This window comes from Amborella trichopoda, chromosome 3 (assembly GCF_054954075.1).
Source record: "Amborella trichopoda isolate Santa Cruz 75 chromosome 3, AtrichopodaSantaCruz75HAP2 v2.0, whole genome shotgun sequence".
Lineage (NCBI taxonomy): Eukaryota > Viridiplantae > Streptophyta > Magnoliopsida > Amborellales > Amborellaceae > Amborella > Amborella trichopoda.
This window is the reverse complement of record NC_142338.1, coordinates 4128258-4200346: the sequence shown is the minus strand read 5'-3', so window position 1 is coordinate 4200346 and position 72089 is coordinate 4128258. Positions and strand designations below refer to the sequence as shown.

The window sequence follows — 72089 nt, the reverse complement described above, 5'->3', positions numbered from 1 at the left end:
GTGATCGTATCTTCATTAGTTTAAAGGACTTCTTCAAACAAGCCGCTTCTTTTTGTAGCCATACAATCAGCGCCACACATCTAGGTTCCAAGGGTGAACAACACCATAGTCTATTGTTCCAGCCGACCTGTCAAATACTAGGTGCTCCCATTGGAATATTTAGTTTTATACGCTTGGAGTTATTATGGAATCATGACTCTCATTTACATGCATATCGCCGCTGTGTTGTTGCAGAAGATCCTCACTGCCTCACAATGCACGGGTTGAAAGTCAAATTGATTAAGAAATTTCTTAATCCATACGGCTTCCTTGGCTGCCAAATAGCACGCCACGTATTCTGCCTTTAGAATAGACAATGCCACCGCATCCTGTTTCTTTGATTTCCAAGAAGCTGTTCTCCCTTCAAGTGTGAATACGTATCCAGAGCATCTGAATCCTTGAGATAGCTTGCATCTGTATATCTGAATATCCAAACAGCTTAAAAAAAAACGTGGGACTGTAGCAGCTCCCACTCAATTATTGCATATATAATATATACATTCTCAACATTCTTATATATATATATATATATATATATCATGAAGTAGCATAGCAAGTCTCATGCAATAAGTAATTCAATGCCCATTGATTTCACAATATGTAAAACCTTTATAAACCACAAAGGTTCAACCACACTAGTTATCTTGATAGTAAATCCATACAAACCAAGTTATCTAATCAATATAACATGTGTCAAAGAAGCCTAGCAAGATAGCCTTCATACAACATTCCATATGGTTTAAGGTCTTAGGTAATCAATGATTCTAAATAACTACAAACATGAGTCAAAGCATGTGAGTATTTAAAAAAAAAACCTCATGCATGACAGTCTTCTCTCAATTTTATAAATACCTTAAAGGCAAAATGATTTTCTTCTTTTTTAAAAAAAATTGACTTGGTATACACAAGCAATGATTAGATAATAGTATGATGGTATAAAATGATTTTTCATAAAGAATTAGTGGATCTAACATGATTATAGGGTTTTCTCAAAACATCCAGTTTAATATTATAATTATGTTTAGTCTTCAAAAAATTATTTTACCACTTTCACCTACCAAGTCATGTTTACAACTACAAAAACAAGCCACAAAATCTATATTACAATTTTATCTAAAATAAAACATGATTAAAGAATGGTTATCAAAATCTTGACAAGAATTTATTTTTGGCAAATATGGAGACTTTATGAAGAGATCATCATCACATGCAACACATCATATTACTGGACATTATCGAGAGGATGGTCACTAAGATCGAGTTCATCAGAACACTCCTTCTGTGCTTTTGCATATTTGAATGAGGCAGACCCATATCTTGTGTTTCATACTTAGGACTCAAAGCTCTTGATCAAATCACATCTCCATGTATATCACTACCTTAAGTAGTTCGTACTCTTAGCACAAGGAGGCACCATAACACACGGTATTCATAAATAAGCTCTTTTAAATTTGTCAGCACATATCACTCAATGTCCATATACTCTATACATATTCATAAAACAATTAGCCAAAATATAACCAAAGCACATAAAGAGTAACTGAATCCTCTTTCCCTATATGACCTTACCATGTAATGTGAGATATATTTAATACCTCAAAACCATGTAATGTGGTACCTAGGCTTTCTTGATTCATTACTTTTACAATCGTTTGGCGATATTGGAAGAACACATAATTGATGAAGAATATATTGGTCTTCGATTTCACGTGTCACAATGTATCCATCTCTTCAGCACTTGGATTCTTCCTTTCTCACACTGTGAAGAAAAATCTTCTTCATCCCATCATTTCAAATATCACAAATTTGATTCTCCCACTGATCTTTAACTTTTCTTTGCTACCTCCAAGCTTATCTATGTATCCATTCATTTCGAAGAAACCAATATGCTGTTATAAGTATTGTGTTTCTTCTTTTCTGTTGTTGTTCTCAGATCGAACACTCTTCATATAGTGTGTCGTACCTTGCCAGCTCTGTATTACCTCTCTTTGAAGTTTTATTATAATAAACCATATGTATGGCACACTATAAAACCCCTTTAAATGAGCCCTAAAAATGTATCCATTACTAGGAATCCAAAGATGTCCATTAACATGCCACATCTTTTAGTTTACTGTAGAATAGAACATGAGCATCCCATGATAAAAATATGATATCTCTTAACTCTTAAAGAGTTTCTTTCTAAATCCTTTTGAGCACTGAAATAGAATAAAAAATATAAAATAGTGCTCAGTTCCATCCCTAAATCACACCATTTAGTGAGTTTACCTTTTAGTGACTTGTTACATCATAATGCAATTTTCTTAGCAGAAAATCAGGTTGAGTATCTCTCAATAAAAAAAATTGTTTCTTTCAAACTTCAAAGAATTTCTTTCTGAAATCTCTTGTGTTGAAAACTAGACTCAAAACCAAATCATAACATCATGGTGTAAATTCCAAATAATATCTTCCTTCAGAGAAATAAATAAGGTGACATACACACCACAAAATAACTTATACTGCAGAATTCTAGAATGAATATTATTTAGTAAAATTGTATTTTATCTCTATCCTTGTGGAGTTTTCCTTCCAAACTAATTTTGTTTAAAAGTTAACACATAATGGTGGCACATATATTTCCACAAGCCTCATATCACTATGTCAAGTAGGCTTGATAATTATAGATCTTTAAGTCTCAATGAAGAGCACACCACAATTGCAGAAAATTCAGGATGACCTCTCTTCAATCCAAAATTTTTATTCCTCTCTTCCCACAGATATTTCTCTCTCAAATAAATTTCATTAGAAACTAGACTCAAAATTGAAGTCTAAAAAATTAGTTTTAGCTATAAAATATTATGTTAAAAATAGAAATAAAATCTTGACTTCCAAGTCATGGAAATAATTTTTGTTATAGAAAACAACACTTGCGTACCTTTCAATGACTCGATCATATCTTTCAACCACAAATAATTTCTTGATGATTTTTTTTTTTTTTGTTTGAAAGTAGACTCAATTTTATGAGTCTCAGTAAAATTTCAGTAATAAATAAAATCATATCATTGGTGGGAAAAATCACGAAACTCAATGGACAGTTCTTGGATTTTGCAGGGTCAAAACTGGCACCCTTCAATCATGAGTCCATAACTTTCAATTCCCTTAGGGTCTCCCACTAAAATTTTGTAGGTAGATCCTACTCTTAAAGACACACAAAACCACTTAGTATACAATAAAGAAATACATCATTATCGTCTTCATATAACTGCTCCAAAATAGCACAGAATATTCATTCTGCAAAGTGTCTTTCCCGGTGTTTTGAATATTTCAATAATTTTTAACCAGGGCGTATTACTTGACCACAAAGATTAGTAGCTTTCTTACATCTCATTCCCAAATCTCATCTCGACTCAATGTCAAATATCAACCTTACTTTGATACCAATGAAAGGACTTTATAATAAAACACGATGTATATATATTTAAAAAATTATTTACCCCTACATCGGCAAGATCACGCACAATGCCCAATTACAATCAAACTACTCTTGAAATACATAAAATAAAAATAAAATCGATTTTCAATTGCTACCTCTTCAAATACAATTATTTATTCAATAAACAAAACTAGATTTTATTGCTTTATGGGAAGAGAAGTAAATATTTAAAAAAGGTAAAATTACCAGAGATTACCTCAATCGGGCTTAGTGCAACCCACATCGAGTCTCTTCCTTCCGATGGTGCTCGAGATCTATGATCGGTATGTTAATTTCCTTACTATGGCAAAAATCCACTCAATGACTTAATCTTCATCAAGTCTGCTTGATTTTAGAGAGATGAGAAAAGAATATGAACAGAGAGGAAGAGATCTACTAGCAAGGGGTTCCACCCCTTTTCCACACACAAAGAACATAGGTGGTGGCAAAGAACCCCTTTGCCACCCACAAAGAACATAGGTGGTACGTGCTACCAAAACATATTATAACTTAGAGATAGATAAAATTGGGGCATACCTCCCCTTTGAAAGAGAGGGAAATTTTGGATAGGGAGAGAGCATTGTTAAGGAGAGAGAAGAGAATATGTATATCATTTTATGAGGGAACACCTCTTTTTATAGATTGTTTATGCTATAGATTTTGCTTCAATTCGTAGGGTCAAATCTCAACCGTCGTTCTAAAGAGACTTGTGGGGTGAGAGATTTGAGCTATCAATCTTTTTGATCGACCCAAGAATTAAGTGGGTCCCATATTGTATGGAGGTCCCAAATAATTTAGAAAATATTTTATTTCATATTTAATTTTTTTTAAATCTTATATTTTATTTAAAATATTGAAAAATTAATTTATCTTAATTTATAAATTCAAATGACAAAAATAAATTATCAGAAGATTCACAAAAATTCAAATAAATATTCTAAAAATCATATAACATAAAATTAATTAATTTTGATGGAAATTGGATCCGTTAGATCTAGGAAATTATCAATACATGAGAGCACTCCATCTTCAACTGTGAATTACGATCTGCCTAAGTTTCTCAAACTGACTCAGTAATTTTCATGACCTACGGTCCACTGCAGGGGTTCATGATTGGACCACCAAAGTCAGCCAATAGACTAGGGGACGCAATCCCAGTTTATGGATTTCAGGTTCTCCCTTAGAGACAAAAATTATGGTCCTCCAGACCATGATGTAACCATGACTCTATGGTGAATATGGGTAATATCTCGCACATGTACACACTGCACTCTCATTGGTGAATATTAAAACGGTTATCTATGTACATGCCGTGTAATGATATAACGATGAAGTTTTAGCCTTGTCTCTAAAGGCTATTCATCACACGCAAGGGCCACACAGTCCCTTGGCTCTCTTGTAGGCGTAATCCGACCTCATCAAGGGATAGCCACTAAACACTTCTCGGTAGATCCCTATGCCTAGGTTCTTTGGGTTTTTTCAAACCTCGGCTGAGCTATTCGAGTATCAGCAAAAAACATTTGCCTAGTATGGTCCACACTTTCACTGAATTTATGTTCCACTATATAAAATATTCATACAAACTCTCATAAAGCTTTTAAAGGCCACATAAACCCAATACTTATAGCATGCTTTGTACTGATGAATGAGGTCATAATTGTACTCGCTTATATTTGTGGCGGTATCTACCGGCTGGTTGTGGAACGCTTCATACGAGCAGTCCCATTATACCGACATTGAAACCGACCATAGGAGAGTCGTGCCAGGCATTTTTCACGAACCATTCGTATCGGTTATACTGATATTCGAGCAAAAATTTCATTTGTTTTACAAAGGACCAATTATGAAATGAACCGATTATCGGATGAAGCTCATGTAACAACATTGAATTTCATCGAACATTCCTGACGAACAAAAACATACCAAAATATTGTAGTCGATCGTTCGTCCCCAAACGCTAAACCTCATCGGTCATTGTTTACATCGAATGTAAATTTCCTTGGGCATGAATCCCTTTAGATCACAGGTCGCATAGAGCGTGTGGCACACAGGTCGTACAAATCTTGGACCATAGGATATTATTGTATCAGTTCACCAGGACATGAACCACATAACGCATAAGGCACTACATGGGCCACATGAGGCACGAAGTGTATAGACCATGAGACATTTTTCTTTTTTCATTGTTTGAAATGTTAACTCGAAAATATAATGTGGGAACTAGACCTGGGTCCGACCTGACCCAGCCCAAAAAAATATTTATATCATTAAATATATTTTATAAATTCAGACCCGAAAATATAATATGGGACTTGGATTCGGACCCGGTCGGACATAGACTCGGATCCAAATGGTGTTCATTGTTCAGGTACGAGATTTAGAACTGGATACGACCCGTCGGGTTCAATTTTTAAACCCATACCTAAACCTAGGTCAGGGCTACCCTTTCGGTCCCGGGTTGGGCCATTGCCACCCCTATTCCTAACACCACCCTTCTACTTAAAATAATAGAAGGGCGGTGCTCACAATTTGTGAGAGACTCCTCCCACTCCCAAAATCTCGGGGCGTCAAACACGCCCTCATTGATGAACTCTCTAGTAGAGGCGAATCATGATCAGAGGCACGATTTTTGGTCCCCTTGATCACAAATATACCATATTTTTCTTATTTTTCATTTATATTTTATTTGTGCGCTTCGTATAGCCTATAGCTATGCAATCTTTATGAAAAACTTATATAATTTATGAAAACTACACCATATATGCTCGGTTGAAAACTGCCTACGTCCAGAACGTTCTGGACGGTTCAAAAAGTATTAAAAGATAAAATAAAAATATGAATAATATATTTAAAACATAATTAAACAAAGCACATCCAAATAAAGCTGAAAAGTAATAAAAAAATGGAGTATTTTTTGAAATAAAAAAAAATAAAAATAAGTGTTCATAGCCAAAACACTTCCCAGTTTTTGGCAAAATGATAAAAAACACGTTACAAACAAATCCTTTCTTTTTGAGTTTTATATTTTTTTAGTTTTTTTAAAAATACTCAATTGGATCATCAAAACCAAATCAGCCATACCCAATTCCGGTTTGACTGGACGGTTTTGATTTGGACTGGCCAAGTTTGCGAACACTGCTCACATCCCATATCATAATATTATTGTAAAATTTTCCACAAATTTTCTAAAATTTAAAATTATAAAAGATGTCCAAAGGAACGATAAAGGTCCATAGTATCATAAACTATCAATTATTGGAAAGTTTTAGATTATAAATAATCAAAGCGTAAACAGCATGTGGTACGAATTTTTTTGATTGGCAAACTTTAATAAATAAAAAAAGGGAGACTACAAGCATATAAAAAAGCTACAGGTCAAGAAGAGAGAGAGAGAAGTGATAATATACTTAAAAACAAGCAGAGAGAGAGAGAGAGAGGTCATAATATATACTTAAAACTAGGGGAGAGAGACAGAGGGGGGAGAGAGAGAAGTGATAATATACTTAAAAACAAGCAGACAGAGAGAGAGAGAGGTCATAATATATACTTAAAACTAGGGGAGAGAGACAGAGGGGGGAGAGAGAGAAGTGATAATATACTTAAAAACAAGCAGAGAGAGGTCATAATATATACTTAAAAGTTAAAACTATTGGAGAGAGACAGAGGGGGGAGAGAGAGAAGTGAGAATATACTTAAAACAAGGGGAGAGAAGTGATAATATACTTAAAAAAAAAGGAGAGAGAGAGAGAGGTGATAATATACTTAAAACAAGGAGAGAGAGAGAGTAGTTAAAAGGAGGAGCCATAATTGTCGTAACAATTAGCAGCATAAAAGTGGCATTCTTCTTATTCTCTGTTTGTAACAGGTGTGTATGTGGATGAAACGAGTGATGTCAGTCCAATAATGTAGTGGAATAATTGGCACTCACATGTCTTTGTTGCCGCCTTTGAAAGCTAAGTTGCACCTTTTAATGGTCTGCCATTGAGACAAGCCACGAACAATGATCAACTGCAATAAGAAAGGACCCAAACCAAAATTTGTCTCACTTTCTAAAGAAAATTGGGACCATAGAATCAAGCTCCAAGAATGAGGCGGCCTCCACACGACTTGTTTAGAGAGAGAGAGAGAGGTGGTCTATTATGGCTCTCTCGCTCTCTCAATGTGGTGAATCGGTATCAATATGGGCCGAAAATTCAGGATCCTTGTGAGGATTTGTTGGTGTCTTTTAAGCGTGTGTATCAACACATAAATTCTGTTGCGGATTGTCTGCCAAAATGTGGTACGAGTTTTGGAGGTGCTCGTGATTTCTCACGATTTGATTCGTGTTTAAGTATTTTGTATTCTCCTATCTTTTTAATAAAATAAAGTAAGTTTCTCAAAAAGAGAGAGAGAGAGAGAACCACCTAGAGAGAAAGAGAATCACTTCTTATATTGGAATACATTATTTGACAGGCAAATAATAAAGCCAGGACCCTTTCTAATTGCCCTTTAGTTTTAAGTATCATCCTCACCAATGATTTCATGCGACCGTTGTATAGTAATATGATGCAACAACTTTAAAAAACTATCTTATGACCATTTGTTTGATTCAAATTTTGAAATATACACTCTTTTCGTTTTAATGAACAATTATAAAAAAAAATAAAAAAAATTTGAAAACACAATCTAGAAAGTATTTTTTTAGTCCAATTAATATAGGGCATTCATTTTGATGAGATGATTAGATGTAGGTCTTAGAAGGATTTTTTTCAGTTCTAATTTCTTTGGATGACTTTATTATCATTAAATGAACAATATTAAAAAAGAAAAAAATGATTTTGAGTTTATAAAAGCTATGATCTTGAAATTCACAAAATGAATGATCTAGATTCGTTTTTAGAGGGGACTCATTTTGACCATATCTAGGGTTCAAATTGAACTTTTTTTTTTTTTTAGATTGATTATTGAGATGAAAAGAATGTGTGTACAAAATTTAAAGTCATACAAATACTACGAACATAATTTTTTAGAAATATCGTTTCATTATACAATAATACAACCGTTGCATTAAATCATTGCTCATCCTCTCAAATGAATGTGCGCGAACAGATTATGTTGGCAAGTAACTAAGCACTCCCATGTGTAGACTCTTTAAATAAAAATGTTAAAAGAAATGAATGTAGGATTCCATGATTGGCTTTCTTTAAGCAAGGCTAGGGTTAGGAAACTCAAGGTCATGTCAGAAAAGACGACTTCTTATGTAAGTTGGACATGTGTATATTTTTGGGGTGGATGAGTTAAACACGTGTTTATAATTTGGTAGTGGAACTATAAGATTTTTTATATTTTTTAAAAAATTAAAATTAAAATATCTTTGTTGATCAATTACATCTATTATATCTTCTAACTTCAGCTAATTTTATTCAATCTATATCATTTTTTTAACCTAAAAAAATATACATTTCTAAACCCCATTCTCTCTATTTCTATGTTTTTTTCAAAACTTTTATTTTTCTCTCTTCCCTTTATTCTTCCCAAATATATCTCTCTCATTACGCCTGAATTTGAGGAGAATTATAAGGAGAGAGAAAAAGAGAGAAGTTTAGGAAACAACATAAGAAGAGAGAAAGAAGGGGTTTAGAAAAGCATATCTTTTTAATATTTGTTTTGGTTAAAAAGAAGTGATTAAAATAAGAATACACATTTGAATGAGTTAAAAGATATAATAGATAGAATATCTAATTTTAAAATTAAAAAATAAAACTTAAAAAATATAATAGATAGAATACCTATGCCGCTAGATATATTTTAAAACCATAAATTGATTAAAAAATACAACCTAAAAACATCAACTACAGACATATTTTCCCAAACTTTTGAACTACAAACATATTTTCCCAAACTCAAAACACTCATTTTATTATTATTATTATTTACTAAAACCCCATCACAAAACAATAAATCATTTAATGCCATTAACTCTCTATGTCAATGATGTACATACGTGTTATTTTTTGAAAGATCAATTTTTGGAGGTCACTTTGCATGTACTAAAAGCTGACTTTTTTTTTTATTTTTGAATGTTCAAAAGTTAACATAAATGCATGTGTCTTCTTGCCATTAGCCAAAATAAAAAAAAAATATAAAAATATAATTTATTTTTAATACAAAAATATCACAACCACTCTTGTCCATCAAATTTAAAACCAAATAGTTATAGATGTACTAGTGACTAAATTCAAAGCTCAACAATTGTTTTTTTGAAATTTGTGACACATCTTAAGCCATCTAATTGGACATATAATAGTTAGATTGAATTGTGACAACATTATATCAAAGATAAATAGTCTCATAGCATACCATCCCAGCCAAATTCGAAAGACTTTATAGATTTAGAACAACAATTATCTCTAATCTCATAACAATTGACTGATACCGATGCCAATCATTACTGCCCGTATCATTGCCAACTTTCCTATTGAATTATTGGAGGTTTTTGTCGAAGTATCCAATCGAGAGCGTTTGTTGTTTGTATACTTGTACTATTCCTTTGCCCAAGTTGCAGGTTGGGAGGGGCACATGGCCATTTTTTAGCCTCCAATAATGAACTTATCAGTTTCTAAAAATTCCAAAATTTATGGAAAATTAGAATGCATTTGTTATTTGAGTTAAAAGAAAAAGAAAAAGAAAAAAAAAAAAGCAAAGTCTTATTAGTATGTTAGCGAGTCCCTTTGTTCATGACACAATCAATCCCATTTTCCAAATGGCGATAACGGTGGCAATGGATCTGATCAGACCCGGCACCTGACGGGTAGACCCGATCTCAGGTCCCGGTTCAAAACCTGGATCTAAATACTATTCGGGCCCAAATTCAGCTGGATTCGACCCAAATAATATGGATATAAATGGGTATTCATAAATGTTGCGAATACACTTGTTTCTTAGGAATTTCCAGTAGTTATGAATAAAGAAAGTGGGTATTTGTGGGTATTCATAAATGTTGTGCGGTTATGGAAATGTTGCCAATAATATAGGTATATGATGGTAAAAAAAAGGGGAAAAGAAAGAAAGCTCATTATCCTAGCCCACGTGTGTCACATAAACAGACGGGTGGCAATGAACCTGACCAGACCCGGGATACGACCGGTAAACCCGACCTCAAGTCTGGGTATGGGTCCAAATTTTGAAGCTAAAAGGTTGGGTTTGAGCCTAAAACCTAGATCTGAATTCTATTCGGATCCGGGACAGCGGTCAGACAAACCCCACCCGTTGCCGCCCCTAATATGGTGATGATCTCATGAGTACATATTTGATGTGCTACTTCATTGTCCACTTCACCAATTTGGTGTGTACTGGTATCAATTCACTGGGGCCTTATTATTGAAGTGACCATGAGAGATACCCAATCATAACATTGCCTCCATGATACCCAATTGTAACATTATCTCCATCTGATATTCCTTGCGACGTTATAATGCACAGGAGAAGCACTTTCCAACTTTGCCTCTCCACCACAAGAAGTTTCCTTTTTCATGAAAAGAAAAAAATGTTAGACCTAGTTTGGCCTCTGCAATATTTTTTCAAGGAAAAGTGCTTCGTGTGTGAGGAGTTCTACTTCAAATTGCTCGGTGTGTCTTAACGTATAAAACCAGACCTTTTTTAATGAATAGGGTATGTATGATTACATATATTTCGTTTTTATTTCTCGAATAGCCCGGAGAGAGCACTTTGAGGTGTTTTCAATAAGAAGGGAGAGAAATTATGCGAGTGGACCAAACACTGCCTTTGCCTACACACTAAGGGTTAGGGCGAGAATCATTTTTCTTTTTATTTTCTTTGGGTAAGTAAGATGACTTTATTTATTAACAAATTGCATGAGTACAATAGCCTTACAATGCATGTTCAATCACTTACTTTTTCGAGAATTATCAAAATACACATTGGAGATTAAATACTTAACATTTTACCTATATTTTTTAATGGAAAAATATCTCCATACCTTTTATTTTTAAGTTTCATTTCAGAACAGACCCAAGGTTTTAAAAGATATCTTGAGGTATAAAAATTGTAGATTTTATTTCTTCTAACCCTTTGAGCTAATTTAAACTTGTGTTTTTAGGCCAAACAAATCTAAAAAGACATGCTTTTTATAAAAGCTATTCTTCCAAATTTCTAGAGAGAGAAATGTTTCATTGAGGTGAGATGTTATCGGGAGGAGAGAGGTGTTTGGAGAAATACAAGAAAAGAGAGAGAGAGAGAGAGGCAGGAAAAGAGAAAAAGAGAGAAGTTTGGGATATTTAAGTGAAGAGAGAAAAAAGATCGGGTTTAAAAATAGTATGTCTTTTTCACATTTGTTTAGATTAAAAAATATGTTTAAAATGATAAGGGAGTTAGAAGATATCTTTTGAAACATTGAGTTTATCAAAAAATGAAACCTAAAATAAGGTATATAAAGTTTTTTTTTTTTTTTTTTAATTTAATTTCAAACTACCATCAAAATACACATGACCATGAGTTAGAGTCGTTAAAAGTATAAATTTTTAAATTGTTGAAAAATTAAGTGTAATTTAATAAACTTTCGTACTCAGTAAAAGGTCATGCAACGATGAAGCTATTTTTGATGTTTTAAATTTTATAATTAGAGATGAAAATATTTTTTAAAGCTATCACAAAGATATGCTTGGAACGGGTACAGGGGCTAACTGGGGATGCTAGGGAATTTAGCATTTGACAACCTTTAAGGAAAAAAAATGTGCAAACTCCTATCTCTACTTTCCGTTAAAGAACCAATTTGCAGAAATCCTATCAGAGTAATGAAAAATCACGAAGTCAGAGCCAATTAGGAAGGTACGTTTTACTTTGATTGTTTAGAGCCTCGACTCTATACAAACCGCACCATATATATAGTCGAGGCTCTTAACAATCAAATCAGAGCCTATCTCAAAAATTTCATTAGAAGCTGTTGTTTTGATGCTCAAATATCCTCAAATTGATCATTTCGACATCAAGATGCATGTACATGATAAAAAAATGGATTTCAAGTTTTGGAAATAATGTATTTTTAAAGTATTTTTGGACCGTCAATTTTCAAGATTTTCAAGTTTTCATAGATCTCTTGATCTTCACTATTTTTTAAGCTTTAAATTTTATAAATAAAGATGAAAATATGTTTTAAGGCTATCAAAAAGATTTCCAGTATTGAAACTACATTTCTCAATACTATTTGAAGGTAGGCTCTAATTTGATTGTTTAGAGCCTAGGTTCTATACAAAGAGGAAACTAATAAACCTTTTAAGCTAAGGACCCTGTTTTTATGCGGCCAAGCCCGCATATATAGAAATGCTGGCCTCTTGGTAAATCAATTTTTGAGATGAATTTAAGACAGTTTTGAAAGACATGTAACCTCTAACATGGATATCATGGATATAAATATATTAGTAAATTTTAAAAATAAAAAATAATAATACTAGTAAAAAGACATTTGAACCGTTAGTTTTCCTTGTGTCAATCCCAAGAGTAGGGTTCTTTTTTCTTTCAGTCAGAGGGGCTTAAATAAACGAAAACAATTTGTAAAAATGGTAAAAAATATTAAAATATAGAGGGATAACGCTATACTTTTTAAAGAACTATTAATTTGTTAAAATTTGATTCGGTGAAACCACAAAGTCGAAATCTGATTCTTTGTAAATATGTGTTAACGTTGGATTGGCTAAGATTTCAGTGCCCTACAGATCACCCGCAGAAACATTTGGAAGATCAATAGATGTTTATATGGTCCCGCTGGAGCATATCTCTATTAACTCCCCGGGCCAAAAACCTATGTAGGAGAGCTCTTGGATTCACTAAATATGGTGAAATAACCTCCTCAACTCGCATTATCTATGCATGTGCCGAAAAAAATAAAATCATGGTCCCTCCATAGTTGGGGGGCTGAAAATCTTTGATCTTTGCTCTTCAATTCTCTTTCTCCCACATATATAGAATTCTCTTTCTCCCACATATATAGATAACCTCGCCAAAATGGGCGTCTATGACGATCTCTAGTGAACTAATTACCGCTTTATACTTAGATCATGCTTCCGCACAATTTCAATAAAAGTTTATAACATTGTAAAAATAAATAAATAAAAAATACCGTAAAGCAGTAGGCGTACAAAGTAACTGATCTTAAATAATTAAAAAAAAGCTTTGATGATGATGATGAGTAGGTTGATCATAAATAATTAAAAAAAGAGCTTGATGATGATGATAAGGAGTACGCATACAAAATGATCCTGTAGGAGTATAGACAGGCTTTTTTTTTTTTTTAGCAAGCTGGATAAATTAATGTGTAAACCTCACATGATTAGATTCCTTTATTGATACTCCATGGTCAGATTCGTATATAAACAAGACTATTTCCCCTATAATGTGACATTTATTTATTAAGACCAATACACTTATTCCACGTGATAATAAAAATAAAACTTTGAATTATTGATCACTTTCTTTACATAAGAAGCTACACGTGGCATTCAAATATGATCTCACACTCTAACTTAACTTGCCCCCTTTTTTCTCTTTTTTTTAGCAGAAATATTATGCTCCCATAGGAGCATAGTGTGTATCTACTCGCGTATTTAAAAGACACATAGGAGGATTTCCTGGGTAGGAAATTTGGGGAACCACCTAAAAACTATTAGATAATTATTTTCAAAAAGCAAAAGAAAGGGTAGATTTTTAGTTTTGTTAAACACTTAGATCTTGCCCTTTCAATTTTTATTCGGTCTTGACGAATTATTTTTATTCAATTTTTATTTTTATTTTAGGGATGTTACTCTGTGGATTGAAAAGGTTACATCCAAATAATTGAGATACTAAAATTACTCATATATTGAGTTTTACCCCAAGGAGTAAATAGATACTATGGTTCTGCAGAGAGTACAAAATCTTTTGGCATATCTATTCTGGCTATAAATATGCACGATCTCGAAGCTTGCAAGAGGAACAGCCCACCCTACGTGCCTACACTAGCAAAAACCACCTTGCCTTGTTAAGTTTCCTCATCTCTTCTCTAACTCCCCTTCTTAGTCCCTTTCCTTTTAAATCTTAACTTTTATTTCTCTCCCTTTTTTCTTTGCTTTTATGCTTGCACTTCACAAACTTTCCCATAATTTCTTGCTACTCTTTATTCATTTTGGACAAAGTGTAAGGTTAAGAGCTTATACCGTAGCATAAGTTCAATGGCTTAGATTGAAGTGGAAGATGCGGAAATTTGTGAATTTATTTTGTGCAATATTTTCTGTACATATTGTTTGTATATTTATTTATCATGTCTAGATGAGGTACACATATGTACAAATTTTAAAACCCGCATAAATTTTCTTTTTTTATTTAAACAAAGGTTTCTATTTATTTAGGTAAAGGTCTATTTGGGTTGTTGGGTTTATACTATATTTGCTTTAGATTCTTATGCTTTCTAAGCGAGAGAGTTTTTAATGTATATTCTTTCTCGCGTGTTTGAGGTGCTTTGTACTTGCTCAACATCTGATCTTATTTTATTCATTTTTTTTCTTTTATTTTCTGTTACTTTTTATAGTCTTGGGTAAAGATGATGAAACCACAACTCCAATCTAGCTCAAGCCAAGCCATATTGGTGGTTCCCAAGCCGGCTTTGAAGACAAACCATGGCTCATTGGCTCGGGTCAACAGGCGGGTGACTCAGCCTGAATCTTGCAGGAAAATCGAATCCGGCAAAGTTTTCGCCGTTTTGAAGGAAATTCCGACGACCACCGAAAAGAGAGAAGAGAAGGTGACCACCATCAAGGCAAGGGTTACAGTGAAATCAACGGTTCAAGACTTGGATGATATTTTCTTGGATGTCTTGGGAAAATCCTTGAGGCTGGAGATTCTTAGTGCAGAGTTCAACCCCAGTAAGTCTCTCTCTCTCTAATACTCTACTTACAGTCTCTCTCTCTAGAAAATCATTCTAGCAAGTGGATTTCAGGCACCGGAATAGAGAAGGAGACTATAAGGGGTTACGTGCACAGGAGAGCTGGGAAAGGTAAGATGGTGTCTTATGAGGGTGAGTTCAAGGTGAAGCCCACTTTTGGGCCAGTGGGCGCGGTGTTGGTGACCCATGATCACCACAAAGAGATGGTTTTTGAGAGCATAGTGCTTGAAGGCTTGGCTAATGGTCCAGTCCATATAACGTGTAACTCATGCGTTCATGCCAAAGGGGAGAAAAGGGTTTTCTTTGCTGACCAGGTGAGAAGGAAGAGAGAATGTAGTGAAACCATTTAGCAGTATTTTGAGATAGGAGAGAGAATATTATGTTGAAAATTCTTTTTTTTTTCGAAATGATTCTGTTTTGGGAAACTTACTTCCGACCATTTTTTAAACCCTTATAACGAAATGGGCCTCAAATGGGTTGATATTACTCGCCCCCTTTGAAATTTTTTTATTATTTTGATAAATTCGACTTTGGTCTGATTTTTTAATCATGAGACAGCGTTTAGATCTCCTTTTGAAAGTTTAAGGCGGTTCAATGTTTCAGCATTTAGATCTTATTTTTTGAAGATGAGCACTCACCTTTTAAACAAATTAAATCTTGTTTTATTAATACTCATTGTTCTTACTAACCCTCAGTTTGCCTTTTCCTATACCCTTTTATAAAGTTTTTGGGCACTGCTTATTTTGTTTACTCCTGCCGATATTACATCAGTACCAAATTCGTTGTCATGTGGGAGCATGCTATCCATTTACTCTCTCGGGGATGTAACCTCTTCAACCCCTAAGAGAAATTTCCAAATTTAACCATTTTTGTGTTAGAAAAATGTAGTTTGACAATCCATTTTTTGAAAAAAAAAAATTAAAATTTAATTTTTTTTTTTTTTTTAAAGTTGTTCCCAAAATTTTGGATCGAAAAAACTCTTTCTCAAGTAAGTCTTTTAATTGAGCGAGTAAATTCAAAGTAGATGCTCACGCGGGAGCATGATGTAAGCGCCCAAAATTTATTATCATGAGGCGATTGCTAGCTATTCATAATCGGACACTTTTTTGTGTGAGTCCTCAAAATCGGACACTTTGCAAACGGTTTTCACCGGTAAGGTTTTTAGTCTCACATAAAACTTGGCTTTTGTGTGCCATGTCTCCCACTCAAGTTATTGATGGTTTCCATTTCTTAGGAAGATTGAGTCCTAGGAAGATTGAGAGAGAGAGAAAGAGAGAAACCTACGTAGTATAACATGGACCCAGACACAAGTGAGGTCCAAATCATTTGGATCCTAACCAGACCCACTAAGTCAGATCAGGTCCAGATCTAGAAATAAAAAGTAAAAAATATACTTTTATAGATTTGGTTGCAGTTTGTATAGAGCCTAGGCTCTAAAAAATCAAATTAAATCCTACCTTCAAATAGTATCGAGAAATGTCGTTTCACTATTGAAAATCTTTGTGATAGCTTTAAAATATATTTTTATATTTATTTATAAAGTTCAAAGCTGTAAAAATAGTGTAGATCAACATATCTATGAAAGCTTGAAAATCTTGAAAATTGATGGTTTAAAAATGCGTTACAAAACACACTATTTCCAAAACTTGAAATCCATTTTTTTCTCAAGTCTATGCATCTTGATGTCATCAAGATGATCAATTTGAGGATATTTGGACATGAAAACAATCTCTTCTAGTGGAATTTTTGAAGTAGGCTCAAATTTGATTGTTTAGAGCCTCGACTCTATATAAACTTTTTCCAATAGATTTTGTAATATATATGTTATATATTTATATTTTATAGTTATATATACCAAGCCAGGTCGGGTTGGGTTGATCCCAAACCCTGCCCTCGTCTGATCCAGTAGGGACCTAAGTCTGAGCAGGACATGACTCGATAGTCTAACACCTTGACCCAAAAATGGTTCTGATCGACGCACAGGTTTTGCGGGCCTGGTCACCCCTAAACATGAGGTGTTGGAGAGAGAGAGAGGTGTGAGAGAGAGAGAGAGCATCGTCTTGGAAACCTAAGGTGCTGTTGAGAAAGAGGGGGAGAGAAGACACATTGGGGCACTCAATAAAAACCTGAGGGTTAATGTTGCTGTGTTTTTTTGTAATTTAATGGAGAAGATAGGCCCCTGCCTATATTTTCATTTTTGAAAGTGTAAGTGGAATTGTGGTAGCGGTGAGAATAAAAATCAGAACATGGTGATTAGGGCGTGCAGGTGCTACTGATACGACCTCAACCCATTTCCAAAAAAGAAAGGTGAAAGGGGATTTGGGCCCCCATCCTCTTAAGAATTAATAAGTATTTTAAAATATCTCTAATCACTCTCTCCCACCGCCTCGGTCCTCGGACTGTTCAAAAACTAATTGCTTCTGTGGACCCGCAAGTACCCGTCGGTCAAACACCAACTTAAGAGTGCTCGATGACGTTGCAGGCCAGCTTTTGGAAGACCGCAAAAATAAGAGTCCGCCGTCCCAACTTTACTGGCCAATGAATCCTCGTCGGTTCTACTCAATCCCCGTGAAACTTACCTTATTGCTCAAATACCGCCATTCCTCCTTTTTTTTCTCCTTGAAAGTTAGGGTTGGCCATCGGGTCAAGTCAACTCCGGGTTGGGGTCCGGGCGTTGGACCTGGCAGCCGAGTCGGGGTCTACTTGACCTTGACTCAATACATGGTGGATCTTGGATTAGGTTTGGCTTGGATCCTATTAAGTCGGGTCAAGTTGTGTCTAGGTTAGTGATAGCTCGATCCGCTCCCACGGGGGTATATAAGTATAGATATCAACTAAATATTATAAACTATATAATTATTTTATTTATTTATTTATTTTATTTCTAGACCTGACCTGACTACCTATCCAAATGATTTAAAACCCAACCAGGTCTAAGTTACACCAAGTCGAGTCCTGTTGCCACCCTTATTAAAACTTAGACCTTGATAAATCCATAAAATTCAACTCAGCCCATCTGAACGTAGAAACACACTTCTTATTTAACCTCTCTCTTACTTTACTATTTCTCACTTCCCAACAGGCCACCCTTTCTCTGCTCTCTCTTGCTAGAGAGAAAGAAGTGAGGTAAGAGAGAAAGAATTGGCTAATAAATAAATTTTTAAGTTAAGTTCACATTGAATAGGGTTTCATAGATCAAGAGGGGGGTTGGGAAAGGGCTGGGGTCATGGTGGTAGCATCCCTACATTCTAGGCACCACATTGTGGTTTTATTTTTACTCACACCACCCTATTAGCATTTTCAAAATAAATAACTTCGAAATTATTTGAAAAAACAGGCCCTGTTTTACTCATTAAATTATCCACAAAAAAAAGAAAAGAAATAAAAAGTAGGGGGTTTATTTAGCCAACAAAAGCTTGGGCATAAATAGTTGGCAGTTGATTTTAGCTATAGTACATCTCAAGTTCGATTCCTATCACTCAAATATCTTTTAAAAAATAAAAAAAATAAAAAAAAATTAGAGGATTTCATTAGGTTGGGTTTTAGCTATGCTACGCTACATCTCAAGTTCGATTCCGATCATTGAATTACCCCGAAAAAAAAAAAGTAAAATAAAATAAAATAAAATAAAATTAGAGGATTTCATGGGGTTCTATATCGCTAATAAATTTAGGAGATGGAGGAGAGTATTGTTTTCTCAAGAAAATATTGCAATATGAAAAGATTATAAGCTCATGCAGGAGTAAAACTGGACATAAAACTCCAGCTGAGCATTTAGGACCTGAGATTTTGGGTTGGACCTGCAAGCTCCCAATGATTGCGAACTTTGGAAGTGTTTGTAAAAATTTGTGCCCTAGGATTGAACATATGTCGTTCAACTCTTGGGCAATCGGATCTAGGTGTATAAAAGCTTAAAATCATTTTCTATTCTTTTTTGAAATTAGTCATCTAGGGAATTTTAAAAAGCGCATTTGATAATTTTAAAAATCCTCCTAACTAGGTCTTTTCACCTATGGGAGAAAATGTACAATTTGCTCTCTCTGCAAGTCTAAATGTACAATTAGAATAATTGGTTCACCATAAGTGCCCATTATAGTCATCAGAAAATCAAAGGGGAAATTTTCTGGTGCATTTGCCGACTCATGCATATGCCTTATCATCATGGGTTTATGGCTCAAAAATGCATATGAAATCACTGCATATCCGTTGGTTGAAATCTATGAACTTCAAGCTTAAAAAACGGGGCATATCAACGATCTTTGAAGAATTGAAAGGAATTTTCCTTTTAAAAAAAGGTAAAATGGCCCACCTGTAGGCTCAAAATTCAATTTTTTTTGTTGTGCATTGTGTATTATATTAATATTTATCGAGGTCACAATCCGTCCGATATGAAATTACATTTTTCCGCATGAAGTTTGAGAAATTTTTTCGGACATTGAGCACGGTCAATGATACACCAAGAGCTGCCGTCGAGTTGATTGTGACATTCTTCAACCTGCATTGACCTTACTGTGTGTTCAATTTTTTATTTCACATTCATAATTTATTAGTAGTTTGAGTCAATAAAAATTGGCAATGAAACCTGACTCGCGGTTAGATTTTGAAAGGTTGGATTCACTAAAAGAGTTGAGCTGTAAGATGCACCTAAACCCTACCCTAAGCAAAGTTGGCGTCCTTTTTTACGCCCTCTCTAAGGGTCAGGTCGGGTCGACCCGTTGACCCAATGAGTCGACCTGAACTGGGATTGGGATCTGGATATTAGAACTGGAGGGGGGTCGGGTCTAGGTCTGGGTCTGAGTTCATTTGACAGGCTTAACATATGTCTGGTCGGGTCTGGATCCGAGTTCATTTAACCTGAACCTAACTGTGTTGAATCGAGGTCAATGCAACTGACCCAACCCAATATTTATATATGTATCGTATGCATCCCCTATAATATATATTTATATATTATAAAATGAAAATTTTATCAAAATACCCATAGGAGATTACTTATTTAACATTTTGCCCTTTTACAATTATTGAAACTCATGTATTTTGATGGGCATTTAGAAATTAAATAAAAAAATATCGATAAAATATTAAATAGTTCATCTCTCATAAATATTTTGATATATTTCCTTAATAAATATCTAAACAAAATTCAGTATCTATTATCTAGTTAGGTCCATGCCTAAGTCCAATGACCTAGACTCGATCATGTTCCAAGTGAGCCGAGTCGAGCCTGACCCGCCCCAATTACACCCCTTTAATGTGGGTGTCGATATCAAAACCTGGTCGTTGAGACTAGCAATCTTTCGGGTTTCCATCTACTTAGACACCATGTGTCCAAATATTAATTTCAAAGAGCGTTCCCACCATGTCCAAACATGTTAAGAAAAAATTACCAGTTTTTACCAAAAAAAACTTCTCATGGCATAAGTTTTTGTTGAGGGGTATAATTGGAATTCACCCCTCCAAAGTATTTTACAGGTGCATTTCTGGATGAGTTGCTTCAAATAATTGAAGCAAAAATGGCTTTTGTTTAACAGTAATTTATTGGCTGAAGGACAAAATTCAAAATTATTCTCAAACAATGGAAATAATGGCTTTTATTTAGAAACATTTTAAGAAATTATCTAATAAATTTCAAATGGTTCCCCCACATTTTCTCCATTTTTGGGTAGTTATTATCCGTTGTTTTTTGTCTTTTTATGGTTTTTTTTGCCCTTTTCCAATTAACAAAAAGTAGTATTTCTGTTTTGTGGATTTTCCCATTCGGTTAGAAATGGAGATCTCAAGTTCTCTATTTATCCTCTTTTCAAATAAGAAAGGAGAAGAAAATTGTTGGTACTAAAGTAATTTCTCTGAATTCGTTGCAGGGCTGCTTTCAAGAACTGCTTGAGAGAGGACTAGAGAGAGAGAGAGTTAGAGAGAGAAGGGACAGTTCTGGCACAGCAGTGGCTTTCCCTTTGCTTAAAACCCCAATCGAAAGCACGTACAGGCCCGGCACCATCCCGTACAGGCTCCCTTTCGATCCTCCTCACGAGCCCACACCAACGGAGCTCGCATGGATCGACCTCTTCCAAAAATCTATCCCTTCTTTCAGGTTAACTTCAATTTTCATCTCTCTCTCTCTCTCTCTCTCTCTCTCTCTCTCCCTCTCTCCATTTGTTCATGCTATAGTATAACATGATCCATATAGTCATCTCTCCATTTGTTCATGTTATAGTATAACATGATCTATATGGTCATAATAACATCATGGCCACGAGGTTATACAACCTCAGTGGCTATGTTGAATGGACACGGTTACGTGTGTCAGTCGGACATGGCTATATATCGGTGGCTATGTTCTATGGATACGGGTACATGTGTCCAACATGAGTATATGCCTAAGATAAAAAGAAAAATGGGCGATATAACTTAGGAAAAGTATACAATCAGTCTATGTACCTTTCGTACAAGATAATCACAATTACTCTTGACCGTTGGACCGTTGGATGTGAAATGAGACAGTTTTATTTATTCTATTGACAAAGCTCAAAGTTCAAAAGAAATTTTCTTGAACTGCATGATACACTCAAACTTTCAAATTTGATTGTGACCTCTTTGTATAAAAGGTAAACTGTCTCATTGTATAGAATCGCATAACTATATTACAAAGAGAAAGAAATCTAACCTCATTATACTAATATTCCATTACATAATGGGTAGCAAGAAATAATTAATTATACCTTAATTAGCTGAATCTATAGATATTCTAAAGTTCCATAGATGTCTTCGAATTTACATGGCTACTCAAAACAAAAAAGGAAGATCAAGTCTGTAAAATAATGTACTTTGTGGTTAATAAACAAGAATCATGTACAAGAATCAGTAATGTTGGGTATGTCGAAAGGTAATTGGGAAAAGGCTATAATGATGATGATGTTGATGATGAGTGTGTTGATAGGTGTACAACACCCATATAGAAGAATCCATAAACCACATGTTGGTAGGTGATATAATGATCCAGTCCCACGAAAAATGTCATTAATTTTTCCTCGCTTCATCCATTACCATCTGAGATGTTTGAGCACATGGTCATGTAGCTACAATGGCTATATGGATCATGTTATATTTTCCTTTTCGATAATTGCTCACAAGAAACATGGTCCCAATAAACTATACAGGAAACAGGCAGAGAGTGATGATACGGTTCCTGAAGCTCATGCAAAAGCTGAGAAATTCGCCAAGAGGTATTATGTCTATCTTAGTTATTAAGTCATAATCCTAACTATGGTATGATGAAATGATGGACACTGATGGAGAGTGGAATCCACCATTGGGATCACGTTCTGTTCTCGTATGTCCCACTCCCTCTCCTTTGTTATCATTTCATTGTTTGGTGATTGTACAATGATGACCCCTATGCAATATGATTTTTCGTAGTCCATTGGATTATACCATTTTTTTTCCTTGCATGTTGTTCATCAGCACCTTGCTTTCATTAGCTGAATTACTTAATGTCAATAAGAATACTGAGTTTTGAAAGATCAAGGCACCACATTTTAAATATTGGCCTAGTCTTACAAGTGTCTTAGGGAGTAACATGTATGTCTTGAGCTCAAGAGATAGAACTTTTTATATGTTTGATGACTCTCATTCCTCTGTGGTTGAAGACACAAAGGAGAACACCGACAGCTCTAAGTACTTCTTAAATATTTTCTTAGGCTTACAAGTGTTTATGTGGTACACCATTTGGTCTTGAGCTCGAGGGATAACCACTTCAATGATCTCTTTCTCTCCCTCTCTCAGAGACGCCAAGGTGTGCCCGGTGGTATTTTGGTGGTGGCACCAGTGAATTTCAATTACCTCATTACACTTTCGAAGGCTGGGTACTTTTAGATGATGTTTTTGCCAAAAAAAAGAGGTGTTTCCTTTAAAGTTTCTTTCACCGGCTTATAGTATCATCAACATGCTGCTTGGATCAATAGTGAATAAATAAATGATAAATAAAGTTTTTCTTCCTCTGGGTATTTGAGCTGTGGGGATCAAATTTGGGGCGCAGCATTGTAATCGTCAACAACTCATTGAAATTATGTTTTAAGTTGTCACTATTGGCAGTTACACTGCAATTTGATCTGATAATTCCTTATTTAATCTGAAATTATATTTTGAAATACCTCTGGGGTATGTTAGTTATCCCCAACATAATTTCAGATGATCTAACTACTAGTTTTAAATGGCATCAAAGGTATACAAAAGTTCTTGAGGACTTGAAGGCAGATCCTCAAAGTCATGGTGTGCCACTAGATTGCATTGTAAGTGAGCTCTATTTGCTTCCTTAGAAATCATATTTTTTTGTCAATTTGTCTACTTCAGTTTGACCTTTTCCTTTTTTCTGTGTAATTCTAGCTTTTAAGTAGACTTCGTGAACAAGCCTTAAGAGACGTAGGTTTCAGGGACATATACAAGAAAGTTAAGGTAAAATTTAACTTTATTAGATTTTAGTTCTCTATTTATTTGTTGGTTTAGTTTCTTTCTTCTCTTATTGCTATTCGATGAGATTGAATGCTTTCGTTTCTACAAGGTCGAGGAAAATGCCAATGCTTTAACACTATTCAATGAGGTGGTTCAGCTTCATGATTCCATTGAAGATGCAAGCAAGAGAGTGGAAAGCTTGATTAGGGGAGTCTTTGCTGGGAACATTTTTGATTTGGGATGTGCCCAGGTAACATCACAAGTTCAGTTACAGACTTACAGTTATTCGTGGCATTATATGATATATGTTTTTTGTCGATAAGGAGGCGTCAAGTTATATGGTGTGCTTGTAATGCAGGAGTTTGATGGACTTGAGTTCGATTAATAAAATAAATGCATCTTATTCCCACTGAAAAATAAATAAAAAATCACTGGAGCTTCCTTGACAGAGGCAATTATATGTTAATGGTACATAAAAATATCAAATACCATCCAAATATGAATGTTGTTCAATATAATTTAAAGTTCCTTTGCATCTTTGCAAACCTTTATGTTTCCATTTAAGTCCTTGTGTTCATTGTTGCGGAAAATGTGGTCTTGTTGTGGTTCTATAAGCTGCATCATGGTGATAACTCTTTTTCAGTTTATTTTATACTTTTTGGTTTTCTTTTGTATTGTTAGTTTTTAAGCAAGTACTAATTTGATTTGAAGCATCCATTCACTGGTTTCCATGTCCTTGGTGTTTCTTGAAGATAGCGGAGGCCTTTGCAAGAGATGGAATGTCATTCAGAGCAAGTTGTGAAAATCTAGTGGCTCGACCTTGGGTTATTGATGATTTAGATATTTTCAAGTCAAAATGGAGTACAAAATCATGGAAGAAGGCTAGTATCAACTGTTCCCTCTCTCTTTCATCTTCTGTTATACTTGAATTACTTTTGCTCAAGCCTGCAATAAGAATTTCAATTGAATGATTCTGGATATATATGATTAATTGGTTTTTAAGAATTGCATGTCTGGTTATTGTACTACTCTGTAGTGACTCATCTTTTGGCAGCCTCTCTAAGAGTAATCTTTGAATCTTGCAAAGGTGATCATGTAGGAAGTACAGTGTTGTGTTTTGTTTTGTGTGTACTTGATTCTCTCATTTTTTATGCACTCATGTCATTTTCTTTTTTGTATTGGACCTCAAGGTATTTCAATTTTTTTTATCTTCATCAATTGCCCCTTTGTATTTTGGGAATCTTGCTCAGTTTTGGAAAATTAATAAGACAAGAAAGAATAATTTTTACATATAGGAAGATTTGCATGCCGAAGCTGATAAACTATAAGGGTCATTCATAATTTTCCATAAAACATTACCTTCAGCTTCTTTGGGCACATATATGAATAACACAACTTACAACTGTCACTGTTAATTGTTATATGTTGATGCTTTCAACTTGTTAATTCATCCTACTTGGTTTTCTATGTTTATGGTCTTCCCAAAATGTTGCGTTTCTCTTTATTTACAAGACTGATACCATCTTTAGAGTTCAGTAGTAAGTTTTTCTCTCCTTGCTCTAATTTTTTCACTTGGTTCTGCAATGGCAGGCTGTCATATTTGTCGATAACTCGGGTGCAGATGTTATTCTTGGGATGTTACCCTTCGCTAGAGAGCTGCTTCGACGTGGTACACAGGTTTTGCTCTTCTCCCTGATCGAATATCTGTTGGTCTGTTGCGCTAAATAAAGAAAACATTTATTAAGTTCCATATATCCGACAATTATAGGGAAAATAAGAGGCATAAAATACCTCTTGTAGTTCTATTTATGTATGTTCAGTTGTCCACCATCTCCTCTTCACTATGTGCATGTTTCTAATTTCTATTATTTTATGTGTAACTGTATAATTAATAGTCACTTGTGTAAGATTTTCTAGTTGAATGGTTCTCACATTCTCACTATGCACATGTAAAATGGTGATTTCACTTAAATTTGCTAACTGATAGGGAAAGGTATTGGAGCTTTGGCTAGTTCGAAAAATAATTCATACCAGTGTTTCAAAAATTGCCAATCCGATTTGGAATCTGGCTATCCGGATCGGATATCGGTTATAACCGATCCAAATACAGTATCGGTAAAACCGGGCGGTTCTTATTTTTTTTATTTTTCAATCCGGTTTTTTTTTTATGAACCCACCCTGGTTGTTTTGAAATGTGATTTATACCACTTTACCCCCCCCTCGCCACATGATTGTTTTGCCACCTTGCACTCCCTCTCCACTTACCCTCCCCCCACGCGTGACACCTTGCGCTCCACTTTTCACCCCCCCCACGTGATTGACACCTTGCACTTCACTTGACCCTAGCTTAAAGTCTCAAGCTTCACATGGCCAAGAGAGCATACTGTGAAGTAGCTCGTTGGGTTTTTTATAGTACTCACACTTCTCACATCCCTTCGATGTGGCATATACCTGTGAGTTGAAAAATCGCTTGCAAATGTTATTAGCTTGGGTTAAAGCACCGAGATAGTGTACACGCGATGGTGTACGCACGACGGTGTATGCCCGTCATGAATAAGAAAGTTGTATGTCCGATTGTGGCAATCAAATTTGATGCTAAAAAAAGAAAAAATTTATTAAAAATAATAATTAGGTGCTCATCACCCCTATCTTTCACCAATAAAATTTAAATTTACTTACCAAAAAAACATAAAAACTCTATTAAGCTACTATGTCATGGTATTATTTCATTATATGAGTAATAATTGATTAATTAGTTAATTAGGATTAAAAAATTAGTACTAGCTCATAGGATAAAAAAAATAAAAAGTAATACAACAAGCAAAAAACAATGTAGTACAACATCTTCTTCTTTTGTCAAAAAAAAAAGAAAGATAATCAACAAGTATCATATTTTTCTTGTTAAAAACAATTAAAAGATAACACAATAAGTATTTCTTGTCAAAAAAATAAAAAGTATTTCTTAATACAACCTAGGAATAAATGGGATAATTATATTTTTTATTTTTATAACATGATGGTCTTTAACATAAATTTAGTAATATTAATTTCAAGATAAGATTCATACAATGAGGCCATTTGAAATCTCTCTCTTTTTACTAACAATCTCTTCCACTAATTTATTCTAAAAACCTAAAAAATTAAAGAAAATTGGTATGCATTCTAATAATTTCTACATTGATAACCAAATCTTTTATTTTATTTATTAATTTTTGCATTATAAATCATATAGTGTACTATTTTTCTTACAGTTGTCAATAATACATTTTAAATTAGATGATATTATAAAATATTTTGGATTTGTTATTATTTATATAATAAAATAGTTATAAAATATTGTTGGTATATAATATTATAGTTAGTTAGGTTGTAATAATTTGGGTTTTTTTAGCGGATTAGGGTTTTCCGCCAATTTGAGATTTTAGTGGCCAATTTTTCATCGATTTAGTCAACTCTTTATTGTTGTCCATATATGATTATATACTTAATCCATGATAATTCTATGATTTATTTTGTGTGATGTAAATTTAATGGTCAACATAAGTTCATACAGGGAAAGAATATCTCAATATTCATAAATTGATGAAAACAATGAAAGTTAATAATGAAGTATCCTCATTTCTTATTGGATTCCTAAAAAACAATATTTATAATGAATTTTAATAATTTTTTCGGATTTTTTTGAAGCTTAAATCCGACCGATTCCCGATCCGGATCGCCGATTTGCCAATCCGGATCGATTTTTGAGTTGCCTGATCCGGGCCACCGATCCGCTTTTTAAACCATTGATTCATACATTTTGGTGGAAGAGGAAAGCATTGGAATAATTTTGGATAAAACAAATAAACTTTAGGAATTAGACACATGCCTCTAACAACCGATGGTACTTAACTTCCCTTTCTTGCTCTCAAATGCCAGGGTTCCGCTTTGAGTAACCATCTTAATCCTCTGAGAAGCAATATATTTGAGTTTTGGTTCAAAGGCGAAATTATTGTGAACTAACAATATAAAGTAAATGAAATGTACTAAAAATTCTTAATACAAATATGGAGAAGGATGAAACGTTACATGCATCTTGATTCTTTGGTAGAGCAAATTATTTTTGGACTTCAGGCCCCCTGATGGAGCACGTTCATTTTCTTTGGAGGTGCAGCATCGTGGTTATATTTTATCTTTCTTGATGTTCATTTTTCTTTTTTAAGAAAATAAATTGGTGAATAATATCTTTTGGGGCATGGAGGAGTAAAACATGTAAATTTTGTAGACTAAGAGGCTAGTAATTGAAGAGTACATTTGGTTGTAAACTTACAGTTCGAAGCGAAGTTCAGATTACACAGAAGTTTAGGGGAGGGGAAGTAGATGATTTGATGTGCAAGTTGAGATCTATGGTCAGGCATGAATTACCCTGTTCTGGGGCCAAAGAGGAGCCCTGTTCTGGGGCCGAAGAGGTGTGGAGATATGCAATTATCTAGCTTGATTTCAATCCTAGCTCATTTGGAGAGTCTAAAAACCATCATTACAACATCGGTATTATGATGATTCTGTGTATTAATCTCATAGATTTTTTATGAGATCTATTATATATAATGACCAAACATAGAAAAAGATATATGGAGTAAACTGTCAGGTTGGCCTGAGATCTCTGGACTCTGGTTTTAGTTTCATATAAGATCATTCTTTGAGATACAGCTACTTATATTCTTATCAGGAATTTTTGAGTTTCTGTGAAAATTGAGTTTTACCTCTAAGACACTTCTGAATTTTTCTATTTGTTGCTAAAAGCATGATTCCTTACATTTGGTGATATCGTTCCTTGTTTTTCTACATCCCTTTTAAGTGGATTATGAAAATTACATTCTGTATCTGGTTTGTATGAGAGATCAGTTATAAAACTGGAATTTGAATTCATTTCATCCTTTCCTTGTTGCTTTTACTCAACTGATCACTTAAGGCAAGTACAAGATGTTGTCGTTAACAAGAATTAATGTTCACCGGAAATTGTAGATCAGGAATCATTTTTTTTTTTTTTTGTGGGTTTTAGATTGAAAACAATTAAACCTCTTTCATTTAAGAAATTTTAAAATCTGGATTCTGGAAAACTTGGTTGGTATATGTGTGATAAACTTTCTCCAAAGCTCTTCTTTTGAGAATTCAAGAAGACCCAATCTTCCTTTAATTTTTAAGAGCATGGCATCTTTGTGAGACATTATGTTCTTCTTTCTCTTACAATCCTGGTTAATTATTGCAGGTGGTTATTGCTGCTAATGATTTACCATCCATCAATGATATCACTTATCCAGAACTGATTGAGATTATATCCAAGGTGACATGAGCTTCATGATATACTAGAGTTCAGCCCTTGCAGAAAGAATGGGGTCAAATACTTCTCCCCATGAACATTATAAATTGTGAAAGAACTCTATACTACCTATTTGTCTGGAAGTAGAATCCTAATAACTCCTCAGACCCTTCGATGTCCACAGCGGGTGGTTGTTGTTCCCATTGAGTGTTAAAGCTTCACATTGGATGGTTTGAGATAAGCGATTAGTGACCCTTTCCAAACAAACAAGCACCATAGTATCTAGACTCTAATGAAGCTACAATCATTTTCTTTTTCAAAGTCATCCATTTGTAGTTTTTTTTCTTTGGGGTATGCTAGTAGCCCCAACTTTCTGGTAGTATTATATGGTTCTATGGGAGATAATGTTACATTTGCTTTCTTGGGCAAAACCCTAGTTAGTAGTAAGTTTAGGTCATCATTGACCGTTAGATTGAAATCAGGAGGATATGTTATAGTTTGATCACAAAGTCCAAAATAAAATTTCTCAAATGAGAGCAAGTGTAACATTTGCTCCCGTGAAAGCATAGAATACAAGCCAATCTATCTATCTATATTTCTATCATATGAAAATAAAGAGCCAGATATACTACCTTCAAATTATGTGCTATGTTCGGTGTGGAGTAATACTTTTTTAACTTTTTAAAGGTATTCATGCAAATTAAATTTGATACTAATGCTTCATGGTAACTACTTTTATCAGTTGAAGGATGAAAATGGGAAGATATTTGGGGTGGATGCATCAGGGCTTTCAATAGTAAATTCTGGTAACGATTTGCCGGTAAGATCATGCCTATACTTATACTCCAGTTGGAAAATGCTTCTATGATTTTTGCATGAAGAAAATGCCTTTTCTCACGCACACAAACACTTACACGCACACGAACTAAGCATTCTCTCCTCTCTCAACACACACCAACCATTATATTCGTGTGGAAATGGGCTCAAGGCACCGGTAGATGGAGAGTGCTACAACTTGATGTCATGAGTTCTACTCCCACTAGGTCCTATGTTAACACTTAAAAGAAAGAAGAAGTTCGCGTACAAGTAATGCACATGCTAAAAATAAATATTTAAAAATTTGATATGCATGTCTTTTCGCTTACACCTACTTATGAAATTCGAGAAAAAATAAAAAAATAAAAACAAACATGCATGTCCATTATAACATATTTTAATCATGTCAATTTTTTCTCTGTCCATTGTTGTTAAGAATAACGCCTGTTTATCAGTTGGTTTTTGAAAATAGGGAGATTTATCAAAATACATACAAGAGATCAACTATTCAATATTTTACCCATATTTTTTTATTTATTTTCTAAATAAAATACACACAAACATGAGTTGGAATAGTTTGAAAAGGATAAATTGTTAAATTATTGGTGTATTTTAAAAAATTTCCCTTGAAAATATGATGAATATTTAATGAAGAGAAAATTCCACACGTCCATTACCTTTCTAATTTCTGCCAGTTGTAGCATTAATTTAAAAGAATTAACAATTTTTCCAATCTTGTTTGCAGGTCATTGATCTCTCCATGGTGTCTCCGAAACTGTCCCACCTTGCAAATGATGCAGATCTTGTCATTTTGGAGGGAATGGTACATATATTTTCTCTTTCCAAATAATGCATTTGTTAATTAATTGAAATGGAGTTAATGAAAAAATAATTTGTTGTGGTTATATATATTTTGGCAGGGCCGTGGAATAGAGACTAATCTCTACGCCCAATTCAGATGTGATTCACTCAACATTGGAATGGTTTGTTCTCTCTCATATTATATTATTCACAATGGAATGGTTTCATCTCTCTCTCACGCGCACACACACATACAGAGGGATGAGTTATTCACTCTCTAATTATTCACATTGAAATGATTTGATCTCTCTCTCACACACACAAATTATTCACAATTGGAATGGTTTGTTCTCTCAAAAACTAAGATCATGTGATCATGAAACCTTTGTTTCAACAGGTGAAGCACCCTGAGGTGGCTGAGTTTCTTGGGGGGAGGCTTTATGATTGTGTGTTCAAATATACTCAAGTTCTGTGATCAATTGCAGAAAGAGTCACACCCATTTGGTCATGACATGTCATTGTATCTATTTTTTCATCTATTGTCCAATATTTCACATTGTGTCTGGGTTTTTTATTCTATAATAAAAACTTTTACTTCTGCCTGTTAATCTCTCTCTCTCGTGGAGAGGACACTCCTCAACATACTAGCAAGCAATGTGATTTCGTTCAATATTGTGTTGTCAGCAGATCAATAATGCAATGACGAATGGTACAATCAACTTGTTTAAGATAATAAACGTTTCCTTCAGAATAAAAATCGGGTCAACCTGTTATTCAATGTCATCTTTCTCGACAGCTTGGAAAATTTTTGAATGCTAAAAAGGAATCCCAAGGATCATATGGACTTAACTAGTGTTAGATTGTGCAACTCGGACCGAGTAGCCAGCCCTGGCCCGAGCCGATTACTTGGGCCGAGTCCGAGTTACTCAGTCCGATTAGTGTTGAGTACTGTAGCAGTAAAAACAAGGTAAAAAAATTATAACCTTTTTAATATAAAAAATGAACGTTTAAAGTAAAATAAAGTAAAACACTTAATCCAGAAAAGAGGAAAAAATATAAAAATAAGTATTTATGCCTAATAACACTTGTCAATCTTTGCCAAAATGATAGAAACCGTAAAAAAAACATAACGCAAATAAATTCCTTATTTTTTAGGATTTTTTATGATTCTTTTTGAAATTTTTTTAATATCCCCAAGTTGGACACCCAACTTGGGACAACTCGGGCTCAGCAAGGGCCCAAGCCCGAGTAACTCGGCTGAGTAGTTTTTACTCGGCCAATTTTTCAATCACTGGACTTCAACACATTTCGATACTAAGTGAATTTGAGAAAGGTAACACAGCCGCAAATTCAGTCCAGCAGAGAGAGAGATGCAACTTTATTGTTTTTGGGACTTGAAAGCCGCTTCAAACTGGCAACTGAGTTTTCCAAGATGGGCCCTCACACTAATATTAGACCAGTTTCCTCAAAGTTCCGAGGATGAGTAAGAAATTCCAAAAAACTAATAAAAATAAAAATACCCAATAACAGCAAAACATCCTTCGATGAAAACCTCCACTACCTCGATTAAAACACTAATTCTCTTTTTTCTAGGGTCGGCTACATGAAATAAGACTCAGATGATGATAAAGAATATAAAACCTCTTAACTCAGTAAAAAAAGTTCCGGTTAAAACCTGCTGTATCTCCTGAAAACTTATTTCCTTCTCTCCTTTCTCAATCCACATTTCAATTTCAGTTCATGGAATCCCCACAACGAATACAGACCAACAACAAAGAACCAGGAGTTACCTCAAAGGCCTCCCTTTTCCTTTTTCTCTTTTTATCCAGCACTAGTGCAAAGTAGCAAAATCCACATATCCATGAAACAACATATGAAATTTCAGTAAAGAGACGAAAGAAGACACAGTCCAAACCACAAATGCAAATCCATTACTCTCCGAAGTAATAAGCTCTCCTCTAAGAAAGAGTAAATGCTTTGATAGAAGATCCTATACTACTTATTTAGAGTGAGAGAAATGGAACCATGAGCTAACTAACAGAAGGTCCCTTCTCAGTGGTGTAAGGGTAATACTCCTTTCCATTGTCAATTCTTGTGGTCTGACCCCCGATATCGACAATTGCAGAAGTGACGGCAAGTGCTGCACCAGCAGAAAGCGCAGTGGGGATGCTCCTCGCTGCCAAAACAGGAATTGTTTTTATTTGAAGGGCTAAAACAAAAGTCTTGATATGATACAAGAATCAATAAACTTGATCAAACTGCAAGAAAATACAAGAAGACCAATAAGAACACTAGCATATAAACGATTAGACAAAAACACTCGATTTGCTTCTCTTTTTGGTAAGTTCTGGCCATCCCAAGATTAGAAATAAGAATGCGGCAACATGGGGCATGATGACCAATTTTATCTATTATAGCCACTAGGTATAGGAACTGTTTCCATAAATGAGGGCGGAGGTCATAGATAGATTCGTAGGTTTAGAATATCATAAGTGAAAGAAGCTTTGTAAAGGATGAAGATAGGAACGGCTTTAGGACCAGATGGTATTGAGGTTTGGCAGTGCATGGGGAAGATTGGCATTGATTGGCTGACCAAGAAATTTAACAAAGTGTTTAGAAGAAAGAAAATGCCAAACGAATGGTGGAAAAGTACTGTGGTACCTATTTACAAGAACAAAAGAGATACACAGAATTGTACGAACTATCGGGAGCTCAAACTTATGAGCCAACATTATGAAGCTCTGGGAGAGAGTGATTGAGCAACGACTAAAATATAAAACAACAAAAAACCAATTCCGTTTCATGCCTCAAAGAGGTCAACAACTGAGGCTATTTTTCTACTTAGGGCGAAGGGAAAAGACCTTCACATGGTCTTTTATTGATCTAGAGAAAGCTTATTATAGAGAAAACTTAGGATAGAGTACCTCAAGATTTGATTTGGTGGGTGTTGGAAAAGAAAGGAGTTTCCAGACACTACATTGACTTGGTGAGAGATATGTATGTTGGAGCGCTAACAAGCGTACGAACAACTAATGGAGAGACGAGTGAGCTTTCAGTTACAATAGGTCTACATCAAGTGTAAGCATTGAGTCCATACCTCTTTGTCTTAGTTATGGACGAGTTAACTAGACACCTACAAGATGCGGTACTATGGTGCATATTGTTCGCAAATGGCATAGTTTTGATCAATGAGACTATGGCATCAACACAAAGCTAGGACATTGGAGGGATGCTCTAGAATCTAAAGGTTTTAAAATTAGCCGGACTAAGACAGAGTATATAGAATGCAAGTTTAGTAATAATAGGAGTAGAGACAATGAAGTAGTTAAAATTGACGGTCAGGAAATACAATAAATAGCGCACTTTCGATATCTTGGGTCATTAATAAAGAAAAATAAGGAGATTGAGGAAGATGTTGTACATAGAATTAGAACTGCGTGGGCAAAGAGGAGATGTGCAACCGGAATTTTATGTGATCGCCACGTACCAATGAAGCTGAAGGGTAAGTTCTATAGGACAACTGTGAGACCAGCTTTGCTCTATGGGATGGAATATCAAGCAGTCAAAAAATAATATATACTCATAAAAGAAGTGTAGTAGAGACGAGGATGTTGAGATGGATGAGTGGCAAGACAAAGAAGGGATAGAATTCGAAATGAAGATATTCAAAAAAATTTAGATGTGGCACCAATAGGTGATAAGTTAATAAATAGTAGTAGATTTAGGTGGGCTGGCCATATGTGGTACAGACCCAATAGAGCACCTGTTAGGAGGTGCGAGATAGTTCGAATAAAAGGTTAATAAAGGATAAGGGATAGACCCAAAAGGACATAGTTAGAAGTAGTGAGAAAATATATGAGGGCTTATGGTTTCACTAAGGGTATGACCCTTAATAGAGCAGAATGACGGACCAGGATTCATGAGCCGACCCCAATTAGTTGGGAAAAATCTTTGACGATATGACCGTCACTAGGTATAGGACACATGTAATACACTAGCCTAGACTTACATGTGCATTCATTATATGTATCTTAGTTTTATTGATCAAGTCCACAAGTTTTATGCCTACATGAATCTACACGTACATAGCGTAGTTGCGCACAGATGAGTAAATTACATCATGCATGAGCCTGTGCATGATTTAGCAGACCATGCCTAGAGCTCGTAAGGAATAGATGCCGGAACAAGTGAATCCTCCCACAAAATTAACCAGAAGGTCTAATTCAAGCTCCCAAAACCAGAAGACACTTTTGTAAAATATAATTTTTGACCCACAATGTAGATAATTGACAAGGAACTCTAATGATAAGAAGGATGAGTATGACAATTTACCAGAAAAAAAGTACAAAAAATAAGTGTGGCTAATATTACAACGGTACTTATGGGAAGCATAATATCAGGTGTCCTTAAAAATAGATCCCTGATTTCAGAATCTTGTGGGCACAAATCCATACTAGAATAAAGGTTCTTAGATCTTTTTCAGACAATATAAGTCATAGTTGCTGGAACCTTGTAGGAAAGGTCACATACCTGCTCCGGAACCTCGATCCCGCGATTCCAGCTAGGGTTCTTGGATGGAACGTGATCTCTATATTGTGATCCTTGTTCCCAGCAGGTTTGAACCACAGTTCTCAAGTGTATGACAGAGTGCATAGGATGTTTCTTATATTCGGCACTGATTCATATGCACATATTCAGGTTTATGCCCAATGGTACAGTGAACCCACGCATCATTCTCGATCCCTTAAAACATACTATTGTGATTCCTTCCTCATGAAATCGCGCTGCCCTGTGACAAGGATCGTGATCCCTTGATATAGAATTGTACGGACGACGATCCCAACCACAAGGAGCTTCCAACAATCCATGGTTCTGCAGACCCGAGCCAGCTCCTCCCTCCCGGGAACGAACCCGCACCTGACAACTATGATATAAATAGTTCGACATATCTAAAGACTGGAATTTTATGGATCCACTATCAAAGTGTGAGCTTGTTATTTTCTGCTGAAGTACACGAGGATTAGCCCTTTTTCTGTGAGAACAATTACAGACTAATGTAATCCCACAATTAAAGATGAGTGATACCACAAGCTACCCTGATTTTGCATTGTTTAGAATGATACCTCATGCCTTGACAATGAGAACAATCTTATGGTGAAGTGATAGAAAGTCCTCTACTGAGTTGGGTACATGCTCCAGTCTCCTTCAATGCATAAGAACTAAGAAAATCACCCTACTATATCTTTTGCACAGTAGGCTTTGGACCTTTGATCTAGTGTTGAGCACAATGCATAAGAACTAAGAAAGTCACCCTCCTATATCTTTTGCACAGTAGACTTTGGACCTTTGATCTAGTACTGCAAATTTATAGAATAATAGGTAATACTACAGCAGATGGGTTCCACTGGTCAGAGGTTCAGACAGCAAACTAAACTAGCTGGAAGCTATGAAAGTTAGCAGTACATGAAAAACCATAAGATTTTCAGAAATAAAAAAATAATGGAAGTCAGCAAAAACATGAAAATGAGGTAATTTGCAGAATCCAGTGATTGAATGATTAATTCGTGTTTGAATGGGGCTGCTCCATTAGTGACATAATCAGATATTGCACCTGGAGTCGGATTCTTGGTGCCATTAAGAAGGATGACTGTAAGGGGGCAGGAAGGGAGGGCCACGAGGCTTCAAATGAGTTCATGTACTGGCAGTAATATGGTTTTTTATTTTTCCCACAAGGCTTGCACTCTTGACATTCAGTATCATGATCATCACTATCAAATGCAGCCGCATGATATGTCATGTGGCCAGGGGCACCACAACCCCACCCCTACAAGCGGGAATTTGTGATGCACCTGCAAATGCAGGAGCAACAAATTAGGCACGATCCGCCCACATAGGTTCCCCTTGTGGGTGGAAACCTTACCCAAGAGCAAGGAAAAAAATATAATCCCCCTAACCCTCCCAAAAATCCTTAGAACCATATTTCCATGGTTCTAAGGGGATAAAAGAACCACCCCCCAAAAAACAAAAACAAAAAAAAAAAAATCAATTCTTGTTTTTGTTTCCAAAACTTATGAAAAATTTGGGGATTCTTCCTTGAACCTTTGGGCAATTGTTTGAGATTGTTGTTTGGGCATCATTTTGAAGGTTTAGGATGAAGATTCACCTAGTATTTTGAGGGATTCAAGTCCAAGGAGATTAAAACCTAGAAAGTTTTTTTTTTTTTATCTATTTTGGGTTTTGTATCGGAATTTCGATCAACTTTTTCAGTAAGTTACATGTCTTACTACATTTTTTATGAAACGACATCTTCGTCCTCATCAAGTAACAAGGATTCGGCTTGGAAATATTTGGGACTTAACAAGCCAAGGGATCGAAATAGTGTTTTTGTATGTTATGTCAGAAAACAACATATTTGGGGGATATTTTCCAGCAAAAGCAACAGTTTGCAGGAATTATCGGGAATGTAAAGGTACGCTCTCAAGCAACGACGATTTTAGAAGAGAGATAAGAGAAGAAAAGAAAACAATGAAACAAAAAGAATTGTTGGATGAAATTCAAATATGTAATGATGAAGAACATGAAGACTTCATAATTGGAAGTGAGAATAGGGTTATAAGGGAGAGTGTTTTAAGTGTTGGTGAAAATGCAAAAGGTCTCTCCCCACGGGGCCAATGGATGCATTTTGTACCCCCACAACGTTTTTGGAAAGTTTCATGTCCTACTACACTTTTTCTAAAATAATGTCTGTCTTCATAAAATACCCAACATTTGGCATGGTAACATTTGGGATTTAACACCCAAGGGATTGAAATAGTGTTTTTTATATATTATGTCAGAACAGCATTATTTTCTAGCAAAAGCAACATCTGCCCAAAGCAACATCTGCCCGAATCATCGGGAATGTGAGGGTATGCCCTCAAACAATGGATGAGATTAAAAGAGAGATTATGGCATATTTGGATAGCCTATGAAAAGAAAAGAAAACAATAAAACAAAAAGACTAGTTGGATGAGATACAAATGTGTAATGATGAAGAATATGAAGACTCCAAAAGTTGGAAGTGGGCATAGAGTTGTAAGGGACAGTGTTTTAGGGTGTTGGTGGAGATGTTGGGCACAAAAGGGGCCAATGAATACATTTTGTACCCTTAAACCCGAAGTTGTGATAGATGTTGATAGGAGGAAAAAAGCAAAAGAAACCACACTTGAAAATAGATACATAAAAAAAAGAGGCATAACGTGTAAATACATCACCAAGTGGATTTTCCGAGCCGATATTCCTTTTAATACCACGCACGGTCAAGGCAATGAGGAATTCAGCAACGGGCTTAAACCTCTCCATTTCATGAGCCCAGGGAGCCTTCTTTTTGAAGGCTGCAATGAAAGATGTGAAGAATTTTCGAGTTCTCAAAGTGAAGGGTGGGAGAAATATGGGGTGACTGTCATGTGTGATGGATGGACTGATGGAAAATCTCAAGCATTTACTAATTTTTTGGTCGATTGTCCCTTAGGTACTTCTACGAAATCTATTGATGCATCATACAAATGTCACATGATGCAACCTACTTGTGCGGGTCAGTGGTCGTTGCATGATATTGTAAACTTTGTTGGGAAAGAGAACGTGGTACAAATTACACTGACAATGGTGCTAATTAATATGCACCTGAGCATCTCTTGACTTTGACGAGGAGGCACATGTTTTGGATTCCTTGAGCAGCTCACTATCTCAATTTCATGCTTGAGGACAGGGCAAAGACATCTATGATTAAAATGGCAATTGCAAAGGCTACATTTGTCATCAGTTTTAACTTTAGTCATACCCTAGTCCTAAGCATGACAAGAGAGCTAGCAAAGAAGAGACAAATAGTGAGAGAATGAGCCACTAGGTTTACCATGACATTTATCACTCTTTAAGCCTGTGTGAGCAAAAAGATCCCCTAAGGAGTATGTACACTTCAGAAGTGGACTAGAAGTAATCAAAGCATCAACATGGGTGAAAGCCGAAAAAATTGTTTCTAACACATCTTATTGGCCCCAAGTCTACTTTTTACTTGAAAACAATTCATAGTCCTTCGGTGAAAGTGCTTCAATTGATGGATGGAGATGTGAAGCTAATGAGACAAAATATGTCCCATACTTGAGATCGTACATAGGAGATGGGATACCCAGCTTTACCGAGCCCTACATGCAGTTGGGTACAGTTTGAATCCACCTATTCATTTCAAGAACCTTTCCATTGCATCAGATTTTATAATAAATGGATGGTTCTAGGCATAGTTTTCAAGATGGGATCGCAAAATTGATGTATTGGCCGATTTAGTCCAAAATAAAAACCGGGTTTGGTTGAAAACTAGTCAAAACCAATATTTGACTGGTTTTGACAGGTCCAACTGGCCAGTTTTGTCTAGTTAGAATGGCTTAACAAAGTTGGGCAGCTTTTTTTCGTAATCTATTTCACATTGTTAGACCGTTATCATATTATTTGTTCAAATTTTTAAAATCTAATCCATCCGATTTGATCATGATTGGATCAATTTTGATTGGCCCAAACTCCTGACTTGTTTGATGGCCCATCCAATCACAATTACTGGTTCTCTGATGTACTTGAGAGATTGCACCCTCATCCTTCTATACAAGATGACATCCAAAGTAGCGAGTTGATCAAGATCAAGTTGTGGTTAAGAACTTTAGACATTACATCATGATTCAGAACATGATACTACACAAGCAGGTCACCAAAAAAAGCATTCGAACTTTTAACTTTGAATTTTACATTAAACTAAAAATTGGTGACTTTATTGTTCTTTTTTTTTTTAATATTTTAAGTGTAATTGGTGACTTTATTGTTTCCTCTTTACTTTGTTATACTTGTATAGTTGGTGTTAAAATTTAATATTTAAAATCCCGTTGTGCGGCAACTCGAGCACATTTGAGCACGTACATGTTTATTTGCTTAGTTTTCAATTTTCTTGAATCTAGATTGTGAGAAAATTGAAATCTATCAACCATTGGTTAAGTAACATTTTTTCTCCTTTGCTTGTATCTTTGCTTTTTATTGCAGCTCCATACCAAAAAAAAGGAATCGGCTAGAGAAACAAAAGCTGATTGATCTTGGCTATGTCCATTATACGAGCACCCTAGGGAAAGATGCTTGAAGCACATGTAAACGGTGATAGAAAATCACCATGGAGCACATTAGTTTTTATGTAAATGTTTGGGATCTTTTTTGGTCACTAAATTATTGTAAGTTACAAAAGGTGTAAAAGGTGCCATTTGGCCTAAGGTTTTCCTTCTTGGGATTTCCTTTCTTTCTCTCTCTAGAAAGGATTTGATTCTTTTCGGTGAAGGGGAGGAAGGGAAAGAGGTCAAGAAGGTGATTTCTTGCCCCCTCTTTGTGGAGAGATCGTGTGAAGCTTACATTGCTCAAGTTCTTGGATCATCCGAAGAGAATAACAAGGTAAATCGTGTGTTTTGGGTGGTTTCAATAAGGTATTTTGGTGAGAATTTTTACTAGTTTTCTCCATTGAGAGTAACAATATATCCCCCTTGTAAATTTCTCATTGATAGTGGAATTTTTCTTATCGGCATGCTGTGGAGGTAGCCCTATAGGGTGAACCCAATGGTTTAAAAACCGGATCGGTGACCCGGATCGGGCTTTTCAAAAACCGATCCGGATCGGCGAATCGGCGATCCGGATCGGCGAATCGGCGGTCCGGATCGGAATCGGGTGAATCGGTCAGAATAAATCTTCAAAAAAATCCGAAAAAATTATTAAAATTCATTATAAATATTGTTTTTTAGGAATTCAATAAAAAATGAGGGTACTCCATTAAGAATTTTCATGTTTTTGGATGAATATGCGAATATTGATATGTCCTATGTTTGGCAATTTTTTTACCTTTGCTAGCATTAAGAATTGCCACCATCTGTTTTTTTACATTACTAGGGACACTAGTGCATGCAGAAACTTCTCCCTTAACCCCTGCCAAGTGTTGCTTGAACCTATGTACCCCACTACTTATCACTCTTTGACAGTAATTACAAATAATTTTGTCTTTCTTGTTGAGATCAAGTCTGACCCCATGTTGCCATGCAGGGTCTTCTATAGATCTTGACATGATTCAACTGTTTTAAGATGTAAAAAGTTTAAATTAACCTGACAGTTCAAAAAGAAAAATAATCACAATATGTAGTGATAATATGTTGCGGTAGTTCATGTAGTCATATTCGTTGTTATTTGTTATTGCAAAATACCTTTTTTGACAATAATATTTCGTACATATCAATTACAAACATTTAGAATAATACAAAATGCAAGCTCCAAGCATGGCTACAACTCAATTATCAAGAACATACATTTTTTGCATTAAAAAATTAATAATAAAAACAATTCTTCAAAGAGCCGGCTAACATCATTCATTCCAACTTAAAAATCCATGAACAACAAATAAAAAAAATACAGTTTTGTATTGAAAATATAATAACATGCATTTTTTTGCATAAATAATCCATCAACATACAATTTTTTCAACAAAAACTTTAACAATAAAAATTTAAAATATGGTTTAATACCTCATGATAATTAAAACCTTGTCACGATTTTCACATCTTTTCGGAAAATCATCAATTTTCAAAAAATTCGATCATGAAAAAAAAAAAAAAAAAAATTACAGCAAACTCAAACAATAAAAATTAAAAATTAGGTTTAAATGTTTAATACATCATGATAATCAAAACTTTATCACGATTTTCACATCTTTTCGAAAAATCATCATTTTTCAAAAAATTCGATCATGGATAAAAAGAAATAAAAAAAAAAAGTACAGCAAATTTTCAAAAAATTCGATCATGGATTAAAAAAAAAATTAACAAATTTTCAAAAAGTTCGATCATGGATTAAAAAAAAAAATTCATAAATTTTCTAAAAATTCGATAATGGATTACAAAAAATTCGATCATGGATTACATAAAATTCGATCATGGATTACATAAAATTCGATCATGGATTACATAAAATTCGATCATGGATTACAAAAAAAAAAAAAAACATAAAAAAACAAAAAATTCGATCGTGGATTACAAGAACAAAAAAAAACAATTCCATCATGGATTACAAAAAATTCAATCATGGGTTACAAAAAAAAAAAAAACACAAAAAATTCGATCAAGGATTACAAGTAAAAAAAACAAACATTTTGATCATGGATTACAAAAAAGTTGATCATGGATTACAGAAAATTCGATCATGGATTACAAAAAATTCGATCATGGATTACATAAAATTCGATCATGGATTACAAAAAAGTCGATCATGGATTACAGAAAATTCTATCATGGATTACAAGAAATTCGTTCATGGATTACATAAAATTCGATCATGCATTACAAAAAAAAAAAACAAAAAAAAACAAAAAATTCGATCGTGGATTACTAAAAAAGAAAAAAACAATTACATCATGGATAACAAAAAATTCAATCATAGATTACAAAAAACTCTATCATGGGTTACATAAAAAACAAAAAACAAAAAATTCGATCATGGATTACAAAAAAAAACAAACATTTCGATCATGGATTACAAAACATTCGATCATGGATTACAAAAAATTCTATCATGGGTTACAAAAATAAAAAATAAAAAATAAAATTCGATCATGGATTACAAGAAAAAAAAACAAACATTTTGATCATGGATTACAAAAAATTCGATCATAGATTACAAAAAATTCTATCATGGGCAACAAAAAAAAAAAAAAAAAAAAAAAAAAAAAAAAAAAAAAAAAAAAAATTTGTTCTTCACAGAGTCGTTTTACATAAGCGATTTTAACTCAAAAATTCACCTCCAAGTGAATAAATTACATCCAATTGACTATATTTTCTGATAAACAACAATATAAGGAATCAAAAACCTAAATTTTTAACACATTATTTCTAATATATCATGAAAACAAAATCAAAAGGCGGAAAAAAAAAAAAAAAACAGCGGAATTTTTTTCCCCTGACATCTCACTGTTCATATCAAATTTCTTGCTGTAATTGACCAGATTACGTAAAATTAAAAATTTTAAATCATACTAGACACAATAAAGATTAAAAACCCTAATTATTGAACTCATTTTGTTCAAAATATGCCATGAAATAAATCAAATGGCGGAAAAACAAAAAAACCCAAAGTTCTTACCTGTTTTTGTGAACCGAAGCCTTCAATCTCCAAAAAAGTCTGTTTTTCTCAACGATTTTCACAAATTAGTAACAAAATCTTTTGATTCACAGCTTTAAGATCAATATGCCAACAAATTTTGAAAGATTCATGCCCTATTTGGCATGAAATTTCAAAAATGGCGGAAACCCTAAACCCCGAATTTTTCTTGATCCAAAAACAACCAATTTTTCCACCATTAAATCGTTAAAAAAGCTGAATAAAGCTGTTTACAGCCTGAAAAACAGATCACGTGCCGAAAAAAACAAAAAAAGTGATCAAAAAATGACAAATTTGAAAAAAATCCGTGAAGAACACTGTGCAACCCGTGTTCTTCACGGACTCGCCGATTCCGCACAGTGAATCGGCGAGTCACTGTGCGGAATCGTCCGGTTCTCTCTAGAACCGGACGATTCCCGGTTTTTGAACCGATCCGGTCCCTTTTTCGTGAATTCCGAGTCGAACCGGGCGAGTCCGGTTCGACTCGGCGATTTTTAAAACGCTGGGTGAACCCAATGGTTTAAAAACCGGATCGGTGACCCGGATCGGGCTTTTCAAAAACCGATCCGGATCGGCGAATCGGCGATCCGGATCGGAATCGGGTGAATCGGTCAGAATAAAGCTTCAAAAAAATCCGAAAAAATTATTAAAATTCATTATAAATATTGGTTTTTAGGAATTCAATAAAAAATGAGGGTACTCCATTAAGAATTTTCATGTTTTTGAATGAATATGCAAATATTGATATGTTCTTTCCCTGCATGAACCGCCATTCAGCATTTAATTTACAGTATTTCGTGCTCATCCCTACACTGTTGCTGTTGGGACTCGATATGTGAATAATATGGTTGGGATAGGGTGGCCTCAGAATCATCATCTCTCTCGTTTTCTCTTTGAATAATATGGATTAAAAAAAAAAAAAAAACAAATTTTCAAAAAAATCTATCATGGATTAAAAAAAAAATCACAAATTTTCAAAAAATTCTATCATGGATTACAAAAAAAAATTCGATCATGGATTAAACAAAAAAAATCACAAATTTTCAAAAAATTCAATCATGGATTACATAAAATTCGATCATGGATTACATAAAATTCGATCATGGATTACAAAAAAAAACAAACAAAAAAAACAAAAAATTCAATCGTGGATTACAGAAAAAGAAAAAAATAGTTCGATCATGGATTACAAAAAATTCAATCATGGATTACAAAAAACTCTATCATGGGTTACAAAAAAAGCAAAAAACAAAAAATTCAATCATGGATTAAAAAAAAACAAACAAACATTTCAATCATGGATTACAAAAAAAAAACAAACATTTCGATCATATATTACAAAACATTCGATCATGGATTACAAAAAATTCTATCATGGGTTACAAAAAAAAAAAAAAAACAAAAAAATCGATCATGGATTACAAGAAAAGAAAACAAACATTTCGATCATGGATTACAAAAAATTCTATTATGGGTTACAAAAAACCAAAAAATTCGATCATGGATTACAAAAAAAATCTATCATGGATTACCAAAAAAAAAAAAAAAAAAAAAAAAAAAAAAAAAAAAAAAAAAAAAAAAAAAAAAAAAAAAAAGTTCCGTACGGAATCGCCGATTCACTGTTCGGACTCGCCGATTCCGTACAGTGAATCGGCGATTCACTGTACAGAATCATCCGGTTCTCTCTAGAACCGGACGATTTCCGATTTTCGGGGCGATCCGGTTCCTTTTTCACTATTTCCGAGTCGAACCGGGCGAGTCCGGTTCGACTCGGCGTTTTTTAAAACGCTGGGTGAACCACGTTGTGGTTTGCACTTGATTTCCTCTTGTGATTGGGGTCCTCCATCTCATATTTATTTTTCCTGATTTTATTGCACACAATTACTTGGGCTTGTTATTAGATTATCGATTTCACATATTTTGGGTTTGAGTGTGTGATATTGGGTTATTAATTAAATTAGGGATTTGGGTATTTGAATTTTCAACAAGTGGTATCAAAGCATTAGTCCTTTTGAGTTAGATTCATGATTTCCTTAAAACCTTGAACGCTTTGAATCTCGTTACATCATTTGGTTCACACCTTGCACGCTTCGAATCTTGCTTTTGATACACCTACTGCGCATTTTGCTCTGGTCTCATTGCTCATATTGCGTCTCACTCTTCGACTTGCACGCTCTACTTGTTCGATTGACTTGAACCTGTCGGAGAGTAGACACCCTTTCTCGAGTCATAACCAAAGGAACCTTTCTCGTTCCTTGGAGTTTGACTTCTGCTTCACGACTTGCTCCTCGGTGCATATCGCTTCGCCTTGGTCCAACAAGGATTATATAAAGAATTATTAAAAAAAAAACAAACGGAATATGGCTACAATTTGATGGTGTTTCGCCAATAGGGTCTTATTCAATATAGTTGGAGAGAAGACAGCAAATGATTTGTGGGAGAAGTTGGAGAGTGTTTACCAAAAGAAATCTCTTAAAAATCAGATTCTACTAAGAGAAAATTGTTTAGTCTGAGGATGAAAGAGGGGACAAAAGTTGCCGATCATTTAGACACTTTCAATAATATTATTTGTGAATTTAAAAGTGTTTGCGAAAAATGAAAGATGAGGGTAGGGTAAGGTGGTAATGTTATTATGTACTTTACCAGAAAGTTGTAATAATTTAGTGGCAACTTTAAGTTGCACTAAAGAGGACTCACTTGACTTGAGAATGGTCTGTAGTACTTTGCATGAAGATGAACTTCGGATAAAAGCATCTATTGGAGAACTAAAATAAGTTCACATATCAAGGGGTCGTTCAAGTGAGAGAGGTAATTCTTCTCAAAATTCTTCAAATGGTAAGCCCAAAGGTTGATCAAAGTCTAACGGTCGGGAAAACAAGTTTGTTTGTTGGGGATGTGATAAAGCAGGTCGTTTAAAGAAAAATTGTGCGAAAAGGAAAGGAAATATTCGAAAAAGTAAGGGAAACCAATGAGTTCAAAAAAAAGGTAAATCAAGTGGAAGAATCTACACCCGATTTTATCAAAGATGAAGTTTATACCGTAGGATGCAATCCCGAATTTCATCAAAATTGGATATTGGATGGTGGTACTATGCGCGCACAAGTCATGGTTTAGTTCATATGAACCATCTGATGGTGGTTCCGTGTTGATGGGGAATAATTCAAGTAGTAAAATGGTCTGAATTGGCTCAATAAAATTAAGGATGTATGATGGAAGTATTCGCACACTTGAGAATGTTTGGCATGTATCAGACTTGAAGAAGAGTTTATTTTCCTTTTCTTTTTTAGATTTCGATGGCTATAAATTTACCAAGCGTGCTCTTGTTGTGATCAAGAGTGTTAGAGTTGGTAAGTTGTATAAATTATTGGGAAGCTCCATTATTGATAATGAGGCCAATTCCATGGTGGAGAGAGTAATGATCTTTTACGCTTATGGCATAGGAGGTTGGGCCACTTGAGTGAAACTATGGAGATTTTGATGAAGTTGAACCTAATTCCCACCATAAAACTTTGGGGAATCCGCATTTTGTGAGCATTGTGTCTATGGAAAACAACATGGACGTAGTTTCAAAACCGGAAGCATACAAGCAAAGGACTACTTGAATACATTCACTCGGATTTATGGGGGCCCTCACCCACTATGTCATATGGTGATGCATTGTATTTTATTTCTTTTGTAGATGATTTCTCAAGGAAGGTATGGGTGTTCACTCTTAAATAAAAGAGTGATGCATTTTTTGTCTTTAAGCATTTAAGGCTGAAGTTGATAAGAGTACGGGGTGCCACATCAAGACATTCCAAACCGATAATGGGAAGGAGTACAATTTCGATGAGTTTACAAAATTTGTAGAGGTAAAAGAATCAAGAAACACTTCACCACAATCTACAATCCCCAATGAAATGGTGTTGCGGAAGGATGAATTGCACTTTGATGGAGCGAGCTAGAAGCATGTTGAGCCATGCCGGATTGAAGCAAGAGCTATAGGCCTTTGGTGGCTTTGAGGGAGAAAGCACCCCAAGAGGTATAGTCCGGAATCCTTTGTGATGATTCTGATTTAAAGATTTTTTGTTGTAATTCTTATGTTTTAATTCCTAGTTGCCAAAAGAATAAGCTTGAACAAAAATCAAAGAAAAGCATTTTTGTTAGGTATAACAAAATTGTGTAAGGATATCGGTTATGGGATCCAAGTGCACAAAAAATAATTACAAGCTGGGATGTGCATTTCGATGAGTCCTCAATGTTGACAAGAGGTGTAGGAAAGGAGACTAAAGAAAAGGAAGAATCTCGAAATGATACCCACGAAAATGATTTTCAACCCTATGTTCTTCCATCATCTAGTAAAGGACATATATCGAAAGATGCAACCACAAGTGTCAATGAAGAGGTCATTGATGAAGAAGGGCAAGTTGGTGAATCAAGCGATTTCCATGAAGAAACTACACCATCCATGCCAAGAAGATCTACATGGATAGTTCTCCACCCAAGCATTTAGGGACTATGTAGAAGTACTACATGCTTCGGTGGTCATGAATGAAGAACCAAACACTTACCAAGAAGCTATGGAAGGGGATGACTCCATATCTTGGAAGAAGGCCATGGAAGAAAAAATGTTGGCACTCAGAAAGAACAAGCCTTGGATTTGGTAGAATTACCAAAAGGTAGAAAAACGGTTGGTTGCAAGGCTAGTTGCAAAGGGTTTTGTACAAAAGGAAGGTGTCGACTTGAAATTTTTGCATTGGTTGTCAAGTTAGACTCCATTAGGTTGGCGCTTGGGCTTGTTACATTACATGATTTCGAACTTAAACAAACGAACGTAAAAACAGCCTTTTTACATGGTGAACTTGAAGAAGTATATATACAACAACCACAAGGATTCTTGAATACAGAAAAGAAAGGCTAGTGTGCAAGTTGAAAAATCCATATATGGACTCGAGCAAGTATCAAGACAATGGAACAAAACTTTTGACATGTTCATGATTGGTCTTGGATACGAAAGGAGTGACTATGACTATTGTGTTTATATGGAATTTTTTAAATGATGGTTCTTATTTGATCTTTGTCTTATATGTTGACGATATGCTTTTGCATTTAAGGATAAGGCTAGAATTAATGAGCTCAAGGCATCTTTGAGCAAGAATTATGAAACGAAAGATCTCGGGCCAGCAAAAAAAATACTTGGAATTGAATGATGGAGGGGGGACTTTATCACTTTCACAAAAGAGTTTTGTGGAAAACATGCTTGATATTTGGTATGAGCAAGGCAAAAGCTAGTAAAGACTCCATTAGCTCCTCATTTCAAGTTGTCTTCCATGCAAAGTCCAAAGACTGAAGATGAAAAAGACTATGGCTAGGGTGTCATATGCAAGTGTTGTGAGAAGCCTAATGTTTGCTATGGTGTGTATTAGACCAGACATTGCACAGTCGATTGGTGTCTTGAATCGGTTTATGGAAAATCCCGAAAAGGCTCATTGGGAAAGTGCAAAATGGGTGCTTTGCTATTTGAGAGACACAAGTGATTATGCCATGACATTTAGCAAAGGCTCGAGACACATTCAAGGCTATGCCCCTATATTGATGCAAATTATGCCGATGATCTTGATAGAGGAAGATCAACTACCGGTTATGTTTTCAAGTTTGCAAATGGACCAGTAAGTTGGATGTCTAAGCTTCAGTTAACAATGCAATTGTCAACACTAAGGCCGAATACATGGCGGCAACAGAAGTAAGCAAAGAAGAAGTTCTTAAGGCTGAGTTGGGGATCAACTCCAAACCCATGGAAACATTATGTGATAACATGAGTGCTAGTAATTCGCCAAAAATTCGGTTTACCACAAGAGGATGAAGCACATATTGGTCTGATACCATTATGTTAGACAAGCTGTTGAAAATGGATTAGTTAAGTTGGTGAGAATGTGGCAGATATGCTCACGTAGACGCTTCCGGTTGAGAAGTTAGAATGGCGCTTAGCTTCACTAGGCTTCATGAAGAGGTAAACATGGGAATTCTCGACAAGGCAAGTAGGTGATTTACTATCAAAGTGGAGATTGCTAATGGTGATAGAAAATCACCATGGACAAATTTGTCTTTTATGTAAATGTATTGGGTCTTTTTTGGTCACTAAGTTACTGTAAGTTAAAAAAGGTGTAACAGGCGCCATTTCCCCTATGATTTTCCTTCTTGGATTTTCCTTTCTTTCACTCTCTAAAAAGGTAGGGTTTCCTTTTGGTAAAGGGGAGAAAAGGAAAGAGGTCAAGAAGGTGATCTCTAGTCCCTCCTTGTAGAGAGATTGTGTGAGCTTGTATTGCTCAAATTCTTGGATCATCCAAAGAGAATCACTAGGTAAATCGTGAGATTTAGGTGGTTTCAAGAAGATATTTTGGTGAGGATTTTCACCGGTTTTTTCCATTGAAGTAACATTATATCCCCCTGGTAAATTTCTCTTTGACAATGGAATTTTGCTTGCCGGCTTGCCTGTGGACATAGCCCTACAGGGTGAACCACGTAAAATTTGGTGTTGTGGTTTGCTCTTGATTTCCTCTTGTGATTGGGGTATTCCATCTCTTATTTATTTTACCTAATTTTATTGCACACGATAACTTGGGCTTGTTATTAGATTATCAATTTTATATATTTCGAGTTTGAGTGTGTGATACTCAGTGATCGGTTAATTTGGGGTTTCTTGTATTTGAATCTCCAAGAGCACATGGATGTGGACCCAATTGTATTAGATGAACCAGATGAACCAAGTGAGTTGATAGTACATCCACAATCAGAGCGGGTGTTCAATGATGAGTACCTTACTTGGTTGTATGCCGCGCAGCACTAAATCACGAAGGAAGAGAATTGGTTTGACATTGGCATCAGTTCCAGAGATTGAAGACGAGGAGGCTGACTCGCATGAGACACAGGAGGAAGAAGTGTATGTAAGGAGGACAATACTGATGATGAACCCAATGTAAGAGCAGCCATCCATCTCCGTTGCTTTAGTGCTTAGAACGTGCAACAATCCTTTGTTTTCTACTGAACGAATAAGATTCCTACCAAAAAATACACAGTACCCAGAAATGGACCTCTTTCAATCAAGGTCTCTTGCCCAATCTGCACTCGAAAAAGCCACAACAACTAAAGAATCTGCATGACAACATACATTGGGAGTATACTAATCCATCACTCATTGTACCTTATATTACCTTACTATTTGTTTGATTGCATCACCACATCAGCAACCCCTGCCCCAAATTCCCCTACACTCACCACAGAGCCAAGTTGTGTCTCAGCTTTTAACTCCAACAGCAGCAACCCCAGACCTTTCCCGACTTCAAACTCATGCAGTAGCTCTCTTTACTCCTGGCTCTTGCAATGATTTTTGCAATGCCCTCTCTTCTTCTGTTTACTGTAGAGCAATATTTTTAATAATGAACTTCTCGATGGATATTAGTTTGCTTTAAATTTTAGTCTCTCTCTCCTCGTTCTTCTCTCTTCTTTTCCCCCTTCTTTTCTCTTTCCCACCCTAACAAATACAAATGTAGTCTGAGCACCCAACTTGTGGGATGCCGTCTGATATTTCTTCTTCATGTAAGTTTACACCTTCTATTCAAAAATTAACCTTTCTCTCAAAAAAAATGTTTGTTTGACTGCATCCATATACCCCACTCTCAGTTCATGCTTGTATGGTGATAGATGATATGTGACAACGACAATGTCTAGCCTCGTGAACGTGAGGTATTTCTCAAAGCTCCAACAATGTTACATTATTGTCTTCGATCGTCATAAAGTTCAATGTCTTCTTCCTTTAGCTTTTGATTTATAGAAGCAGAAGTAATATTCGGCTTACATTCTTTCATCCTAATTCTACTAAGCAGGTCTAATGCATACTTTTTCTGTGAAGATCAATCAGCCTTCTCTTTTATCCATTTGTACTCCCAAGAAGTACTAAGTTCTTCCAAGATTTTCACTTGAAAGCTCGTCAAAGTAGACTTAATCTCTCTTATGTGTTCCTCTGAATTTCAAATTATCATAACGTCATCAACATATAGAAGTAGTATTGTTATTCCATGTTTCCTAATGTCAATGAAAAGAAGGTAATTATATTGATTTCTTGAAAATCTCGTCTGAAAATCTTCCAAACCATGCCGTTAATGCCTTTTCTCAGCCACCTATAACTCAGCGGCTACATCACATATACTTCTTCCTTCAAGTTACCATGGAGGAACACATTCTTCACATATAGTTGATGTAATAGCCAACCATGTGTCATAGCCTGAGAAAGAATGAGTCTAATCATCCCCATTTTGACTAAGGGTTTAAGGTCTCGTCGCAGTCTAATCCATGCTCATAGTATATCCTTTTGCTACAAGACGAGCATTGAAATAAGGATGCCTTACCATACAACATGAAATAAGGGACTTTCCACCAATTGCCGTAAATGGTAGCCAATTTATAACATATATAGTGGTGTGAAATCGCTCATTCCATAACTCAAGAGGAACTCCACATGTGCATTATAAAGAGTGCACTCCCCACAATGTGCCTATATTTTCTCTCGGCCACACGGTTCTGCCTCAGTGTACGTGGGCAAGATTTTCAGTGATTTATTCCATGATCAAGAAGGAATTCATCACCACCATTGCTTTGGAAAGTATATTTGAAAAGTATATGTTATATTTTTTTTCATTTTATATTTGAAAGCATATGTAACTTCAATATTGCAGCTGTTATATTTCGATAAGTGTGTTATACAATGGGCAATGAAGCAGTTAGTGTCATATAATGGCTTCATGTTGTTAAATGGGAGCCAATTCGTATGCCCCTCATTCCAGAAATCATACTTCCAAAGTATCAAGCTAAATCAGGTATACCTTATTAAGTGTCTAAAGCAATAAACTTGTCTTCACTCTTCCTAGATTATTGTTTTAAGCACATATTTTAAAGCCCATTTGCACCTAGATTCAACATCTAATATTGCATATCTATTACCTTAGTGCTATGGCAGTTGATTGACATGACAAATTAATCCCGGTCATGGAAAGATCCGTGCTTGCATAGTGGCGTGTATCTCTGGTTGTTAATCCTTATATATGGTTTCTTTTAATTTTAAATTAATTAAAAGGGGTGGTTTTCTCTCAGAAAGCAGCATTTTACAAGCACCAGGCTAAGAAGGTCAAAATCCCTTTATCTAGGATTCTTTAGATACTAAAGAAACTTGTAGTTTATAAATTCAATTATACTCGAAAGACTTGGCTAGACAAAGACCCCAATATGTAAAATGTTTCAGAAACTTGGCCCAAGGGCTTTGCAATGGTTCTACAGAGCACTTAACAAGCTAGGAATCCATGGAATCACATAGGAAAAATTCCAAAATGACAGATCCATAATCTACTACTTTACAAGTACGATGGGAAAAGTCGTCATTCAAACTCTTATGAACTCATTTAATCTGGGAACTTATCAATTTTGTTAGCATTCGAGCGCTACAAAAAGCAAGCTACCCTACAAGCAGAATCCCACTAATTATAGTACCATAAACACCAAAACAAATCTAAAAAAATAGAATCATATAGGACAATGCTCCTTCTTCAATGCTATGCGCAGCGCATCAATGCTATATAACGAGTAATCGTTCTAAATGTATTATTGATTTACTGTTCAAGTCAACCAGCTCAGAGTTAAATGTATTACTGATTTATTGTCAAGTCAATCAGTTCAGAATGAAAAGGAAAACAACTAAACTTGTGGCCCAGCAACAGCAATATTGAAAGAGCCAATTCAAAAATCCGAAACATAAAGATAACAAGGAAAACAAATGAACAGACAGGTAGTCAAGAAAACATCCTAGGCACAATTCAATGACCGAAAAAGAAGACCCAAAAAGAAGAAGAGATAAACAGATGGGGGCAACTAATCAAAACAAAAGTTAATGATTAGAAGAAACGAACAGATAAGGAGAATAAATAAGGAAATATTAGGCACAACTCAATAACCAGAAAATAAGAGAAAATACTAATGCATAGATCAGGGTGACAAATCGTATAAAAAAACCTTATCAAAAGAAACAAACAAATCATGAACCTTAGAAACAATATTAGGCACTATTCAATAACCTGAAATAAAGGGGAAAAAAATAAGAAATATATAGATGGGGACAACTAATTAACACATAAGGAAACAATCAATACAAATGAACAGGTGGGGCAACTAAATAACCAACATAAGGAAACAATCAATACAAATGAACAGGTAGGGCAACTAAAAAACCAATCTCAGGCACGCTTCAATAACCAGAAAAAAGAAGAAACAGAAATACCTTTGAAACCAAAAATGGTAGCTCCTGCAACAAAACCACCAATTGCTCCATTAACAAAATCCTTCTTCATCCTGTATTTCTCCATCAATTGCTCAACACCAATATAAACTCCACCAACTGCAGCATAAGTAGCCCCATAATCCCCCATCAATTTTGCAGTCCTTATGAGACCAGGAAGGGCCACATGTCTCTCAACCCTAGGCACATCGTGCCAGGAAGCAACCACAGTTCCCCACACTGTCCCTGCAACTAACCCCATGGTTGCTCCCTTGATCGTCTTCATCACTGGAGTATCATCATCTGATAGGTATCCATACTCCAAAGAATCCATGGCTTTTATCGTCTATACTCCCAATCAATTGTTTGGAAAACTCAAAAATGTTCCTAATGAATCAATAGAGAAAGAACCCTAAATTTACCTCTGTTTTCTCGTACGTGAATGCAAAGAAACAGCGGAAAATTGGAGAAAAATAAAGATTTAACCATTTGCGAAGCTCTGATGGTTTCAAATAGGAAAACGAACCAAACAAGTTTTCAAACATATGAAAGAATTTAGAAATCATAGCAATAGAAGTCTGAATTCAAAGAAAAAGTGGAGATTCATTTGTTCATAACAATCATCCTATTAAATGTAAGAGAAATGGTACAGGTAGACTTACAGTGAAACGAAGAATTAGAGCTTCTCCCTTCATATACAGTAGTCGTCGGATTGAGAGAGAAGATAGAGAGAATACTTTTTATTGGGTATAAAATGGATTATTACATTTAACCGACCTTATTCTTAGAAAGATTCTTGAAAAGGCCGTGAATGAGTTCATATGATTACTATTAAAGTTCCAAAACTAACAACGAACGGCCTATTAGCTCAGTTGGTTAGAGCGTCGTGCTAATAACGCGAAGGTCGCAGGTTCGAGACCTGCATGGGCCACAGGGAAATTATATATTCATTTAAATTTCTAATTTCTTTTCCTCTTTTCAAGTTCATTTAATTAATTTATTTTCTTTTTTAGTTCTTTAAATTTATTTATTTCTTTAGTTCTTTCAATATATTTTTTTATTTTTAGTTCTTTTAATTAATCTATTTTCTTCTTTAGTATTCATTTAAATTTCTAATTTCTTTTCCTCTTTTCAAGTTCATTTAATTAATTTATTTTCTTTTTTAGTTCTTTAAATTTATTTATTTCTTTAGTTCTTTCAATATATTTTTTTATTTTTAGTTCTTTTAATTAATCTATTCTCTTCTTTAGTTCTTTAAATTTACTACTTTTGTTTAGTTCTTCTAATTTATTGTTTTTTTTAGTTCTTTTATTTTTTGACTTATTTTTTTTTCTTTTCCAGTTTTCTTAAATTTTTTTTTCTTTTTTAATTATTTTAATTAATTTATTTTATTTTTTAGTTCTTTCAATTTATTTAAATCTTTAGTTCTTTTAACATATTTTTAAATTTTTCATTCTTTGAATTTATTTTTATTTTTTTATTTACTTTTATTTATTTTACTTTTTTAGTACGTTTAGTTATTATTTCTCTTTTACATCCTTTGATTTTTTTTATACTTTTTTCCTTTTTTTTCGTTTTTTCTTTTTCAGTTCTCTTAATTTGTTTTTCTTTTTTAGTTCTTTTAATTTATTTATTTTCTTTTCTAGTTATTTAAATTTATTTATGTTTTAGTTCTTTAAATATATTTTTTCTTTTAAGTTATTTTAATTTTTATTTCTTTTTTTGTTTATTTTAAATTTTTACTTCTTTTAATTTTTTTATTTTTTAGTGCTGTTTTCTTTTTCAGTTTTCTTAAATTTTTTTCCTTTTTTAGTTCTTTTAATAAATTTATTTTCTTTTCTAGTTCTATAAAATTAATTCTTTTTTTATTTCTTTTAATTCCTTTTTTTTTTAGATCTTTTAATTTTTTACTTTTTTCTTTTCTTTTCAGTTTTCTTAATTTTTTTCCTTTTTTAGTTCTTTTAATTAATTTATTTACTTTTTTAGTTTTTTCAATTTATTTATTGCATTAGTTCTTTAATTTATTTCTTTTTTTTAATTTCTTTTAATTTAATTTTCTTTTTTGGTTTTTTTAATTTTTTTTCTTTTTTAGTTTCTTTGATTTTTTTAATATATTTTTCATTTTTTTAGTTTTTGTCTTTTCAGTTCTTTTAAATATTTTTTTCTTTTTGAGTTCTTTTAATTTATTTATTTTCTTTTGAAATTCTTTAAATTTATTTATTGTTTAGTTCTTTTAATTAATTTTTCCTTTTTAGTTATTTTAATTTTTATTTATTTTTTTGTTTATTTTACTAATTTTTATTTTTTAGTTCTTTTAATTTTATTTTCTTTTTTTAGCCCTTTTTTTTTTATTTTTTTATTTTTTTTCTTTTTTAATTCTTTTAATTTTTTTTCTTATTTTAGTTCTTTTGAGTTTTCTTCCTTTTTTTAGTTCTATTGATTGTTTTCAGTTCTATTGATTTTGTTTTCTTATATTTTTTTACTTATTTTTAGTTCGTTTTATTTTTTTCTTATTTTTAGTTCTTTTGACTTTTTCTTATTTTTAGTTCTTTTGATTTTTTTCTTTTTTAGATCTTTTAATTTATTTTTTTCTTTTTTAGTTCTTTTAATATTCTTTTTACTTTTTTAGTTTTTCTTTTTAAATTCTCTTTTTTTTTTGTTCTTTAGTTCTTTTAATTTATTTAATTTATTTTTAATTTCTTTAAATTTATTTATTTTTTTAGTTCTTTTAATTTATTTTTTTCTTTTTAGTTCTTTTAATTTTATTTCTTTTTTATTTCTCTTTATTTATTTTTATTTTTTAGTTCCTTTAATTTATTGTTTTCTTTTTTTAGTTCTTTTTATTTTTTTAATATTTTTTACATGTTTTAGCTTTTTCTTTTTCAGTTCTCTTAATTTTTTTTCTTTTTTGGTTATTTTAATTTATTTGTTTTATTTTTTAGCTCTTTTAATTTATTTATTTATTTAGTTCTTTTAATTTATTTTCCCTCTATAGTTCTTTTAATTTATTTTTTATTTTTTATTTCTTTTAATTTATTTTTATTTTTTAGTTCTCTTAATTATTATTTTTTCTTTTTTTAGTTCTTTTGATTATTTTTTATTTTTTTTAGTTCTTTTATTACTTTTTTCTTTTTTAGTTCTTTTGATTTTTTTTCCTTGTTTGAGTTCTTTTTAGTTTTTTTTCTTTGTTTTAGTTCTTTTGATTTTTTTTAGTTCGTTTGATTTTTTTTTCTTATTTTTATTTCACTTTATTTTTTTCCTTATTTTTAGCTTTTTTATTTTTTCTCATTTTTATTTCTTTCGATTTTTTTCTTATTTTTAACTCTTTTAATTTTTTTTTCCTTTTTTGAGTTCTTTTGATTTTTTCTTTTCTTATTTTTAGTTCTTTTGATTTTTTTTTCTTATTTTTAGTTCTTTTGATTATTTTTCTTAATTTTTTTTCTTTTGATTTTTTTTCTTTTTTTTTTTTTTTTTGAAGCATCAAATGGCCTATTAGCTCAGTTGGTTGTTTAGTTTTTTTTATTTTTTTTATTTTTTTTGTTCTTTTGATTTTTTTCCTTTTTTTTTAGTTCTTTTGATTTTTTTTATTTTCTTATTTTTATTTCTTTTGATTTTTTTTTTTAGTTTTAGTTCTTTTTATTTTTCTTATTTTTGGTTCTTTTTTTTTTCTTATATTTAGTTCTTTTGATTTTTTTTCCTTGTTTTTATTTTTTTAGTTCTTTTGATTCTCTTTTTTTATTTGTTTTTTTTTTTAATTCTTTTGATTTTTTTTTTTTTTTTATTCTTTTGAGTTTTTTTTTTTTTTTTGTTCTTTTGAAGCATCAAATGGCTTATTAGCTCAATTGGTTAAAGGTCGTTTAAGTTCGAAACATGCATAGGCTAGTAAAGTATTTCTTTTCTAATTCTTTTAATTTATATTTTTTTTTTTTTCCGGTTTTATTTTTTTATTTTTTCTTGTAATTTATTTTTCTAGTTCTTCTTATTTTTTTTTTATTTCTTCTGAGTTTTTTTGTTCTTTTAAATTTTTCTTTCTTTTTTTTGGTTCTTTTGATTTTTTTGATTTCTTTAGTTCTTTTATTTTTTTTATTTTTCTTAGTTCTTCTGATTTTTTTTCTTGTTTTAGTTCTTTTGAGTTTTTTCCTGTTTTTAGTTCTTTTGATTTTTTTTGCTCTTTTGATTTTTTTTTCTTTTTTTAGTTATTTTTCTTTTTCTTTTCTTCTTTTAGTTCTTTTGATTATTTTTTTTCTTGTTTTTAGATTCTTTTTCTTCTTTTGAGTTTTCTTTGTTTAGTCTTTTTGATTTTTTTCTTATTTTTTTAAGTTCTTTTGATTTTTTTTTTTTTTTATGTTCATTTTATTTTGTTTTCTTATTTTTATTTCTTTTGATTTTTTTCTTAGTTTTTAGTTCGTTTGATTTTTTTTTTTTCTTATTTTTAGTTCTTTTAATTGTTTTCTTATTTTTAATCTTTTGATTTTTTTTTCTTCTTTTTTAGTTCTTTTGATTTTTTTTCCTTTGATTTTTTTTCTTATTTTTAGTTCTTTTGATTTTTTTTCCTTATTTTTAGTTCTTTTGATTTTTTTCCTTATTTTTAGTTCTATTTATTTTTTTTCCCTATATTTAGTTCTTTTGATTTTTTTTCTTATTTTTAGTTCTTTTGATTCTTTTTCTTATTTTTAGTTTGTTTGATTTTTTTTCTTATTTTTAGTTCCTTTGATTTGTTTTTTTCTTGTTGAATGACCCTCTCAAGTGGTTTTTCATTCGAGGCCTGCATGGCCCTAATTTTAATTATTTTAAAACTTACAAAAAATTGCAGTTCAAATCCATCATCTCAATTTCAAATCCACTATGGTTGTGAAAAAAAATAGAATTTCAAATCCCGAAAACAATATTTATTATATAACACATTATCTAGATTTCTCATTTTCAATTGTTCATAGATCCACAAGATTTATGTCTTTTTTTTATCTATAAATTTTATAGTCGATGGTGGAAATTGATTTAAAGATTTTTCCTTTTTTGTTGGATGGCCCACTCTTAAGTGATGTTTCGTTCGGGGCCTGCATGGCCCTGATTTTAATTATTTTGATTTTTGTTGGACGAGGAGAGGCAACCTACAAAATTTAAGGGGGAAATTTTTTTTTTGTTTTGATAGGGTTGCAACTCTATTGAAATAAGTGATGCTTCATCACGAAACTTTTAGAAAATTGCACTTCTACTATCAAAAAAGTTTCAAACCGATCATCTCAACCACCTCTACAGTTGTGAAAAGAAAAATAGAATTTCAAATCCCAGAAACGGTATCTATTATAACACGTTATATAGATTGCTCATTTTCATTTGTTTATAGATCGGCGAGATCTGTACCATTTTTTATCTACAAATTTCATAATCGATTTTTTTATCTCCAAATTTCATAATTGATAGTAGAAATTGATTTAAAGATTTTTCTTATCCAAAAGTGTTTTTGGGACGAGGTCTCATGATTAAGTTTTTCTTCTTCTTTTTTCTCATAAATCTAAGTGTGCTCCCTACTATACCCATTATTTTCTCTAGATTCCTCAATAGATATGGCCCTTTTAATATGCACAAAAAATCAAATATCGGGTATAGGTTGGGCATGACTCCGAGCCCAACCCGACCCGACCTATTCCCAGCCCTAGTGAGAACATGTTTATTTGCTGTTGAATGTCGATTTATTGTGCATAATCTTCAATAAATAGGCATAAAGAGCGCTACTTTGGGTGTGCCTCGTGAGTGCGGGGTGTTGATAAATGCCTATATAAATGTAACTTAAGTCGTATGATCGGATAAAATTCGTTTCTATATAAAGTAGGATTAGGGGTGGCAACGGACTCGGACCCGGACCTAGAACCGACCCATACCCATTGGGTATACCCGACACGGGTCCAGGTATGGGTCCAAATTTTGGACCTGATGGTAGGATCCAGGTCCAGTAAAGGATACCCAGATAGTCCCTAGTCCGGGTCCAAGTCCTGTTAAACCTAATCCGATGTGCACCCGGACCCGAATTTTTAGTTTACCCAAAGACTAAAGTCTTAACCCTAAAATCGTTTCAATACTTTTTGTCTTCCCTTGGTTCCCCAAATGGCCAAACCCTATCGCCATCATCCTTCTCCGCAATTTTCCCTCTCTCAGTTTATTGGAGACATAACTATCTCTCTCTCTATTGCCCACCCCTCAAAAATCGTTCTTTGTTGTTCACTTTGTAGGCTACAAAAAAAGAAGCTCATAGTGAGGATATCAATGGACCCGATCAAACTCGGGACTTGACAGGTCGGGTCTGGGTCTAAAACCCAGACCCGAATACATTCAGGTATGGGTCTAGGTCTGGGTCCAGCCGGACCCAACCCATTGCCACCCCGACATAGGGATGTGAATATGAGTCTGAAAAATTGGAGATTTGGAGGTACTATCTTCACTTTGTAGTTCATGCAAAGGGTGAGGTTTGTATAAGGTGCACACCTTAGAAAGTATATAAGTAAGGCAAATCTCTAACTTTTGTCAAAAGGTATAGTTTTGATGTCATATCTCTAGAATGGCTTGAAAATCCATATTCAACTCTAATTATGAAATTTAAAACTTTAAAAATAGTGTAAATCTAATCGATATCATCATCATCATTTTAGCCTTTTATCAATTAATTGGTGGTCAGCTACATGAATCCTGGTTCTCCATACTGTTCAATTAAAGGTCATATCTTTAGTGAGGCCCTAAGTCATCATATCTTTTCAGACTAATTTCAACCACGTCTTTTTGGGCTTCTCCGTTGTCCTTTTCAATCTTTCCACTTGAACTAACTCACACCTCCTAATATATATTGTATATTTTATTTTATTTTTGACAATATCCGAAAGTAGTATTAATGGCTAAAAGATATTACAACAAATTACAAAATGGAATTTAAGTCATCAGCAACCACCATAGAGTTCATAGAAACCCCTTTTTTAGCCAATGCATCCGCAATATCGTTATCCTCTCTATAGATATGTTGAAAGGAGACTCCCAACTTATCGGCCAAATCCAATATTTGCAGCCACAACTGACTCAGCTCCCATGGGACTCATCGATTCCTCTTGCACCATTGATTCGTATTTAAGGAGTTACCCTCAACCACACAAAGCTCCCTCCTTAATCTGTCATTAACAGGTGTTGCACTTTGTTGGCGCCACACATGGCTAGCCCACCCCAATTTACTCTTTCTCATTTTATCGCCTATTGATGCCACGCCTAAATTCTATGCAATAGATTCATTTCGAATTCTATACCTTCTTGTTGTGACACTCATCCATCTCAATATCATCATCTTTGCTACACTCATTATATGGGTATATACTGTTTTTTGTCCGCCCAACATTCTGCCCTATAGAGGAAAGCTGGTCTCACCGTTGTCCTATAGAACTTATCTTTCAGCTTTATTGGTCTAAGAAGTGTGATGACCTTAAATTTTCCCTTAACCTATCCTATGCTCGAGTAAAGGGGCATGGTTGTGTTAGGTAGGTAGTGTAAAATTTTGCTAAAACTCTTCATGAATCTTGATAAATTTACAGATTAATCAGATATATAAAGACTTAAACTTTTTAAAACAAGATAATTAAAATAATTTGTTACAAAATACATTATTTTTAAGACTTGTTTTTATTTTTTTTCGTTATATTCTTTTTAAAATAAGATAATTAAAATAATTTGTTACAAAATACATTATTTTTAAGACTTGTTTTTATTTTTTTTCGTTATACACGTCGAAATCTAAAAGATCAATTGAAAGGTTTTTCAACTTCGAGAGACTCTTTTCTATTTGGACGATGCACCTTACGTTACAATCCAAAGTTGCAACATTATATACACTTTTTCCTTGTACAACTACCATTGTGCTTTACATAATATATGATAATATTTTTTAGTTGCCTTGTAGTGCACTTTGTACCATTAAATAACGTTGCTGTTAAATAAGGTATTTGAATGCCTCTGGGTCTACTCCGACCTATGTTTTGGGTTTCAGAATTAAATCATTAGTTGGTTTACAAATCTTTCCTCATTAAGGAATTGTTTTATGTAAGGATGCTACCTTATAATGTAGAACTATAGATGTCCCTCAAAAATCAATCGGAAAATGTAGTTTTAATGTTGAAAAACTCTTTGATTTATCATCTCGACATCGAGATGTATGACTATAAAAAATAAAAAGATTTTAAGTCTCAGAAATAGTGCATTTTACAACATATTATCTACACCGTCTATTTTCAAGATTTTCATATGTTTATAAATCTACTTGGTTTTAACCATTTTTGAAATTTAAAATTTTATAATTAAATATAAAAATAGATTTTGAGATAATCCTAAGAACATTTTAGATCAAAATTATATACTATGATAAAATTTGATGGTGCACCTTACCTCAACACCTACGGATGCATCCGTATGCCAACTACACCCTTTATGTAAAGGAGATTGAAAGAGATTTATGGAGATAAAAGAAAATTTAATTTTCATATATGTGAAAAGATTTGCGGCTCCTGCAAGAGCAAACTGTGCATTTACTCCCTTGGGATACAACTCATTTTATGAATAGGTTTTTTTTTGGGACCCCAAGTTTTGCGGATGTAGCCTCTAGAACCTTATGACCAGTCTCGAAGAAAGAAAAAAATAATAATAGGACTCTCTATGTGCCTCAAACAAATTAATGTCTTCAGTCTTCACATTGAAGAAGAACACCGTCTAATATTTGAAGGGCATGATCTAGGTGTTCAAAAATTTTAAAAAATAATTATTTGACGATACTTAGATGGATCTCATAATTTTGATAAAAGAATCCTCTCAAAATACTCTTTTACTTGAGGGAGTTGTTGTACAGTATGTTCACGATGGAGCATAGTGTATACAACCTCTATATATTTTGTTCTCTCTACCACATGCGCTCTGAATTTAATTTAAAAATAAAATTATCTTTCAAAACACTTATTGTACGTGGAAACTTTATAATGTAGAAGTAAGTGTACCAAAAAATACATCGGAAAATGTTGTTTGCGTTAAGAAACGATCAAATTGATATTTTTAACCATTGGTTTAAAAAATGGATCGGTGGCCCGGATCGGGCATCCCAAAAATCCATCCGGATTAGTGGATTTGCGATCCGGATCGGGAATAGGCCGAATCGGTTGGATTAAGCTGTAAAAAAAATATAAAAAAATTATTAAAATTTATTATAAATGTTGTTTTTTAGGAATCCAATAAGAAATCGGGGTACTATATTATTAATTTTCATTTTTTTCATCAACATGAATATTGAGATATTTTTTCTCTGTATGAACTTATTTTAACCATTAACTTACATCACAAAAAAAAAAAATCATAGAACTATCATGGATGAAGTATATAATCATACATGGACTACAATAAATAATGATTTTTTTATAAGAACATTTTAGTTTTTTTGATAAAAACCTTTTATTTTTTTACAAGAAATGTTTGTCGTATTATATATATATATATATATATTTTAGCAAGAACCTTTTTTTGACAAAAGATACTTATTGTATTATTATTTTTTTATAAGAAATTTTTTTTTTTGACAATAACTTTTTATTACTTTTTATTTTTTTGACAAAAGCCTTTTATTTTTTTGACAAAAAAAAGAAATTTGACAAGAAAAATAATTGATAAGAACCTTTCATTTTTATTTTTTTTATAAGAAACTTTTTATTTTATTGATAAGAAAAAAATTTGACAAAAAGCAAAATTGATAAAAAAAACCTTTTATTTTTTTTATAAGAAAAAAATTTGACAAAAAGCGAAATTGATAAAAAAGCCTTTCATTTTTTTCTTATGACAAAAATACTTGTTGTATTATTATTTTGTTATAAGAACTTTTTTTTTTTTTTTGACAATAGCTTTTTATTACTTTTTTTTTTTAACAAATTTTTTTTATTTTTTTGACAAAAAAAAGAAATTTGACAAGAAAAATAATTGATAAGAACCTTTCATTTTTTGTTATACGAAATTTTTTATTTTATTGATAAGAAAAAAATATGACAAAATGCGAAATTGATAAAAAAGACCTTCATTTTTTTGAAAAAATTGAAATTGATTAAAACAACCTTTCATGTTTTTTTTATAAGAAAAAACTTTGACCTCAAAAAAATAAATTGACAATAAAAATATTTATAAGAAAAAAATTTGACCTCAAAAAAATAAAATTGACAAGAAAAATAGTTGATAAAAGAACCCTCTTTCGTCCCAAGGAAAATGGAACCCATAAGCCACATGCTACTTAGTAGTATTAAAAGCGCAAACAAAATATATAATATATTAATGTTTCAAGTTAATACCTTCACATTATCCCACATCGAAGAGGTAGAAGAAAATTGTACTGAATAAATACCTCTTTATAGTGAACGAGGATAACGCGTGCGAAGTGATGAGAGTCACGTGACGAGGTATGCGGACCTTAAGGTACATGTACTTTTTAAAATTTACAAAAATGCCCACTGAAGAAAATTTATAAAAAAGCCCATTGAAGAATCGGTTCCCGAGTCGAACCGGGTCCAGTTGGACTCGCCGCCAACTTAAAAAAATTTACAAAAATACCTATTGAAGAATCAGTTCGATGAAGAATCGGTTCCCGAGTCGAACCGAGTCCGGTTGGACTCGCCGACTTTTGAATTACTGCTCTTAACCTTAAGATGTATGGTTATAAATATAAAAGGCATTCAAGTCCTAACTATAGTGCATCTTACAGTCATTATCTAGACCACCTATTATCAAAATTTTGAAATGTTTTTAGATCTACTTATTTTGCCTCATAGAACTTTAAATTTTATAATTAAGGAGTAAAATTAGAGTTTTAGGGCATCATTTTGAAGATGCGCTTTACTTTGATTGTTTTAGGCAAATGGGTTGTACCTATAGAATAGTAATTTAACTCCCAACCATCAGATCTTGATCAGATGGTTGGAAATGCATGTTACTAGTTGAATTTAAATATTTTTTAACAATTGTTTTAAGCTAAAATTCTAGACATATCTACTTGACAGTTGACACCATCTAACACCATATAAAAATGTAAAAAAATATTTTCAAAAGTTTAAAATGACTAAATTACACCTGGTTGGAATCACCTTCTACTCTTCCTCTCTCTCTCTACACTCACATTTAATTGAAAAACTCTCTCTCTCTCTACACACACAAAATTAATTGGGAAAAAGTTATGATGGTGGTGATGATGATGACAGACATACAATGAGATTACTTACTTTTGATATAAAGAAGTCACGATTGTCATTGACCGTTAAATTTGAAATTGAGTGGTTAGAGATGTGTCATTGTTGGAACAAAAAGTACAAAATAAAATTTATCAAATGTTATGATATACTTTTATCTATTGGTTTTTTATTCATTACCTTTGCTTTGTAGAATTACAGATGCGCCTAAAAAATGCATCAGAAAATATTGTTTTGATGTTGAAAACCCTCTAATTGATCATCTCAACATCGAGATGTATGAATATGAAAAAAAGAAGAAGAAAGATTTTGAGTCCCAAAAGTAATGTGTCTTGCAACGCATTATCTAGACTGTCCATTATCAAGATTTTCATATGTTTATAGATCTACTTGATTTTAACCACCTTTGATGTTTAAAATTTTATAATTAGATATGAAAATAGATTTTGAGATAATCTTAAGAAATATTTACACCAAAATTATATGTTTTGAGATAATCTTAAGAATTGTTTACACCAAAATTATATGTTATGATAAAAATTGAAGCTTCACCTTAATTGGATTGTTTAAGGTTGCAACCTTATATAAATCACACCCTTATCAAAAATACCCCGTAGGTAACAAAGTTATACATGTGAGGTAAAAGTATCAACTCTCCAAAAATTTTAAGTACATTAAGTAAATATTTCATATGTAGGAGTACGCTAGAAAAGACCATCTATACATATATTTGAGTGGACCCAACACTTGCAATATGGTCTAAGATGGAGCCGCAACCAACCCATTTACCACCCCCTAATTGTGAGATCTTGTGGAGCCATTAATCATCCCACTAAAATTTAGAGAGAGAAACACTTTAATGCATAAAACTATAATGGCTTCGAAGTCGGTTGCAAAATCTCGAATCTCCTGAAATTTTGAGGCTCTCTGCCTAAAATAGGGTTAATTAATAGGGAAAAGTAGAGCGATAAATTGGATTTTTATATGATGAGAGAGATGCATTATTTGTAATGGTACCTTTGATGTTCATATTGAGCATGAGAGAGAGTTGATTTTTTGTTTCTTTTTTGCCATAATCTTGCAATGCATAAGAGAGAAGGTTAGTTTTTCAGCATGAATTGTTTTGTAGTGCAACAACGTTAATTGAGTTTTTACAGCATGAATTGTTTTGTAGTGCAACAACGTTAATTGAGTTTTTAGGAGCACACAATTCGACTTTTTAAACACTGATTCCCGAAATCTTAGTCCTAAAAACTCCTAAGTCGATTGCTTTACCTAAGGATATAAAGAATAAAGGTGGAATTTTTGTTTTTTTAACATGTGGATTTGGGAAGTTCATAAAATTTTACATTATTTTGTTCCGGTTCATGATATTTCGTAGTAGGAAATATGGCATCGTCTAAGCCAAATGGCCCCTCACCTCCACAGCAATGCCACCTTTACCTTCCATGGTTATATTTTTGGCTAAAGATCTGCTTATGGTACTAATTAGGATTTTAAAATCCAGATCAACCGGGTGAATTGACCGTTTGGAAAGGGGATAAGAATGGTCCATACCAAAAATTGGAAAAGATAAAAAGAATGAGATTGCCCAGTTCCATGACGAAACTGGCTGATTCCAATGTAACTAGAACAATTCCTGATTCTGGCAGGGAATCGTGCTGAATCTTGATCTGGATTGCTGGTTTTTTAAACATGGTACCAAGTAAAAAGCCCATGCTCTGCATTTTGACAAAAACAAAAATGGGAGGACTTCTTTTCCTCCTCATATTTTGTGCGACACCCACCTTGGCTCTCTCCACTCTTTACCCTCTCTCTATCCCCATGCTCTAATGGAAGTAAACCTAACCATTCTTATTCTTGGCACAAAGCTCGACCAGAGGAAAAGTTGTATAAAATCTACTATTGAAGTGAGTTGAAAGAAGCAGATTTAGTCTTCTTCTTCATGACTATTCGATCATCTTTTTCATCATGATTTTTCTCCTTCGTCTTACCTTCTAATATTTTTATTAATCAGACTGCTTCATATTCAAATTTCTTCTTCTTTAGGTTTAGTAATTTCCTTCTTGTTCTTCTTCTAATATTATTGTGTATGAGAAATAGTTATCTCAAGAGGGTGAGGTTTCTGTAGGGGACAAGCTTTCTACGGTTCCTCTACAGCATAAAACTTCTATACTTCCCCCTATCCAACGGTCCATTTTAAATGGATGGCTTAGATGACCCCGATCACAATGTCACCCTCTATACTAGTTTATTTTTAATTTTTGTTATACAAAACATTTTTACGCCAAAATTTGGACATCCAATCCTCTCTTGAACTAGAACCTATGAAAAATTAAAAAGCATATACCCAATAAAATAAAATGACTAAAATGCCCTTTGAAATTTTCAGGGGTATTTTGGTCATTGTATTTTGTTAAAAATAGTTTTTTAATATTTTATTTAGGTGCGCCCTATTGAGATGATGACAAGTACTAAATTTTATATTCACATAGCTAGTATAAAAAAAAAATTTAAAAATTAAATACTTTGAGACGTCAGATCTAGATTAAATGGTTAGTAGCTCGCTTGATCTAAATTAGACGGCTGGATGAAGGGGGAAGTATATATAGGGGAAGCATAAAAACCTTTCCCTTGTGTAAGCGTTCATCTTAAACAATCAGAGTAAGGTGTACATCCAAAATTCACGAGGGAAGATGTAGTTTTGGTGCTAGAAACTTCTACGGTGGTTTGAAAATCTAAGTTCACCCCTAATTGTGAAATTTAAAGCTCTAAAAAGTATGTGGATCGACACTTGAAAATATTGAAAGTGGACGGTCATGATAATGTATTAAAATATTTAATATTTGTAGATATGAAATCCTTCGTTCTTATGCTGCCCATACATCTCGAGATCAAGACGATGAACTGGAGAGTTTTCTAATGTCGGAATAATCTTTTTTAAAGGATTTTTGAGGTGCACCTTATAAACTTCTCAATTTCAAAACAATATCTTTAATATCCTTAGTTTTTGCAAAAGTTATTTTTGTCTTATTATGGGGGTTTAATCCCCTATTAAAGAGAATTGGCAGACACCTTCTAGGCTGAGAGAATTCCAGGAGTTTCAAGGTTCTGGAAGCCATAAGAACCCGAAGACGTAGAACCTTGTAGGACCATACCAGACCAAAATCCTCATTTTAGCCTGACCTAAAATTTCCTAGCCTAAAACTTCTCTAGGGACCATACTGCACTAGTACACTATAGTCTAACTTAATCATATGCACCTTACACCCCTCTTATACACCGTAGCAATTTAAATCTAAACTCAAATCCTAATTAACCTAACTCAACACACTTCATTTGATACCAAACTGAACTGGTTGAACTTCTAAGTCACCGAGTTAACTCTAAATTTACCAAAACGAGCCTAAACATTCTTAATTAGACCTTGGATCCGTTTCAACTTGCCTAAGTAGGACTAAACATTCCTAATTAAACCTAGGCTGATCTTAAAACATTTCAAAACGTACCTAAACCTGGATTACAGACCCATTAAGGTCCAATTGCCTTTGAGCATCTATAAACCCTAATTTTGACCCATTTTATTAAAACTAATTTTATTAAAAATACACATTAATGGGCCATTTACACCCATGAAACTCCCCTATAATGGCTAGAAAACGCTCCAATGGTCGTGTAGGAGTAGGTCTCAGGAAACCCCTCCCCTCGATATGTGCCAAGTCAGGCTCGCACAGAGATCGATGGCCAGATTTGGCCGCCACATCTTGAGGTTGTTACTTGGGCCTTTTGCCCCTAAATAGGCCTCTCTGCATTGATTTAGGAATCCCTTTTCTAGTCCATTTAGGTAAAGGCCAATTGGACCCTATACTAAGACTCCTTGAGCCTTTGTCTATGCCTAAACCAAACCCTAATTTACTTGTTCAGCAAGCCTTAAGAACCTATAGAGCATCACCTAAGCCTAATTCCAACCCTAACGTAATCATAATCCTAACCCAAAATACACTCAAACATCGAACCGTGCCCGAACCCTAAGTTACTATCCCTAACCCTAAGCCTTCACCCTCCTTAGTCAAAAATTTTTGAGAAGCACAGCCAAAACTCAGCATAATCTCGATTAGCGAAACATGAAGATCGGTGAAAGTTGTCACCTGGATCCTCGATCTGAACCAAGTCCCAATTTTGGGTGCTAGACCTATGGGCCCAACTCGACAAAGAAGTTTGTTTCATCTTCTTCTTTAGTTATTTTTATTTGCATGCTTAGAGTATTTTAGCTGTTTTCTTTTCCAAAATCTCTCTTCTAAATTTCTTCCCCTATACTCCCAACTCTTTTTCCAAGTGTGTGCAGTCATCAGGTGTTTAGTTTTATTGCCTTACAAGCCAAGGCATTCGGTGGTCCATGAGAAGTTCTCGATTAGCTTCTTTCGTAGGCAAAAATTCAGGGGAACCCATAATCTACCTTAAGAGTGACACCGTTTAAATTCAGGGTCAAGGCGATGTGCCATTGGCTTCGAAATTGGGCAAATATAGTCTTTTGTTTTTTTGAGTAATGATCTTGTGAGACCCTCACATATCTCAGCAACACGGCACACCAATGGTCCTAGGATTTCACCCATCTTGAGATTTTGATAGAAAAGAGAGGGCAGTCAGTTTGCACCCATTAACCCCCTCTCTCTATACCACTTTCCATGTCTCTCTTCCGGTTCCCACCTCTTCTCGCTCAAACTATCCACCAGCACCGCCTTTCTCTAAGGGTGGCAATGGACCCGCACCCAACCCAAGACCCAAAGGGTAAACCGACCTAGGTCCCGGTATGGGTTAAAAACTTGGATCCAGTGGATCCGGTTTGAGTCCAAATATTGGACCTGAACACTACTCAGGTCCGAGTCAAGTTGGGTCCGGGGCCAGGTCTAACTCCCTATATTTTAGGGTCCTAATTTATGAAAAATAGTTCAATATATTTTAACACATATAATTTAATTTCTGGGTCGGGTCCTGTGAGTTTGGACTGGATGAGTCCACATCCGGGTCCCATAATACTTTTTTGAGTTTGAGTCCAGGTCCAGGTCCGGGTCCCGGTATGGCAACCCAATCCGTTGCGACCCCTACCTTTCTCTCGCTCTCTAATCCTACGCATTTGGTGTTATATCTCTTATTTTCAATTGCCTGCCTTCTTATGTATAACCTCTCTCTTGCACTCTGTCTTTGTCACCCATCCTATACTTTCTTTCCCTCAGTGAGGGAGATGGTTTAGGGCTCTATGTTATAAAGGGACTCCAAAGAAGGCATTACATGGTACCCAATCATCTTCATCTCAAATCTCTCTCTATCTCTCAATACAAAGATTAGGGTGTTGGAAACCCCTTAATCTTCAGCTTGTCGACTCTCTCTCTACACCAACATGAGGATTAGGGTTTTGGAAATCCCTTAATCCTCTCTCTCTTAAACCTTAATCTTCACCCATCGTCTCTCTCCCCACACCAACATGCATGAGGATTAGGGGTTTTGAAACCCCTTAATCCTCAGCCCATTGAATCTCTCTCTGTATCTTAAGCCATTTAGTCTCTCTTTCTGCCTCCATTCTTTCTCTCTCCTAAGTGCTTGTCTTTCTTTGCAAAAACATGCAACTCTTGTGGCAACTTCTGTTCGCTCATAAAACAAATACACCTTGCGCCCATGACAATTTATCTCACTAGGTTATCTAAATAATTTGAACTACTTAAATAGGCTGTGAACCATAGTTTGGATTTGACGATTCATTTTTTAACGTACGACTTAAAAAATGAACCGTATGACTGTTGGTCAGCAAAAATTCCTTGAATAGTTTGCATTTTGCAATGAACATCTATGTTCCAATTCATGAAAGAGCATAAATCATTTCCTATATAAAGAACTTGAATCTTTCATTCTACATATGGTATTTCACAATAGTTTCTCTCCCTTATTTTCTCTCTAATCCAAAAGACAACTCTACTGCTGTGTAGATGTTATTTTATGTTATGCATTTGAACAAGTACGGTAATTCAAATCTTCTATTTTCTTGTATCTTGAAAATAAACTTGCTGAAAATATAATAAAAAAAATTAAATTTTGTTAGAGTGATTTATATACGGACCCTAATTTTTTTCTAAACTACGAAATCCATTTATAAGTGGAAATTATACAGAACGTCTATCAACCAATTTTTTTTATTTTTTTTTCAAAATTGCCCCTAGATCCGAGGACATTCTTGAAATGAATTTAATTTATTTTAGTTTTTCCATTAATAGGGCATTGCCTTGAAGCTTGAGGCACTGCCCTACTAACAAAAAAAAAAAAATTTAAAAAAAAATCGGATCAAAGATTCTATTCTTGGACTGATAGGTAATTTTGAAAAAAAAAAAAAAACGAGTTGACTTCCCCAAGCAAGGGGTTTTCAAGGACCCCATTGAAATCAATGCATTCATCCTCCTCCAGGTAAAGCCAAATCCATAATTATTGTAAATTGAATGACTAAATGATGATTTGATACTAACTCTTGTCATCTTCGAAAGAAAAACCATCATATTCACTGAGCTTTTGAAGCTTGAATCGAATAATCTTGCACCTTTGAATGAAAAATCTTCCATTTTTATGCATTTGAAGGTTGAAATTTTTATTTTTTTTTTTACTTTTTATTTTTATTTTTTGCAAATCAGTGAAATTTCAATTGTTTCTAAGCTTTCAAAGCTTGAATCCTTACGATCTACTTTTGCAAATTAGATACATTTTCATTAGTTCTTATCTTATGAGGATTCAATTGCTCATTTCTATTGCAAATCAACGTAATCTCCATGGTTTCAGCTAGTGTTTTGAAGACATTGAACCAGTCACCCATTGGTTCCAAGCTGGATAGGCCAGGCCAGCTCGATTAATAAGCATCAAGATTTTGAAATTAATACAAAACAAGGTTTTTATGATATTTCTTACAAAGATAGTATAACAACCTGTCAATGTTAAGATTCCATATAGGATCAATTCAAAATTGGGTACAATTTATATATGGTTGCAACCAGTGTTTAAAAAACGCCGAGTCGAATCGGATTCGCCCGGTTCGACTCGGGAATCGCCATGGACGGATCGAATCGGCGAAAAAAATGGGAATCGTCCGGTTCTAGAGAGAACCGGACGATTCTGTATAGTGACTCGCCAATTCACTGTACGGAAGCGGCGAGTCCCGTACGGTTTTTTTTTTTTTTTTGTAATCCATGATATATTTTTTTGTAATACTTGATCGATTTTTTTGTAATCCATGATCGAATTGTTTTTTTTTTTTTGTAATCCATGATCGAATTTTTTGTTTTTGTAACCCATGATAGAATTTTTGTAATCCATGATCGAATGTTTTGTAATACATGATCGAAATGTTTGTTTTTTTTTTGTAATCCATGATCAAAATGTTTGTTTTTTTTTTGTAATCCATGATTGAATTTTTTGTTTTTGCTTTTTTTGTAACCCATGATAGAGTTTTTTGTAATCCATGATTGAATTTTTTGTAATCCATGATCGAATTGTTTTTTTCTTTTTTTGTAATCCACGATTGAATTTTTTGGTTTTTTTTGTTGTCTTTTTTTTGT

General features: G+C 33.8%; 2 protein-coding genes and 1 non-coding gene across 4 annotated transcripts; 2 read left to right on the top strand and 1 right to left on the bottom strand.

The window, feature by feature from the left end:
* The first annotated feature begins 14450 nt into the window (after positions 1–14450).
* LOC18439850 (damage-control phosphatase At2g17340) lies at positions 14451–31370 on the top strand. 2 transcript variants are annotated; one of them, XM_006850006.4, is made up of 15 exons: positions 14451–14500; positions 15048–15381; positions 15456–15715; positions 21263–21489; positions 22556–22621; positions 23620–23686; positions 23781–23849; positions 23956–24096; positions 24599–24727; positions 25437–25523; positions 29095–29169; positions 29888–29965; positions 30707–30784; positions 30882–30944; positions 31160–31370. In XM_006850006.4, exons 2-15 carry the CDS (start codon positions 15060–15062, stop codon positions 31235–31237), a joined length of 1740 nt encoding a protein of 579 aa, XP_006850069.1. In that variant the 5' UTR covers positions 14451–14500; positions 15048–15059; the 3' UTR covers positions 31238–31370. The 2 variants fall into 2 exon arrangements, with proteins under 2 accessions (XP_006850069.1, XP_020526328.1); XM_020670669.2 differs by lacking the exon at positions 29095–29169.
* A 1075-nt stretch (positions 31371–32445) lies between these two features.
* OEP16-3 (Mitochondrial import inner membrane translocase subunit Tim17/Tim22/Tim23 family protein) lies at positions 32446–53969 on the bottom strand. The gene is made up of 3 exons (XM_006850005.4): positions 53923–53969; positions 53264–53647; positions 32446–32938 (listed from the first exon to the last, which is right to left on the bottom strand). The coding sequence occupies exons 2-3, from the start codon at positions 53592–53594 to the stop codon at positions 32793–32795; spliced, it is 477 nt and encodes a 158-aa protein (XP_006850068.1). The 5' UTR covers positions 53595–53647; positions 53923–53969; the 3' UTR covers positions 32446–32792.
* A 148-nt stretch (positions 53970–54117) lies between these two features.
* Positions 54118–54191, top strand: TRNAI-AAU (transfer RNA isoleucine (anticodon AAU)). Its single transcript has one exon. It is a non-coding gene; the product is annotated as a tRNA-Ile (tRNA).
* Positions 54192–72089: the final 17898 nt, after the last annotated feature.

What these genes read in the sequence shown, in the direction of transcription:
- LOC18439850 (XM_006850006.4), top strand. Translation starts at nt 15,060, where the DNA reads ATGATGAAACCACAACTCCAATCTAGCTCAAGCCAAGCCATATTGGTG. An exon ending in GCTGAGAAATTCGCCAAGAG is followed by an intron (nt 22,622 to 23,619) that starts GTATTATGTCTA and finishes ATGGCATCAAAG; the next exon opens with GTATACAAAAGTTCTTGAGG. An exon ending in TGCTTCGACGTGGTACACAG is followed by an intron (nt 25,524 to 29,094) that starts GTTTTGCTCTTC and finishes TAATTATTGCAG; the next exon opens with GTGGTTATTGCTGCTAATGA.
- OEP16-3 (XM_006850005.4), bottom strand. Translation starts at nt 53,594, where the DNA reads ATGGATTCTTTGGAGTATGGATACCTATCAGATGATGATACTCCAGTG. An exon ending in TACCATTTTTGGTTTCAAAG is followed by an intron (nt 32,939 to 53,263) that starts GTATTTCTGTTT and finishes CTGTTTTGGCAG; the next exon opens with CGAGGAGCATCCCCACTGCG.